Raw genomic sequence first — 65,177 nt, 5'->3', positions numbered from 1 at the left:
GCGCGGCAGCGCCCGGCTCGCGGGATGCGGCGCACCGAGCGCGTGCAGATGGGTGAGGGATCCCCTCTCCTCTCACTCCACGTCCCCATCGCCCGCTGAGCCCTTCTTCCCCACCCGAAGCCCCAGGACAGGAGTCCCGAACCCGGGATGGAGCAGCTGGTGAGCACCGCGGCCCTGGAGAAGTACACCGGTCGGGATCGTAGACCCTGCGCCTTACACATAGTAGGGCTTTGGGGCACACAAGACCAGGTAGAGAAGCGTCCAGAGCGCTCCGCAGACAAACTTGAGATGCACTTCTGACTCTGTGTGATCTCGTATATGGGACTTGAGCTCTCAGTCTTGTTTACTTGTCTCTTTAAAAAGGGCAAAATCTGCCTCACAAAGTAGTTCCTTCATGCATACATTTTTCCAATCAGCAGTTATTCAGTGAAGGCCTCAATGTGTTAGGACATACCAGTGAATAACATAGACATGGAATTTACATTCTAGCCAGGAAAGAGATAATACACATCAACAGAAAATACAGAAATCCCAGCGATTTCACTTTTAAGTATATGCTTAACAGAAATTCATATATGTGCACTAAAAAGACACTTACATAATGTTTAGGGCAGCAGTATTTGTAATAGCCTCAAAAGTCAGCAATTGAATGCAATATACACATTTTTGTATGTTCACACTATGGAATATTACACCACATTGGAAAAGAATGGACTAATGCTATACCCATCAAGAAAAAAATGTCACAAACATAATACTGAATATCTAGGAACAGAGACAAAAGACATCACGCTGTATAATTCCATTCATATAAAGTATAAGAACAAGATAAACGAAATCTATGAGGTTAAGAGTTAAGATGGTTATCGTTAGAGGGCAGTGGATAGTGACTGGGAAGGAACTTCCAGGGAGCTGGGAATATTCTGTTTCTTGATTTAGATGCTGGTTACACAGATGTGTTGGCCTTGTGAAAACTGATCAAGCCATGCATTTTTGATTTGTGCACTTTTCTGTATGTGAGATATATTTCATTAAAATTTACACTAGACTAAAATATATGGGAATGTCAGAAGGAGAAGAAAGAAAAAGGAATAGAAGAAATGTTTGAAGTGATGATGACTGAGAATTTCCTCAGGCAATATGAGACATCAAACCACAGAACTAGGAATCTCAAAGAACACCAGGCAGGATAAATGCCCCCAAAGTATAGGCATATCATTTGAAAGAAGCTGGGGGGAGGGGGGAGAGAGGGGAGATACTTACCCATAAAAGAGCAAAGATTAAGAATTATATTGCAGTTCTCTTCAGAGTTCATGCAAGCAAGAAGTGGATTGAAATATTTAGTGTTGAGGGAAAAATGCTACCACCCTCGAATTATGTATCTAATGAAATTATCTTTCAGATGAATAAAGGTCTTGTATATAGAAGATCCTAAGGAATCCACTAAGAAACTATTAGAAGTAAAACGTTGATGCAAGTTCAGAGTACAAGGTCAGTGTTCTAGAAAAAATCATTTTTTATACACTATCAATGAATAACCTGAAAATAAAATTTAAAAAAATAATTCCAGGGACGCCTGGGTGGCTCAGTTGTTTAAGATTTGACTCTTGATTTTGGCTCAGGACATAATCTCACAGTTGGTGGGATTGAGATTCTCCCTCTTTCTCTACCCCTCCTCTGCTCACACTGTCTTTCTCAAAGTAAATAAACTTAAAAAAGAAAAGAAAAGAAAAGAAAATCCATTTCCAGTAGCATAAAAAGGAATAAAATATTCAAGAATACAACCCAAAAAGTGCATTATTTATAATTAAAAACTACAAAACATCACTGAAAGAAATTAAAGACCTAAATAAATGGCAAGGCATTCCATGTTCATAGATTAAGACTTGCATTGTTAAAATGGCAATACTTCTCAAATTGATCTGTAGATTCAATGTAATCCCTGTTAAGTTTCCAGATGCCTTTTTGCAGAAATTTACAAGGTGTTTCTAAAGTTTCTGTGGAAATGCAAAGGATTCAGAATAGCCACAACAATCTTGATAAAGCAGAACAAAGATGGAGGTCTCATACTGCATGACTTCAAAACCTACTACAAACCTATAGCAGTCAAAGTGTGCCAGCATTTGGTTAGCCATATAGATCAATAGAATTGAATTGAGAGTCTGGAAATCAACAGTCACATTCATGATGAATTAATTTTTGGCAAGGGTACTACAAGTAGTTCAGTGGAGGGAAGAATAGTTTTTTCAGCAAATGGTGATAGGACAGCTGGATATTCATATGCAAACAATGAGGCCGCATCCCTATATCATACCATATACAAAAATAATTCAAAATACAGCGTAAATCTAAATGTATGAGCTAAAACTATAAAATTCTAAGAAGAGTAAGTCTGCATGACCTTGGATTAGAAAGTGGTTTGTTAGATACGTACCAAAAGTACAATAAAAGAAACAGCAAAAGAAAAAATATATAAATTGTATTTGATCTCAATTAAAAACTTTTGAGCTTCAAAGAATGCTCTCCAGAAATTAAAAAGACAACCCACAGAGAAAAAATTATAAATATTGTGTATCCCAAAAGGGACTTCTATTTAGTCTTCCAACTTTATAATGAAAAGGCAAATAAAGTGGGCAAAGGATTTGCATGGATGTTTCTCTAAAGAAGACATTGAAATAGTCAATAAGCAGGTGAAAAGAGGTGCATCATTAGTTATCAAGGAATTGTAAATCAAAACTGCAGTAGGGTCCTATTTTACACTAACAGTATGGCGATTAAAACACACACACACAAAACAAAACAAGAAAGTACCAAGTGTTGGTGAGGATGTGGTGGAATTGTAAACCTCATACATTGCTGGTAAGAATGTAAAATTGCTAGTGGTGTGGCCAAGGTAGAGAACAGTTCAGTAGTTCCTCAAAATGTTAACCGTTACAGTTACTGAATGACTCAGCAATTCCACTTGTAGGCATATTAGATATAAGAGAAATGAAACATGTTCACACAGAAACTTGTAGTGGCAATATTCATCATGGCCAAAAAGTAGAAATAACACAAATGTCCATCAAGTGACACATGTATATATAAAATGCGGTATATCCACACAAAGGAATATTACTCATCCTTAAAAGTAAAGAATTACTGATAGATGCCACAACAGGACTGAAGCTTGAAAACATTACTCTAAGTGATAGAAGTCATTCACAAAAGGCCACATATTATATAATTCAATTTATATGAAATGTCCAAACAGGCAATCTATAGAGACAGAAAGTAGATTGGTGATTGCCTAGGTCTGGGATGTTGGCGAGGAGTGGGCAGGGGTGAGTTGAGAGTCTCTTTTTGGGGTGATGAAAATGTTTAAAATTGATTATGGTTATGGTCTGTGTATATAATAAAAACCATTTAAATTCACAATTTAAATTGTATGATGTGTGATTATATCTCAAGAAAGCTATCTATATGTGTTTACCTGATATATATTATATATACAGTATATCAGATGGCGATAAGTACTATAGAGAAAAATGAAATAGGGAGAAGAGATAAGAAGATGGGTGCTGAAAGCTGAAGTTTTAAGTAGAGAGATCATGGTAGGGCTCATTGAGAAGGTGATGTGTGAACCAAACATTCTGAAAGAGGTGAGAGAGTCACAAAGATATTTCGGAGGAGAGCTTTCCAGGGCTTAGATTTGGATCTGAGCTTTGTCACTGCCCATATGTCTGACCTTGGAGAGGTTACTTAATGGCTCTATGCCTGAGTTTCTTTATCTGTAAAATAATTGTTCCTATTTTCTATTAAAATGACTAATAGTACATATTTCAAAAGGTTTTTATATTGATTAAATTAATAATAAAAAAAGGAAAGTAAAGCACTTAGAATAGCACACTGGCACTAAGTAAAATGCTTTATAGATGTTTTTATTATCTCCTGCTGCAAGTGCAAAAGCTCTTTAGTTCTACCATGGAACCATGCCCGGAATGTCCGTTGAGCCAAGGAGGCCAAGTGTGGCTGGTGCAGAATAATGAACAAGAGGGAAGATGGGGAGAGGGCCTGTGACTTTCAGTTTGCCAGATAGGAAATCACCGGCAGGTTTTGAATAGAGGAAAGGCACTATCTGATTCATGTTTAAACACCATCTTTCTGGCTCTTGTGTTGAAAACATACTGAAAGAAGACAAGGATGCACTCAAGGAAACCAGTTTTGAGCTGTTGTAGTAATATAGGTGACAGGTGATGGTGGTAATGAGAAGGGGTTAGATTCTGGTTCTGCTTTGAAGATAGTAACCACAAGCCCTACTGAAAGATTGGATATTGGGTATGAGAGAAAGATACCGTGGTTTGCCTGGGCAATTGTCAGGATTCAGCTTAGATTATTTATGCTGAGGCAAGTCTGAGAGGGCACTTTTTTTAGCCTTTGGTGAAGGGTTTGCGGTGGGGATGGGCAGTAGTAGCTTGTGTGTGGGCGGGGGCGGGACTCAATCTTTCAGTTTTGGGCAATGATGATCTTGAAAAGCCTATCGGCTGTTCAAGCTCAGTAGTTGGTGTTCAGAGCAGAGTTTTGGACTGGAGAACAGATAGATCATTCGTTCTCTCACAAATATTAATTGAAAACCTACTCTGTGCTAGGTCCTATTTTAAGTACTATTCTAGGCTTTGGAGATAATTGTGAAAATACCAACAAAGCACCTAATGTCCTCATCTGTAAAGGAGACAGGTCATAAGTCAGCAATAAAGTGTGCGAAGTCTTTAGCTCTCCAGATGGACACAGTGTACAATTGCTTTTTTTTTTTCCTCCTATGGTTGTTTTTAATATTGGGAGTATTGCAAAAGCCTGAAAGGTAGTCGCGGGATTTAGGAACTTCTCGCTACCGTAGGCAGCCAGGTATCTCCGCCCCAATGCGGGCCAGATTTCCAGCGCAGCCGAGTGATAGCATTGCGCAGGCGCAGCCTCAGTCCCGCGTCCTAGGAGACGGACTCGGAAATTCTTGCGCAGGCGTAATTCGGGGGGCCGAGGGAGCTTGAGGCCGGGATGGGGCGGGGCGACCTCGCAGTGCGCTTGCGCACAGCCTGCCCTCGCCTGAGGAGCCGCAGTCTCGAGAGCGCCAAGGCGGTATTTCGGTAATCTCTGACAAACCTCTCCAGCGAACCCGGCGCCGTTGCACTGCGCCCAGGGCGGGGACGTCAGCCGGCCACAGGAGGGAGGCACGATGCCGGTGAGGAAAGTCGCCCAGCCGTTGGGATTCCTCATCCCTGCGGCCTGGCTCGGGGGCGCGGCTGTTGCCATGGAGGCGCGGAACGGGCTGGCTGCTGAGGTGGGGCGGGGCAGGGTCCGGCTCGGCGGGCCCGAGCGGTGGGGGAGCCTGGCGGTGGGCTCGGGGCCCGACAGGATCTAGCCGGTCCTGCGGGGCGGGGTGGCGGGCAGGCCCTGCCGCCTTCGCCGGTGCTGCATCCCATAGGGCCTGCGCTGCCTGACATAAAGGCACAGCGCCCGAGGATGCGCTCCCGTTCCCAGCCCTGCTAAGCTGAGTAGGGCGCCTGGGAGCCGCCGCGGGGGTCGGCTTTGGATGCTCCGCACCTGGTGGGGTCTGTACCTCAAGGAGCCCAGGTCCGGAAAGGAGCGAAACGAGAGCTGTCTGCCCTTACTCCAGCCCTTGACTCGCGCTGTCTGTCATCCCTTTGGTGTTCCCTTAGCTTACGTGCAGAATGTGACCCGTAGGTGTCTTTGTGTGTGAGGAGGTGGTGGGTGGTGGTATGTTTGTCTTGTAGGACTTCACAGAAGGTTATCGAACATTTAATAGGGGGCGTCCTAAGTCCAATATAGGGTGGTGAAGAACACAGAGCTTTGGTTGCTTTTCTTCTGGTTTCGAGGCCTCGGACCATTACTTAATCTTTCTGGGTATTTAATTCCCACGTAATTAAACTTTTCCTCGTGGGATTTTATCAGGATGAAATAAGGTGATGCACAACAGAATTGAAGGACAGTACTTAACATTTAGCATTAATGCTCGTTATTTGTTTCCTGCTGTTGCTTTCAAGTTATTTATAAGTTCATCCAGCAAATACTGGCCATCAACCACATTTTAGGCACTGGAGGTAAAATATTGAGCAAAACCAGCCAGGTTCTTGAACTTGGGAAGAGGGAAGCTTGACTTAATGGGCAGTGGTGAAAATCATGTTGGTTGAGATAAGACGCTTAACATTAATGAAGCAATGGGTGGCATGTAATAGAAAGTAGCTTCTGGTGAATTGTCCAGTGTTCCCCTGTAGGAATGCTGACCTGCAGATGTCAGATCATCTTTTTTTCTTAAAAATTTTTTTAAAAAAATGTTTGTTTCTTTTTGAGAGAGGGGTAAATAGCAGGAGCCGGGGAGGGACAGAAAGAGAGGAGACACAGAATCGGAAGCAGGCTCCAGGCTCCCAGCTGTAAGCTTAGAGCAGGTCATGGGGCTCTCAAACCCAGGAACCACGAGATGATGACCTGAGCTGAAGTCGGACACTTCTTTTCTGCAAGAGATTCTAGAAATTGTTACTTTTGTGAAATTTCTCCATTTTTGAAATTTAGCAACTAAATAAACAATATTTTAAATGCTATAAGCCAAACAAAAAATATTTGTGGGCTGAATTCAGTCCCTTGAATCTGGTGTAGACAGATAGGACAATCAAATACAAAACAAAGTAGAATTGAAACCGGTTGTGGAAGAGGGAGAGAGTAGGGTGCTCAGGGCCTATACCAGGATTTGACCTACTTAGGGAAGTCTTCCCAAGTGAAGTGGCTGTTTTGCTGAGATCTGAGACTAAGTGGAGGTCAGAGTGAGGAATGTTCTAGGCAGAAGGAACAGCACATGGAAAGGCTTGTGGTAAGAAGGAGCATGGTGACAAGAAAAGGCTTAAAAAAAAAAAATCACCGTGTGGCTGTGGCTAAGAAAACCAAGCAGGATAACTTGTGAAGTGAGTCTAGACAAGTGGACGTGGGCTGGAGCCATGTCTTGCAGATCTTATAGGCCACCTTGAGGATTCTGATTTTCGTCCTGAAATTGGTGGGAAACCATTGCAGAGTTTTAACTAAGGGAGCGACAGGATTAACTTTGTGTTGAAGTGGACTGCCCTGTAGGGAGCAGATTGTGGGAGAGCCTCACTGGATGCAGGTGGACGGGGTAGGGCCTTAAATAGACTCACAACATGAAAGTAGAGAAGGGGAGAAGTATATTGTCTTGATACTGTTCACCTGAACGATTGAACTTGACTGCAGTAACAGGATTGTATTTTTCTATTTGAAGAATAATTGTCAGATAGTAATTTTACCTGTACCACCGGATTTAGGATTTGTATTCCTTGCGAAATAATCCCCACAGTAAGTGTAGTTACTATCCATCTACTTATCCATATAGAGATAAATTTTTTTTCCTTAGAAATGTCAAGATACAGTCTTTTAGCAACTTTTAAATATGTGTTATTTACTATAGTCAGCATGCCATTTATTATTTATGTATGACTCATGTATTTTATAACTGGAAGTTTGTACCTTTAATCCCTTTCACCATTTTTCCATCTCCCTACCCTGCTCCCCTCTGGCAACCACTAATCTGTTTTCTGTATCTCCGAGTTTTGTTTTGTTTGTTCATTTGTTTTTTTAGATTCCACGTGTAAGTGAAATCGTACAGTATTTGTCTTTGTTAAGGATTATATTTTAACATAGAGTCTTAATCATAGAAGTTCAAAAATGGAAAAAAACAAGTTCAAAAATTAAAACTTTACAGATTGAGATGTTCATAAGTAACGTTAGATGCATACTAAAATATGTCTCTGCCATTGGACTTTCTTTTCTGTGTTTTATTTAATGTTGTCTTCTGTAGAGAAAATAGACTACATATAGTTACATGATAAAAAAAACATTTTACTAATGCATTGTAGAAAATAAAAGTCTCAGGGGAGCACAGAACCAACTACTATATTCTTGATTAAAGTTGTTAACCACGTTCACATGTGTTTTCCTACAGGTGGGAAACTCGGGAAGTCGGAGACTTTTATGCAGGAAGACAGTCCATAATATACTGGTTCATTTTCTGCCTGAATAGGATTTATTTACTATAAATGTAAATTAGATTTTCTCTCCCCTCATTTGTCTTGTAAAAAAAACACTATTTGTCTTTTTGTATCTTTTAATAAGCTTTTTCTATATATCTGTAAGATCTTTAACTGCATTTAACAAATACTTGTGGAGTCCTATCTATGTGCAAGGAATTGGGATGGCAAAGTGGCCTTTTTCACATTTGAAATATAATTTACTGAAGGTAAAGGTAAATATTCTTTTCATTATTTGTGAATATTTTCTCTACCAGATCAATAGATCAGAGAAGCCTGAAAGCTGTGATAATGTGAAGGTGGTTGTTAGGTGCCGGCCCCTCAACGAGAGAGAGAAATCAATGTGCTATAAACAAGCTGTCAGTGTGGATGAGATGCGGGGAACTATTACTGTACATAAGACCGATTCTTTCAACGAACCTCCAAAGACATTTACTTTTGATACTGTGTTTGGACCAGAGAGTAAACAACTTGATGTTTATAACTTAACTGCAAGACCTATTATTGATTCTGTTCTTGAAGGCTACAATGGTGAGTATAAAGTTCACTTTTCTAAAAATAATTTTATTGATGTATTAATACTCTATAAATTCACCCATTGTAATCCTACTGTTTGATGAGGTACCATAAATACATACAGTTGTGAAACTATCACCACCACAGTTTTATGTCCCCCCAAAATTTCTGTACCTTTGCAGTCTCCCCGCCAGGCAGCCATTCACCTGCTTTTGTCTATAGTTCTGTCCTTCTTTGAAATTTCATATAACTCAAATCATACACTATCTCATCTTTATTATCTGTTTTCTTTCACTTGCCTGATGTTGTTGAGGGTCACCCACTTTGTTGTCAGTACATTGTTCCTTTTCAATGCTGAATTGTATTCCATTTTATGAATATAGCTCCTTCTGTGATCTTTGATGGAACTCTGGATTGTTCCAGTTTTTCGGCTATTACAAATAGTCCTGCTATGAACATTCTTTTATAAGTCTTTGTGCAGATAAATTTTAAAATTTCTCTTGAGTAGATACCTAGAAGTGGAATTTCTGGGTCACATGGTTAATGTATATTTATTTTTGAAGAAATTGCCAAACTGTTTTCCAAAGTGGTGACCATTAATTTGTTTTCCTCAGGAGCATGACATGAGGGTTCAAGTTTCTTCACATTCTCACCAACATTTAGCCGATCAGTCTTTTTAATTATAGCTGTTGCAGAGGATCTGTGGTGGTATCTCATCATTTTAACTTGTATTTCTCTATAACTAACAGTGTTGAGCATCTACTCATATACTTAATTTTTAAGTGTTAGTTTATTTTTGAGGGAGGAGGGAAGCAGAGAGAGAGGGAATCCCAAGCAGGCTCCATGCCATCAGTGCCAGGCTGGATCTCATGAACCGTGAGATCATGACCTGAGCTGAAACCAGAGTCAGATGCTTAACTCACTGAGCCACCCAGGGAACCCTGTGGGAAGGCTTTTAACTAAAGATTCCATTTCTTTAATAATATAGGGATATTCAAGTTACCTGTTTTTCTTTTAGTGAGCTCTGGTAGTTTATCTTTCATGGAATTTGTTGAATTTATTGGCAACAAGTTGTTTATGTCAATCCTCTATTCTTATGTTAGAATGTGGTGTGATCTTTCTCACTAGTGGTATTTGTATATGGCATATAATACATTGTAATTTGTGGCTTCTCTTTTTCTTGTGATTAGTCTGGCAGGAGGTTTAACAATGTTATTGATTTTGTCAAAGAATCGGCTTTTGGTTTTATTAATTTTTCTTTATTATTTTTTTATGTTTTCTATTTTGTGAGTTTCTGCTTTGATCTTTATTTTTATTCCTGCTTCTCTTTTTCTACTTCGTTGTTGTGGAAGCTGAGGTCATTGTTTCGAGACCTATATTCCTTTCTAATATAGAGGTTTAATGCTATGAATTACCCCTAACTATTGCTTTGTTAACATTGTACAGATTTTGACACAATGTGTTTTCATTTTCATTCACTACAAGAACTTTCTTCCTTCCGTTTTGATTTCTTCTTTTATCTTTGGTTTATTTAGAAATGTGTTGGGGCACCTGGGTGGCTCAATCGGTTAAGCATCCGGCTTTGGCTCAGGTCATGATCTCACAGTTTGTGGGTTCAAGCCCCGCATCAGGCTCTGTGCTGACAGCTAGCTCAGAGCCTGGAGCCTGCTTCGGATTCTGTGTCTCCCTCTCTCTCTGACCCTCCCCTGCTCGCACTCTCTCTGTCTCTCAAAAATAAATTAAAAAACATTTAAATAAAAAAAAAAAAAAAAAAAAGAAAGGTGTTAAGGGGTACCTGGGTGGCCAGTCAGTTAAGTGTCTGACTTTGGCCCAGGTCATGATCTCATGGTTCATGGGTTCGAGCTTCATGTCACTCTCTATGCTGACAACACGGAACCTGGAGCCTTCTTCAGATTCTGTGTCTCCCTCTTTCTCTGGCCCTACCTTGCTTGTGCTTTGTCCTCTCTCTCTCTCTCAAAAATAAATATTAAAAAATACTTTTAAAAAATTAAAGAAGTGTTAATTTCTGGATATTTTGAGATTTTCCGGAGATCTGTTACTGATGTCTTGTTCAATTTTGTTTTAGTCAGGGAACATACTGCATAAAACTTGAATCTTTTGAAATTACAGACATGTTATATAACCCTGAATGAAGTTCATATTAAATGTTTGCATATTTTTGAAAAGAATGTGTATTTTGCTGTTATTGGGTGGAGTGTTCTATAAATGTTCATTCCATCACATCAGTTTGTTTGATAGTGTCATGCAGATTTCCTATATACTTAATTATTTTCTACTTGGTGTGGCAATGATTGAGAGAGGGGTATTGAATTCTCTGACTTTGTTTTTGTATTTGCCTTTTCCTTTTAGTTCTGTCACTTTTTACTTAATGAATTTTGAAACCTTCTCAGTTGGTGCATAAATGGTTAGGAATTTAAAATTCTCGTGGTGAATTAATCTCTTTTTCATGATGAAATTACTCTCTTTATCCCTGGTAATATTCCTTACTCTGAAACCTACTTTGTTTGATATTAATATAAACCTTCTAATTTTCTTTTGATAACTGTGTTAACCTAGTTAACCTAGTATATCTTCTTTCATTCTTCTACTCTTAACCTATTTGTGTTTTTTATTAAAGGTGCATTTCCAGTAGGTAGCTATACTGGAAGTCACATGTTTGCAGATTACTAGGAGAGGTCAGGGGACTCAGCTTATGGTTATACTTACAGCTTTGGCTTATTAGAGCAGAAAAGACAGAAACACACAAGAGAAAGAAGTAAAGGAAAGAAGGAAGAAAGAAAAGAAAAGAAAAAAGTAAGGAAGAAAGAAAACAGACAAAAAAACAGCCAAGGGAGAAGGTGCCTGGGTGAAGTATGGAGGAAACCAGGTACAGACTTCCAAGAGGCCTCTCCTAGTAGGCACACGGATGTGCTGACTTGGTCTACCATTGAATGTGACAGTACTTTTGAAATGCTGTCTGTCAGGGAAGCTCTGTCGGAGACACGGTGCCCGAAGTTTTTATCGGAGCCACTCATGTGGGCACCCTCAGCCTCGCACTTGCCAAGATCTTAGGCTCTCAGGAGAAGGAAGGCAGGTGTTCAGCACAAACCACCTTGTTTCTATGAACAGGTTAGGCATGGAGGTTCCTCTCACCAGATAGGAGTGATGAGAACCCTTCCTCAGTTCACAGCCCCAGACGCCAGTCCCAGGCCGGCTCTGAAAGCAGGCCTCTCAGGTGATAGCAGTCCCAGATCTGTCTTTAGTCTTTTCTGCACAGCACGGTATAGTTTGTAGTGTTATTTTCTTTTATTTTTTTTAAACTCAACCTTGCTAACTCTCCTTCATTGGGGGCATTGAGACCATTTATGTCTTGCCTTTTGTTTTCTCCTTGTGCTCTTTTCCTCTTTTTATGTCTTCCTTTGTGTTCTTTTTATTATTATTCCATTCCCTTTTGGCATATAGCAGTACATCTTTGTTGATTTTAGTGGTTGCATTAAAGTTTATAGTGTGAATCTAATACATCCCACTTTACCTTCAAGTGATATTATGCTACTTTATAGTAAAAAAAGTTTGTAGCACCACACTTACGGTTGTCTCCCAAGTATTGCTTGTTTCTACATGTTATACACTCCAACCTACCTTATTATTTTTGTTTAAACCATTGGTTATTTTTTTAAGGAGATTTAAATAATAGGAAAAAAACATGTATTTACTTATGTAGTTACCATTTTTGGTACTCTTTATTCCTTTATGTAGACCTATTCCATCTAGTATCATTCCTTCTGCATTGAAAAACTTCCTTAAATATTTCTTAGAGTGCAAGTCTGCTGGTGATGAATACTTCCAGATTTTGTAGTCTAAAAAGTATTTATTTTGCCTTTGTTTTTGAAGGAAATTTTCACTGGGTATAGGATTCTAGGCTGATAGTTTGTTCTTTTAATACTTGAAGAATATTCCTCTTCTGTCTTCTTATTTGTATTTTTTCCTCCTAGAATTCTGCTTTCCTTCTTATCTTGGTTCTTCTTTCCATATGTTTCTCTGGGTGCTTTTAAGATCTTCTATATCACTGGTTTTGAGCAATTTGATTATGATATGCTTTTGTTGTATTTTTCTTTATGTTTCTCTCCTTACTATTCATTACGCTTTTTGGATCTATGAGTTTGTAGTTTTCATCAAATCTGGAAAGATTTCAGCCATTGTTTCTTCAAATATTTTTCTTGTTTCCACCCTTTTCTTAGGAGTCTGCAGTGACACGTATACCAAACTCCTTGAAATTGTCCCACAGCCCATTGATGCTGTTTTTCTTTTTTCTATTTTTTCCCTCTGTTACATTTTTTACTGTTTCTGTTGATATGTATTCAAGTTTACTGATCTTCTATTCTGCAGTCTTAAATCTACCGTTTACCTTATCTATTGTATTTTTCATCTCACATTGTAGTTTTCATCTTTAGAAGTTTGATTTGTTGTATCTTCCATTCATGTTCTTCCAAATTTCCATCCAAAGTTTCCACCTAACTTTTTAACATATAGAATATAGTTTTGACTGATTGATGGATTTCTTCATTATGAGTCATATCTTTTTTTGCAAGCTTGGCAAATTTTGGTTGGATGCCAGGACACTGTGAGTTTTACCTTGACTCTTGAATTTTTTTGTTTCTATAAATACTGATGAGCTTTGTTCTGAGTTGCAATTACTTAGAAACGGTTTGATTCTTTCAGATCTTTTAAGATCTTTAGTTAGGACTAGAACAGTGCTCAGTCTAAGGTTATTTACTTAAGAATGAGGCAAGACCTTTTTGTGCCTAATGTCCTGTGAATCACGAGGTTTTCCAGTCTGGCTGGTGTAAACAGGTAGGGTTTCTGGCCTGCGTGAGTGCCGGGGACTCTTCCTTCCAAATGATTCCCCCCCCCCCCCCCATATTTAGATAGTTTCCTCACGCTTTCTAGATGCTTAGTGCTCAGCTGAGTACTTGAGGAAGACCTGCAGACATCTGGAATCTGCAGTTTTGTGTGCAGTGCTGTCCTCTCTGCTGCTCTGTCCTAAAGACTATGGCTGTGTTGGGCTCTCTGGTTTCTGGCTCCTTCTGGACTCAGGGAATCTGCTCATCGCTCCTTGGGTTCCTCGTCCTGGTCCGTGGCTCGGATTCTCTCACAAGGCAGGAAGCTGGGCAGTCCTGGGGCCCACCTCACCTGTTTGCCAGTTTTCAGGGGTCACGGGCTTTTGTTGACTGGGGTCCATTGTCTTGAAAACTGTTGCTTCATATTTTGTCTGCTTTTTGTTTCAGTCGGGAGGGTGAATCTGGTCCTTGTTACTCTTTGTTGGAAGCTGAGGTGTCACAAGTTTAATTTTGAAATAGTAGAACTGTGTATTAAAAAAAATAAACATTGTATGAAGTAGTATTTAAATGTTAAGGGACTTTTCACCAATTTTTCACCTCTTCTGATTGAAAATTGTTGATAGTAACATAGAAAAACATTTGTAAAAAGGACCGAAGTCAGGAATGTTGTAACATAGAATGTTACATTATTCAAATGTGGAAAGGCAAATACATAGTCCTACCATTAAAACTTTTTAAAAAATTAAAAAGCTTTGTTTTTTAGAACAGGTTTAGTTTAAAGCAAAATTGAAGAAAAGTACAGCGATGTCCCATATGTCCTTTGTCGTCAAACGTATACAAAGTTCCCTGCTCGCCACATCCTGCACCACAGGGGTCTGTTTGTTACATGATGAGCATACACTGACAGTCATTATCATCCAGAGCCCAGAGTCCACATTAGGGTTCACTCTGGTACATTCTTTGGGCTTTGACAGAAATACAATGACACGTGTCTGCTTTGTAATATCATAAATAATAGTTTCATTTTGTGCTCTGCTTGTTTATCCTTCCTTCCCCTGCTAAGGCTGGCAAGCACAAATCTTTTTACTGTCTCCATAGTTTCACCTGTTCTAAAATGTAATATAGTCAGTCATGTAGTGTGTAACCTTTCAGTTTGGATTCTTTCACTTGGTTAATAGCTTGTATCGTTTTTTGTGCTGATAATAGCTAATACTCTGTTGTGTGGATGTACGACAGTTTATCTGTTTACCTGCCTACTGAGAGACATTTTGGTCGCGTCCAGTCTTGGCAGTTAGGGTTATGCACGGATATAAACATCCATGTGTAGATTTTTTTTTAGTCCTTCTCCTATTTTTAAGATGTAGTCAGGAAATGGGGAGATTAGGTAAAATTTCAGGTCATTTTTAGTTTTTAAAAAGTAGGGTTTTAAGAGAAGTTTGTATGAAGGAAATACTAGCATTAGGTTTCTTAAGTTGGACATAAAAAAACTAGGAATTTGGAATCTCCTCTCTGAAAATGAGATGTGATTCTTTTATTCTAAGGCATTCCTGTTCCTTCTTTGTCAGCTCTAAAATTAGAGATTAATATCCTTTTTAAATTAGTAATCTTCTTCTATTTAATGCACTCATAGAAGTTGCATTAGGAATTTTTTTTTATATTTTATTTATTTTTGAGAGGCAGAGCGTGAACAGGAGAGGGGCAGAGAGAGAAAGAGACACAGAATCGGAAGCAGGGTCCAGGCTCTGAGCTGTCAGCATGGAGCCCAATGTGGGGCTTGAACCCACGAACCGTGAGATCATGACCTAAGCTGAAGTCAGATGCTTAACTGACTGAGCCACCCAGGCGCCTCAGGAATTAATTTTAAATTAAAAAAAATTCTGGCTCTTATCTACTTCTTAAAAATGTAAGTTCTGGGGGCACCTGGGTGGCTCAGTCGGTTGAGCATCCGGCTTCACCTCAGGTCATGATCTCAGGGTTCGTGTGTTCAAGCCCCACGTCGGGCTCTGTGCTGACAGCTAGCTCGGAGCCTGGAGCCTGCTTCAGATTCTGTACTTCCCTTTCTCTCTGGCCCTCCCCTGCTCATGCTGTCTCTCTCTGTCTCTCAAAAATAAATAAAAAAACATTAAAAAAAATTTTTTTTTAATGTAAGTTCTGGAGCCAAATGGACTGTGTTCAAATCTTTTTGCCACTTACTATGACACTGAACAAGTAATTCAAACTCTGTAAGCCTTTGATTCCTCAACTAAATCATGGAAATAGAAATAGTGCCCAGCTCCTAGGATTGGGGGAAAAATGCAGTAAGGATGCGTGTAATGTCCATGCCTCGCTCGTAGCAGATGATCTGGAAATGATCGCAGTTGTGTCGGGTCTAAAGTGCAGTCTGTGAGTTCATAATATTTTTAGCTCTTTTGAATGCAATGATGCATTCTTTATAGCAGAGTTTGAAATATTCAGCGAGTTAGAAAAAAATTAAGACTTTTTAATTCTGATGTGTAAAGAATGGCTTTTTTTGTGATTATTGTCACAGAAAGTTATTAAAACCGTAGTATGGTCTTCATGGCCCTGTGTGATTAGGCCCCTGCTGGTGTCTTTAGCTCTATCTACATCCATCTTAATTTTCCATCTCTTTTTCCTTCATTCTGACCTCATTTCATTTCTTCAAAAACCTCTTTTTTTTTTTCTTGCCTCTTGCTATCCTCTCTGTTGCTCTCTCTTACTCTTATTTAATATTGCATCTTAAACCTTAGATTTTTCTGGAATGCCTTGCCTGACACTCCCCCTCCCCCTGCATTTTCTCTTGCGTCAGTTCTCCAGCCTACACTATGTCCCTTTACTCTCATCTAGAATTCTGTTTCTCAGTTCCAGCTCTCATCCTCCTATAAATATTTGAGCAGTATCTCCTTTCCGAAATGACACACATTGTAAGATTGAGGATTGTCTTATTGTCACTGTGTCCCTGGTGCCTAGCACAATACAACCCTCAGGTGTGGTGAGTAGTTGTTGGATGAATGAATTCAGGTGTTTAGAAAGTTTAAATTGTATTTATAATTTCCTATAATAATTGTATTGCCACAATTTTTTTGACTCCCCTATTCCTGACAGCTTTTACTTAAGAAATACATATTTTTAAAGTAGTGAATTTATTTTAGGATTAAGAAGAAAGAAAATACCATTTACTTTTACTCTACCATACATCATGCTGGTCGCTTGGAGTAAATTATTTCATTTGGTTCTTACTATTAATGTCAGGGGTAATTCTTGTTTTACCACTAAGGAGACAATCTCTGGGTAGATACAGGGTCAGGTCAGATGGCTAACCACTGGCAGATAATTGAATTCACACTGAGGTCTCTCCTTTCTAGAACCTGTATTCTTTTGCTCCTGCAATTGTACTGCCTTCTCCAACTTAATGTTTACATTAAGTAATTAACATACACATTATAATAAATTTCTCATGCTTAGTCGTGATGTAAGATTTTGCATTTAGGGTTTGGGATACTTTTTATTTGTAATTAGGAATATATCATTGACTTTAGGGCTTTAACAGTGCTTGGCTTATGTGGCACAGAGTACATACTGTAATTGTCAATAATAAAAGTGAAACTTGTACTTGAGTAAATTTTAAATCCAAGGGAGAAATTGCATCACAATGCCAAAGGAATTATTTGTAAGAGCTATTATTCTGTAGCATCCGACTCTAAAAGTGATTGATTCTCTTCATCATTTTCAGGGACTATTTTTGCATATGGACAAACTGGAACAGGCAAAACTTTTACCATGGAAGGTGTTCGAGCTGTTCCTGAACTTAGAGGAATCATTCCAAATTCATTTGCTCACATATTTGGTCATATTGCAAAAGCAGAGGGTGATACAAGGTAAAAGAGATTCTTTTATTTTCTAATTTTGAGAAGTACAAACATAAGAAAGGCATATAGACACATATCTTATAAACACATATGGAAACCATTCTTAGAATTTTTTTTCCTGTTTTTTTATGTTTTTTAAAATATTTTATTTATAGATTTTTGGTTCGAGTGTCGTACTTGGAAATATATAATGAAGAAGTTCGTGACCTTTTGGGCAAGGACCAGACACAGAGGTTAGAGGTAAGAATTACTGGAATTGAAGTGCTTTCCAAAGCAGTAGAATGGTTACTAAATTAAAATTCCTTTTGTAAAAAAGGTACTTTTAATAGTTTACTTATTTTTTGACCTGGTAGTATGGTCATGATTCACAATTTTAAATGTTGTGAAAATTTATGTATTGAAAAGTGGTTGCTACTCCATTTTCTCCCCTCCTAAGAAAACCACTGTCAGTATTCCTTCATTGTTCCTTTATGTGAACACACAGTTTCACTTCTACTGTCAGTAGGTCTACACGTGCATTGATATGCACTTTTTAAAATTAAAATTCTTATTCAGGTAAGTGTAGCATCACGTGCAGCTCTTAAGAAGGAGTATGGAGAGATTACCTTTACTCAGAAGTGCCTGTCACACCAGTTGCCCCAGTGGTTGTATTTTACAGAGCTGTAGTACCGTATCCCAACCGTGATATGGACATCGTTGCTACTGCAGATTCTACTCAAGTGCCCCAGTTTTTCTTATACTCATTAGTACTTTGTATTATTTTATCACATGTTGATGTGATCTAGCCACTACCACGTCAAGGTGCTAAGTAGTTGTATCACAAAGATGCCTCCTGTTGCCCTTTTGTAGCCATATCCACCTCTTCTTACCACATTCCTCTGTCCCCTTCTCTAGCCCGACAATCCCTAATCTGCTTTCCAATTCTAAAATTTTGTCTTTTCAAAAAAATAATAAAACATAAATAATAAGATTTTGTCTTTTCAAAAATGTCATATAAATAGAGCCATACAATACGTAACTTTTGTGATTGGCCTTTTTCACTTGGCATAACTCCTCTGAGGTTTATCCAAGTTGTTGCATGTTTGATAGTTTATCACTTTTATGGCTGAATAGTAATGCATGATGTATATATGTAAAGTTTAACCATTCATGTGTTGAAGAACATGTAGGCAATTTATAGTTTCTGGCTGTTATCAATAAAGCATCTATGAACATTTGTACACAGATTTTTTAAGTTTACTTATTTTGAGAAGAGAGAATATGTGTGTGAGCCCGGGAGAGGCTGAGAGAGGGAGAGAGAATCCTAAGCAGGCTCTGTGCTGTTAGCCTGGAGCCCACTGTGGGACTCAGATCCACATACTGCAAGATCATGACCTGTGCCTAAACCGAGAGTCAGATGCTAAACTGACTGGGCCCCCCAGGCGCCCCTTCACACAGACTTTTATGTGAATGTAAGGTGTCATTTTCTGGTATCAATGCCAAGAGTACTTCACAATTTATTTTAAGTCAGAAATTTTTTAAAGTGTCCAAAAGAAAAAGAAGGGGCACTGAGTGGCTTAGTTGGTTTGAATGTCCAACTTTTGATTTCAGCTCAGGTCGTGATCTCACAGTTTGTGAGATCGAGCCCTCTGTCCCGGTATGCGCTAAGAACATGGAACCTGTTTGAGACTCTCTCTCTCTCTCTCTCTGTCTCCCTCTCTCTGCCCCTCCCTCACTCGCCCTGTGTGTCTCTCTGTTTCTCTCAATATAAATAAATGAACCTAAAAAAAAAAGTCAACACTAATGTGACTTAAAAAAGAACAGGAAAAAAAAAAAGGGGAGGGAAAAATAAAATTTTAAAGTGTCAAAAATTAAGATATTGTAGATGTACTAAAATATTAGTAGTTTTCAGTGTTTCAGAAAAGGGAAATGTGGAATTGCATGCATAAATATTAGAGAATCACAAAATTTGTGAATAGGTACGTAAGGTTGTTAACTGATAAGTTTAGCTGATTCATATTGTTTTTTTTTAAATGGGGATATAATTCAAGGAGGATAATATTCACCCTTTTTAAATTATACAATTTAGCAGTTCTTAGTATATTCACAAGATTATACAACACTCGCTATCTAATTATGGAACATTTTCCTTACCCCCAAAAGAAATGCTGTGCCTCTTAGATGTCACTCCCAACCCCTTCCCCAACCCCCAGTCCTAGGCACCCACTAATCTACTTTTTGTCTGTGTAGATTTGCCTATTTGGGATATATAATATAAAGGAATAATTCAATATGTGGTCTTTTATGACTAGCTTCTTTCATGTAGAGTCATTTTTCATGGTTCATCCATGTTGTAGCACGTGTCCGTACTTACTGTCTTTGTCATTGCTGCATAGCCCTCCATTGTATGGATGTACTGCATTTTGATGATTCCTTCATCACTTGAACATTTGGGTTGTTTCTACTTTTGTCTATGATGAATAATGCTGTTATAAACATACTTACACTCATACAAGTTTTTGTGTGAATATGTGTTTTCAGTTTTCTTGGTTGTGTACCTTTGAGTACAGTTGCTGGATCCTTTGGTAACTGTATATTTAACTATCTGAGGACCCGCCAGACTTTTCCACAGTGGCTATACTATTTTACATTCTCACCACCAGTGTGTGAAGTTTCTAATCTGTCCACATCCTTGTCAGTGCTTGTCTCTCTTTTCATTTAGCCATTTTAGTGGGTATAAAGTGGTATCTCCTGTGGGCACGATTTCCGTGTCTGCAGTGGCTAATGATGTTCAACCTCTTTTCTCGTGCTTATTTGCCATTTGAGTACCTTCCTTTGGAGGAATGTCTGTTTACGTCATTTGCCTGCTTTTAACTGAGTTATTTGTCCTTTGTTATTAAGTTATAATATTTCTTTATATACTCTAGATAGAAGGCATAGAAGGCATACCAGGCATATGAGTTATGCAACTTTTTTTTTTTACCCCATTTATGGGTTATCTTTTCATTTTCTTGTTGGTTTCCTTTGAAACATAAAAATTTTTAACTTTGATTATGTTTATCTATATTTAGTTTTGTTGCTTGTACTTTTGATGTCATATCTAAGAAACCATCGTTTTATCCAAGGGGATGAAGATGTATGCCTTTTTCTTCTAAGAGTTGTATCGTTGCAGCTCTTATATTTAGGTCTTTGACCCATCTTGAGTTAATTTTTGTATATGGTGTGAGGTAGAGGACCGACTTCATTACTGTGCATGTGGATAGCCACTTGTTACAGCACTCTTTATTGAAAACCCTATTTTTATCTCTCATTGCATTTTGTATTTTTCATTGAACCAGTGGATTGTGACAATCTTTGCATATCGGTACAGGAAAGCTTCCTTCTTCTTTTTTCTATTGTCCCTTTTAAAAGCTGCTTACTATTCTTCTTCTTCTTCTTCTTTTTTTTTTGACATAATGTATTTAGCCAGCCCTCTCTTAAACATTTGGGTTGTTGTTGATCTTGCTTTTATAAACAATTCTGTAGTAAATAGTGTTGTACATGTATGATTTCATACATGTCCAGGCATATCTGAGGATAAATTCCTGAAGCTAGACTGCTGGGTCAGGTGGCAAATAATTGGAAAATATTGCCTAATATTTTAAGATATGAGACATAAAAAAGATTAACCTTTAAAATATTAATATTGGAATTTTATCATCAGTTAAAATAATTAAAGAATAATTTGATGGTAGTTGAATATAGAATAACAATAGCTACTGTTGTAGAATTGTGAAGAATACATGTGGAATAATAATGGCTACTCTTAAGCTCTAAAGTGTGGTTGTAGGCACTCAATGCAGTAAATTGTGGTAGTAGTACATATTTATTTCACTTAATCTTCTTAGCAGTTCAGCTTTGTTGACGTGAAAACCGAAACCTAGAGAGGTTTCCTGACTTGATCATGGTCACACATGCGAAGGGTGGTGTCATCCAGAATTCTGGGGGTGGTTTTACGGGTCCTACCATCGTAGCTTGAGTTCTGGTTCTGATCTCTTGAGCAAATTACTTAACCTATGTGAGCCTTAGTTTTGCCACATGCAAATGGAATAACAGTCACTACTTCATAGGATTATTGCCAACGGTAACAAATTAATACAAAATGTTTAAATTAAGGCTTGTTACTTAAGTATTAAATATATGTTAGACTTTTAAAGTTGACTGTATAAACTGAGCTTTTGGAGCAGTGTGTTACAAGCTTAGGTATTTTTTGTTGGACCTTAGTGAAGGCTTATTCTTTAGTGATGATATACATAGTGAAGGTCCAGCTAGGTCCCTTTTTTGCCATTTGTCATCTTTGATGTCAGTTTTGGTAGATACTTTGTTAATTCTATACTTTTACCTTTTAAAAATTTCTCCTTGCACAAACTCTTAGATTAAAAATTATTTAGAAAGAACATTTCCATTTGTACAAGTAATTACAGATCAGATTTATTCTCAGGAACATTTTTGTCAATGTTCACACCTATATTAGATTCAGTGCCCCTTTTTTATAATGTATATTTTGTAATACCCCTTTGATTTTCCTGAAATAAAACTCATATGTTAATAAAATCTACCAACACACATAATTTTTAAAATATAAATATAATGCTCAATTGTTTTTTACTTAGTTACTTTTTAAATTTACCTCGAAGTGAGTCAACATATAGTGCAACAATGATTTCAGGAGTGGATTCCAGTGATTCATCCCCTATGTATAATACTTAGTGCTCATCCCACAAGTGTCTTCCTTAATGCCCCTTGCCCATCTAGCCCACTTCTACTCCCACAAACCCTCCAGTAACCCTCTATTTGTTCTCTATATTTAAGAGTCTCTTATATTTTGTCCCCCTCCCTGTTTTTATATTATTTTTGCTTCCCTTCCCTTATGTTTATCTGTTTTGTATCTTAAATTCCTATATGAGTGAAGTCATAAGATACTTGTCTTTCTCCAACTAATTTCACATAGCATAAACCCTCTAGTTCTATCCACATAGTTGTAAATGGCAAGATTTCATTCTTTTTGATTGCCAAGTACTCCATTGTGTCTAGATACACCACATCTTCTTTATCCATTCATCTATCGATAAATTCCCAGTTATAATATAAATGAGAATAAAAATACAAAAAAAATAAATTGGTAGTATTTCATTATATAAATGCTTAGAGGTGACCACACTCAATAACATAATGAAATAGAGGCATATGTAAACATCATGAATGCAGCTGCTACAAATGCAGACTGTTAGAAGTATGTTGTAGTGGTGATCTAAACACCTTGATTAGGGGGCCCTTGGTGGTTCAGTCAGCTGAGTGTCTAACTCTTGATCTCAGCTGATAATCAGTGTCCTGAGTTCAGGCCCTTTGTCAGGCCCTTTGTTGGACTCCCACTGAATGTGAAGCCTTGTAAAAAATAAAAGAAAACAAACCAAAAAACAACAACAGGGGCTTCTGGGTGGCTCAGTTGGTTAAGTGTCCTTAGTGTCTCACTCTTGAAAGATCAGGTCCTGATCTTACAGTTGGGATTGAGCCCCACGTTTGGGCTCTGCACTGACAGTGTGGAGCCTGCTTGGGATTCTGTCTCTCTCTCTCAAAATAAATAAACTGAAGACGAAATTTTTAACTTCCCCTCCGAATAACAAAAACAAAGAAGCACCTTGCTTGGTTTACTGTCAATGGCATGGTCTTTTAGAATAGAGACTACCTCTTGGTAGAGTTCTGAACAAAATAAAGTTGTTCTTTCCTCAGTTTTGCACATTCTTCTTATTATCATGGAAAAGCACTTTGTCTTTGTATATAACATAGAGTTTGGGTCTAGACTAAGGAAAACATAAATAATTTTTTCATTCATGTGAATCTATTCTAGGACATCAAAATTTCATGGGGCACTTCTTCGGTGATAGACCATCCTGCCCATTTCAGTATATTTAGTATCCATGGCTCCTGCCTCTGACTCCTAATCATGTCCTCAAATGAACCAGAAACTCCCTCTACAAATTTCTGAAACATTCTGGGTTGAGGAGTACCTGCTGCTTTGAGATCTACTGCTTGAGTGTTATAAACTGTATTTGTTATAGAAGTTAAATTTCATGACAAAATTTCTTTTATATTACCCATTTAAGAAAACTTTCATAAATTTAGAATCATATTTTATTTCTTTATCTTTCATATCTAATCAGTTTATCCGTACTTACTAATTGAATTTTAAATTAATGTCATATTGTGATTGGAAATGACCTTAGATTTTGCAGACTACAGCAAGTTAGAAGTGTGTTTCTGCTCTATATAATGACATGAGTGCAGAAAGTGAGAGTAAATACTTAAAAATTTTTATTGTAATTTGATGTTGCCATGACATCAGCTGCATGATTTTTCTATTTTTCAAAAATATTAAATGTTTGCCGGATTAGATATAGATGTGTTGTTCTTTACTGAGAAGGAAAATTTATCATCTGTAAATAATATAGACCAGTAATTTTCAAACCGTTAAAGGACTAAAAACATTTAATGCATTCATCATACCAGACCTCATATGGAAGCACTGTGTGCAAAGCACATGGAAGTGAAGCTCTCTGTAGGACCTGTCCGGGCTTGAGGACCGCGGCCTCCTGCAGCGGCCCTCCCGGCTGCCGTGGGCTGTCTGCGGCTTTCAGAGCAGTTTGACACCCGTGGTTTATAGAGACCACCATACTCCTTTACTATTAAAAAAATTAGAGTATATTTATACCTTATGACAAGGTAAAGAGTAATTTTTTCCTAATGTATAAATATATCTGATAAATTTTTACAAAAAATACCAAAAAACTCCCAAGCCCTCAAGTAGATCTCAACTCAACACCTGGAATTTGGAGTGTCTGCTCTTGTGATTTTTGTCTTTGGGGTTGTTTTTACATTAAAACATTTTTTTCAATTTAATTAGGGAGAGAGTCCAAGGAGGAGGGGCAGAGAACAGATTGAAAGAGAGAGAGAGAGAGAAAGAAAAAATCCCAAGCAGGCTGGGTGGTGTCAGCGCAGAGCCTGACGAGGGGCTCCATCTCATGAACTGTGAGATTGTGACCTAAGCTGGTATCGAGTTGGACATTTAACTAACTCAGCCACCCAGGCACTCCTGGGGTTGTTTTTTTTTTTAAGCCTTTGTTTGTCTTTTTTGTCTGTGAGGTCTTACGGCCTGTGAAATGGTTCTCCCCACTGGCAGCCACAGACCTCAGCCTCTCATTTCACTTTATAGGCATTCTGTGTTTTAAGGTGCTTTGCTTTATTGCGCTTTCCAGATACTGTGTTTTACCCTGTGTCGAGCAACCTCTTGGCACCATTTTTCAAAGAGCACTTGCTCATTTCTTGTCTCTGTGTCACATTTTGGTAATTACTACAATTATTTCAAAGTTTTTCATTATTAACATATTTGTTATCATAATCTTTGATCAGTGATTTTTGAATTTACTATTATAATTCTTTTGGTATGCCACGAACCACACCCACATAAAACAGCAAACTGAATAAATGTTGCGTGTGTTCTGACTCCACTGACTGGCCATTCCCCATCTCTGTTCCCTCCTTGCGGCTCTCTATTCTCTGACACATTGCAATATTGAAATTAGGCTAATTAACCGTATAGCAGCCTTTTAAGTGTTCAGGTGAAAGGAAGAGTCACACGTCTCTTTAAATCAAAAGCTAGAAATGATTAAGCTTAGTGAGGGAAACCTATTGAAAGCCAAGATAGGTGGAGAGTCAGGCTTCCTGAACCAAACAGCAAATTTTGTCTGTAAAAGGAAAGTTCCTGAAGGAAATTAAAGTGCTACTCTAGTGAACACAGAGATAAGAAAGCAAACAGCCTTATTGCTGATGTAGAGAAAGTTTTAGTGGTTTGGATACAAGATCATATTAGCCATAACATTCTCTTAGGCCAAAGCCTAATCCAGGGAAAAGCCCTAACTTTCTTTAATTCTGTGAAGGCTGAGAGAGGTGAGGAGGTTTGTAGAAGAAAAATCTGAAGATAGAACAGAAGTCGGTTCATGAGGTTTAAGGAAGGAAGCCATTTCGGTAACATGAAAGTGCAAGCTGAAGTAGCATGTGCTAATGCAGAAGCTGTAGCAAGTTTTCTAGGAGATTTTGCTAAGATAATTCATGAAGGTGGCTACCATAAACAACAGATCTTAGTGTAGATGACAGCTTTCTATTGGAAGGAGATGCCATCTAAGACTTGCGTAGATGGAGAGGTGAAGTCAGTGCCTGGCATCAAAGCTTCGAAGGACACACTGACTCTCCTATTAGGGGCTAATGCAACCGATGACTGCTAAGTTGAAGCCACTGCTCGTTGAACGTTCTGAAAACTGCTAGGGCCCCGAAGAATTATGCTAAATATACTCTGACTTTCCTCTGTAAACAGAATGACAAGGCCTGGATGAGAGCACGTCTGTCTTACAACATGGTTTACTGAATATATCTTTTTTAAATGTTTATTTATTTTGCAAGAGGGAGAGCATGAACAGGGGTGGGGGCAGAGAGAGAGAGAGAGAGAGAGAGAAAATCCCTCATAGGCTCCATGCTATCCGTGCAGAACTTGATGTGGGGCTAGATCCCACAGACTTTAAGATCATGAGGGGCACCTGGGTGGCTCAGTCAGTTAGGCGTCCGGCTTCGGCTCAGGTCATGATCTCATGGTTCGTGGGTTCGAGCCCCGTGTCAGGCTCTGTGCTGACAGCTAGCTCAGAGCCTGGAGCCTGCTTCAGATTCTGTGTCTCCCTCTTTCTCTGACCCTCTTCTGTTCACACTGTCTCTCAAAAATAAATAAATAAATAAATAAACCAGAAAAAAAAAGATCATGACCTGAGCCAAAAATCTAAAGTCAGATGCTCACCCAACTGAGCCACCTAGTTGCCCAAGTTTATTGAATATTTTAAGTCTGCCATTGAGATATACTGAGAAACAAAAATTTCTTTCAAAATATTATTGCTCATTGACAATGCACCTGGGCACCTAAGGGCGCTGATGCAGCTGTACAATGAGATGAGTGTTGTTTTCATGTCTGCTAACACTACACCCATTCAGCAGCCCATCAGTTAAGTCTTGTTATTGAAGAAATACATTTCCTAAGGCTGTAGCTGCCATAGAGAGTTATTTCTTTAATGAATCTGGGCAAAGTACATTGAAAATCTTCCAGAAAGGATTGACCTTTCTAGATGCCATTAAAATCGTCCGTGATTCATGGGAAGAGATCAAAATACCAGCATTGACAGGACTTTGAAAGAAGTTGATTCCAGCCCTCATGGATGACTGTGAGGGGTTCAAGACTTCAGTGGAGGAAGTCAGCGCAGATGTGGTGGGAACACTAGGAGAACTAGGCTTAGAAATGGAGCCTGAAGCTGTGGCTGGCTTGCTGCAGTCTCATGATAAAAGTTTAATGGATAAGGAGTTGCCTCTTCTTTTTTTTTTTTTAATGTTTGTTTATTTTAGAGAGGGAGAGACAGAGTGCCAGTGGGGGAGGGGCAGAAAAAGAGGAAGACACAGAATCTGAAGTAGGGTCCAGGCTCTGAGCTGTCAGCACAGAGCCCGACGCAAGGCTCAAACCCACAACCGTGAGATCGTGACCTGAGCCCAAGTCAGACACTTAACTGAGCCACCCAGGTGCTCCGATATGGAGTTGCTTCTAATGGATGAACACAGAAAGTGGTTTCTTGAGATGGAATCTACTCCTGGCAAAGATACTTTGAAGATTGTTAAAATGACAAGGGATTTGGAATATTTCATAAACTTGTTGATAAAGCATTGGCAGGGTTTAAGAGGATTGACTTCAGTTTTGAAAAAAGTTCTACTGTGGGTAGAAGCTACCAAACAGCATCATATTCTATGGAGAAATCATTCTTGAGGAATCCATCACTACAGCAGGCTTTGTTATCTTAGATAATTGCCACAACCACCCTAGCCTTCAGTTACTGCCCCCCTCAGTCAGGCAGGACCCTCTACCAGCAAAAAGATGATGACTGGCTGAAAACTTAGATGATGGTTAGCATTTTAAGCAATAAAATATTAAAAATTTTTTTTTGTTTATCCATTTTAAGAGAGAGAGTGTGAGAGAGAGGAGGCGAAGAGAGAGAATCCCAACCAGGCTCTTTGCTGCAGGGCTGGAATCCAGTAACCTCAAGATCATGACCTCTGCTGAGAGTTGGACTAATTAATGTTCAGCCAACTGAGTCATCCAGGCACCCCATGAAATATTTCTTAATTAAGGTTTATACACACTGTTTTTTAGGCATACTATTATTGCACACTTAATAGATTACAGTACAGTATAAATGTAATTTTATATATACTAGGAAACCAAAAAATTCATTTGACTTGGTTTATTTCAGTCTGCAGCCCAACCCACAGTAGCTGTGAGGTGTGTCTGTATTTTGTTGACTTGTGGAGGTCACTTCTAGGACCTAACAAAGTGAATTTCAGCTTTCTAACACTGTATTTTACGTAAACCTATCCTAAATACGTCCTTCAAATTTGATGAAAGTTCTTATAAGGTTATTCATAGAAAGGTAATGTTTTTACATAGATGCCATAGGTCTGATTATTTCACTCCATTGTTTGCATTCCTCCAGTGGCTTCAAGTTGCTGTTAAGATAAGGACCAATAGGGGCACCTGGGTGGCTCAGTTGGTTAAGTGTCTGAATTCAGCTCATGGTTTGTGAGTTCGAGCCCTGCGTTGAGCCCCCCGTCGGGCTCCGTGCTGACAGCTCAGAGCCTGGAGCCTGCTTCAGATTCTGTATCTCTCTCTCTCTGTGTCCCTCCCCCACTCTCACTCAGTCTCTTTTTCTCAAAAAAAAAAAAAAAGAAAAAGAAAAAGAAAGAAAAGAAAAAAAAAGAAAAAATGAAAAAAGATAAAGACCAATAATTGTGCTTCATGTTCTCTCTGCCTACCTCTCTAGCCAGGTATTCCGCCTGTTTCTCCCCAGCTTCCTACACTTTCCAGCCAATCTGGCTTTTTTGTTTTTTTACTTTTTCTGAGTGCTTAGTTTTTTTCCCATTTCAGGATCCTATCACATACTCTTTTCTTGCTACCCTAACCTGGATTGGCTGCCTCTTATTTTATCAAGTTTTAGCTTAAGCATCATCTTGTGGAAACTATGTTTTAGTCTTGTTATAATGCATTCTCATGCTGTCTTGTAATTTTTTGCTTTGTGACATTATTACCAATTGAAGTAGTGTTATTTTTCATTTGTATGTTCTTTCATAGATAGTCACCTGCACAAGTGTAGGGACTATGACTACGTTGTCCATCACTATATCATCACTGTGGAGCAGAGTGTCCACTGCGTAGTAGCTGTTTGATAACTGTGGAAGAATTCTGGATACGTGCATAAAATCTTATGGTCATTTCTTTCTTTCTTTCTTTCTTTCTTTCTTTCTTTCTTTTTGTTTAGGTTAAAGAAAGACCTGATGTGGGAGTTTATATCAAAGACTTATCTGCTTATGTGGTAAATAATGCCGACGATATGGATAGAATTATGACTCTAGGCCACAAAAATCGTAAGTGATAGTGCATAATTGCGATTGAACATTTATGTGCTGAGTAGGCTTTTATTTATAAGAATGATTTTTTAAAATCCTCACGGTGAACTTTGATTGTACTAAACTACTATTTTATGATTGAGGAAACTGAGACTTAATATAAGTAATTTGTCTAAGGTATGTATACTACTTAGTAAGTGGCAGAGTATTTGAACCTAGATTAGTCATCATTAACCAAGCTCTTTACTGCCTCCCTTTTCTTGAGAAGAAAAGCAAACCAAAATTAAATGAAATTCTTTTTCCTCCCTGCTTAAAAAAATTGTTTTTAATGTCTTTATTTTATTTTGAGAGAGAGAGAGACAGAGAGTGAGTGGGGGAGGGGCAGAGAGAGAGGGAGACACAGAATCTGAAACAGGCTCCAGGCTCTGAGCTGTCAGCACAGAGCCCGACACAGGGTTTGAACCCACGGACCATGAGCCGAAGTCAGATGCTTAACTGACTGAGCCACCCAGGTGCCTGTAAACGAAATTCTTTTTAAGAATTACTTGAAGTTTTGTCTAAAGAATAAAAAACTTCAGCACTGTTTAAACACATGCTGCCTCAGGCCTAGTACTAGCAGCAATTAGAGATCAGAGATTAGAAAAAATAAGAACATAGAAAGTAAACATTAAAAAAATTTTTGGGGGGTAGACTGTAAATCTAGCTAGCTCAAAGAAATTAAAGAAAAGTTAAGTCAATTGTGTTCCGGTAAACCAAGTAATAGAAACAAACTGAATAATAACAGAAAATGGGCAAAAGATATATATGCGTATTTTATTCAAAGAACTATACACAACAACCAGCATATGAAACTATGTTCACCATGACAAGTAATCAGGAAGATGTGTATTAGAACAGCAGCGGGAGGTATTTTACCCATTGTTTTGGGTGAAGGGTATCCGGGTTCATGAAGCTCTGAAGATCCGGGCACTGGTGATGGAAGTATAAGGTGCTGCAGCCTTTCCGAAGGGCAGTGGAACAGGATCTGTGGACAGTTTCAGAGTGCTTTCCTTTTGACCCAGTGTTTCTAATTCTAACACTATCTATCTACCTACCTATTTATCTACCTATGTTGATATATATATGTAGAAAAATATATTTTTTTAATATTTAAGTCATCTTTACACTCAGTATGAAGCTCGAACTCACAACCCTGAGATTGAGTTGTATGCTCTTCTGGGCACCTGTAGAGGTCCAGGCACCTCTAGAAAAATATTTTTAGACATAAACAAAATGCTGTATCACAAATTATTTGTAATAGCAAAAGTTTGATGTAGTCCAAATAGCTGTCAGTAAAACATTGGCTGTATAAAATAAGGTACAGAATTAACTATGGACCGTAGTGAAGTTGTAAAAAAAAAAAAAAAAAGTTAAATCTACTTATAGAGACCTGATTTTCCAGATAATATCATTAAATGAAAAGAAAGCAAATCACAGAATAGTATGTACTGTATCATCCCATTTATATATGTAAAAAAGCCAAATTGTTAAACAACTGTGCATTTGGGGTGTGTGTGGGGTATGTGTGTGTGTTTGTGTGTGTGTGTGATCTTGTGTGTATGTTAAATACAAAGTGAAAGAATATTAGTGATTACCTTTAGGGAAGGGGAAGTAAGATTGGACAAAAGGGATATCTGGAGCCTTTACTTTGTTTTTGAATGTCTGTATTTTCAAAATTTTTTATGCCGGGAATATGATTGTGTTGCTTATTCTGTAAAAAAATTTTTTTTGACTTAAGATTCCATTCACAGTAGTTATAAAAACTCCCCACTAAAAACTGAGAATTGGGGTGTCTGGGTGGCTCAGTTGGTTAAGCATCTGACTCTTCATTTTGGCTCTGGTGATGATCTTGCACTTCATGAGTTCAAACCCCATGTCATGCTCTGTACTGATGTGTGGAGCCTGCTTGGGATTCTCTCTCTCCCTCTCTTTCTGCCTCTCCCCTGCTCACACTTTCTCCCTGTCTCTCTCAAAAATGAATAAACTTTAAAAAAACAAAAACAACAAAAAAATAAATGAGAATTAATTTAATTTGGTATGTGAGATTGATTCAAGGAAAACAGTTCTAATGAGAGAAATAAAATGAAATGAAGACAAAGGCATTTTAACACCTAAGATAGCAGAGAGGAAAATACTCTTAATTAATAGATTGAATCCCAAGAATTAGATATTTAGTACAAATATCCAAATAGAAAAGTTATAACATAAAAATACTGATTTTATCATATTGAAATAGAGTAAAATAACTCTCTAGAGGACAATAGCAGAGGCAGGAATGTGACAGTAAAAGCTGTTATTCTAAATAGATGAAAGATTGATACAAAGATAAAATTGGTTCTCATTTTGTGCAGGAGGTCATAGTATACAAATAGTTAATTTTACACTTAAGAAAATAAATCATTTCATTTCATGAATGCGTGACCTACCTAACAACTAAAATGCAAATTTAAGATAGTCACTTTTGCATAGCAGGCACTATTGTGAATTGGCTAATATTTCTGTACAGCAGTGTTTTTCAGCCATTAAACAATAATAATTTTCTTTTAAAAATTTTCTTTTTGAGTAGCTGATCCATACATATGTTTTAAAAATCAAAAGGCACAAAAGTAAACATTGAACAACAAGTCTTTCTCGTACCCTTGGGTCTGTCACCTAGTTCCCGCCCCAGTGGCAACCTCCATTCTTTCCCTCGTACCCTTCCTGAGAGAGTCTGGGAATGTCCATGTGCAGTTTTACAGAAAGTGCTTGTCCTTTTCTCAGGAGTCAAATAATAGTAGTATTGATCCACTTGAGGGTGTTGTTTTGCAAATCATTTCATATTAACATATGGTAGACCTTTTAAAATAACTATATAATATTTCACTGGATGGATCTACATAATGTATTTACCCAGTATTTTATTCATGGACTTTTGTGTTGTTTTTACTCTTGCTGTTATGAGCAATACTGTAGTAAATATTCTTTTATCTATGAGTCTATACACATATGGTAATATTTATACGATAAGTTTCCCTTACCATCTTGGAAAACATAAGTATTTAATTTTTTTCTTTTTTTTAAGTTTATTAATTTATTTTGAGAGAGACCGAGACAGCATGAGTGGGAAGGAGGGAGGGGTGCACAGAGAGAGAGGGAGAGAAAGAGGGAATTCCAAGCAGGGTCCATAGTGCCAGCTGAGAGCCCACATGGGCCTTGAAGTCACAAAACTGAGATCATGACCTGAGCCGAATCCAAGAGTTGGACACTTAAACCGACTGAACCAGCCTGGTGCCTCTCATTTTTTTCTTCTAAAATAAATATTTTGACAAAATTAAAAGTATGAAATTTTGTTTTATTTCCATATGTGATATGTCTAGGTTGGAGCATTGAGTCAACTTGACTGCGGCAAGCTGTTTTCTCCTTAGGGATTGTAACATTTCAGTGTAGCTTGTCTGTTGCATTGCTTTGTTTTCATAACTGGAAGTAAAGAAAAATCACAGTCATAAATAACATACTCTACTTAGATTGCAAAAATAATATGCTCTCAAATATTTAATATCAGTTTCTTACATGTTTACTCCCACCCAAACTGAAAAATCCTGCTGCAGTGTGCTTTGATAATCACATAGCTGTGAAACTCTTTCGACCCTTTGGTCCAGTAGTTCCAGTTTGAAAAATATATCCCATAGACATAATCCTTAGGTGAAAGAAAGGTATCTGCTCAAAGATGCTCATATTGGTGTTCCTCATGAGGACCTAAAATGGGAATAGCAAAATCAAATTTAGTAAAATTGGCAAGTTGTTTTTGCATGGAAATATAGGAGATAGTGTTAAGTGGAAAAAATTAGAAGAAAAAATAATACTCTGTGGAAACATGTATGTATATTACTACTATCAGATGTTAAGTGGTATCAGATCAGATTTTTAACGATTAAAAAAAGTTTTAATAGTGGTGTTACTGTTTTTTAAATGTTTATTTATTTTGAGAGAGAGAGAGAGAGAGAGAGAGAGAGACAGGGGATGGGCAGAGAGAGAGAGAATCCCAAACAGGCTCCATGCTATCAGTACAGAGACTGACACAAGTCTCAAACTCATGAACCACAAGATCATGACCAGAGTTGAAATCCATAGCCGGACGCTGAACTGACTGAGCCACTCTGGGTACAGGGTAGATCAGAGGGTCGGAAGAGTTTTACAGCTATGCGATTATCAAAGCACACTGCAGAAGCATTTACTTTTTAAAAATGTTTAATAGGCCCTGGTGTTAAACTTTTTAAGAATTTCCTTCCTTTCTTCAAGGTTCTGTTGGCGCAACTAACATGAATGAACACAGTTCCCGTTCCCATGCCATCTTTACAATTACTATAGAATGCAGCGAAAAAGGCGTTGATGGTAACATGCATGTCAGAATGGGGAAGCTCCATCTTGTAGACCTTGCTGTAAGTAACAGGATACCACCTAAGGAATAACCCTTGTAGTGTTTTACATTTAATAAGTGAATAAAAATTCAGGTGACAATGTGTGATTTACATACAGTTTTTAAGTTGTTTACTTGTGTGCGTGTTTAACTTATTCTTTATTATGGAATATTTTGAATGTATACAGAAGTAGTTGAAATAGTTAGAATGATCTCCCATGTACCCACGACCCAACTTCAGCAATGACCAGTTCATTTTTCATGTTTCATTTTTGCTTTTAGCCACTTTTTCCCTCCTGTATTATTTTGAAGCAAATTCCAGATATCATATCACATTTTTCAGTGTCAAATTTTGTTTTAAACTGACAGAGGCATATTCTTTACTTTTCATTTCGCTTTTTTTCTGTCTTTGTTTATTGCTAGGGTTCAGAAAGGCAGGCAAAAACTGGAGCTACTGGACAGCGCCTGAAGGAAGCCACAAAAATCAATCTTTCCCTTTCCACCCTGGGTAATGTAATTTCGGCCTTGGTTGATGGAAAAAGCACTCATGTTCCTTATCGCAACTCTAAATTGACTCGTCTTCTTCAAGATTCCTTAGGAGGAAATTCAAAAACCATGATGGTAAGACTTAATTGTGGAATACTTAACATCAGCCAAATTTCAGATTCCTGTTTATGTATTGGCATGACTTTTTAAAAACTTTTGATATTTTACTTTTTTTTTATTTTGGAAGAACACCTTGTATGCTAACCCATCTAATGGTGTTTGGAAATTGTGTGATTGATGCTTTCTTGTTCCAGAAGGCCAGAGAGGAACTATCTGTGCTTCAGAAATTCCTTTTGATCTATTTGTAATAGTAGTATTAATTTTGACTGCGTCAAGGGTAAAAATGTTTTGTATTCCTGATTCAACAGTGTGCAAATATTGGGCCAGCAGATTACAATTATGATGAAACTATTAGTACATTACGATATGCTAACCGTGCTAAGAATATTAAAAATAAAGCTAGAATCAATGAAGATCCAAAGGATGCTTTGCTTCGTCAGTTTCAGAAAGAAATAGAAGAACTGAAAAAAAAGCTTGAAGAAGGTAACTTTTTCACAAAATATTAATGTTAATGTTGGCTAAAAATATGTTGTTTAACCACTAAGTGTTCTAATAAAAATCACTTATTTAAATTCTTTGAGCATCTAACTTTGATATTTTAAGGAATATTTCTGCAAGGTAACTTGATACATACTTTAACATTTTTATATTAAGTTTAACGACGTAATATTTGTGTATGTAATTCTAAAGAATTGGTTTAATTTAAACCTCCATCTCAGTCCCCATGACCTTTTTATAGATTTCATTTGACCACTTACCCAGTAATGAATTTTTTTTGTCTATGTTTAGGTGAAAATGACCCAGAGTTGTTTGGGAAAGCTGTCAGGCACTAATGATCAGAGTAAAGAAAGCTATCAGAGAGTCATGGGTAAACCACACTTACTCTAAGTGAAAATTCATTGTGTGGCTTTGAAAATGTGCTTTCGTGCTCAAATTTGAACATGAGATTCTTTTGAGGAATCCTTTTCTAACAAGGTGTTAGAAGGTTAGAAAGTTTGAAGACCTTGTGCAAGAGGGTGAGAAAAATACCAGGTGTCATTAAGTGCTCGGTGACTCTGCCCTTCATGCTAAGAACAGATTGGCCTAAGGGCTGCTTTGCATAGCAGGTAAACAGAGGGCTTTAGAATAGCTTTTTGACAGTTTATGGGGAAACTGGATACTTCAGATGTGAACTCCAACATCACAGATGTTTGGAGAGGGTACTGATCGAAAAATTTGAGTAAGATTATTGAGGAAAAGCAGTAATCGAGTTGCCTCTTAGATGATGAAATTTGGTATTTTAAGTATGACCACTAGGTGGTATTTATAGTCAGTATGTTTTAAAGATTTAAGTTTCTTAGATTTGTTAATGTTCACTTCATCCTTTATTTTGCTGCCTTTATTTTTTTACATTTTTTCATTGTGGCAAAATTCACGTTGTGTAATAATTACCATTTTAACTATTTTTATTCTGTTTATTCAGTATATTAACCTTGTTCTGCAACCATTACCACTGTCCATCCCTAAAACTTTTTAATCATCCCAAAATGAAACTCTATACCCATTAAACATTTATTGTCCGGTCCCCTCTCTGCCTCAGCCCCTATTCTATCTCGGAATTTGACTATTCTAGATAAGTCAAATAAGTAAAATCATATAATGTGCTTTTATGTCTGGCTAATTTTGCTTAGTATGAAGTCCTCAGGGTTCAATGACGTTATAGCATGTGTCAGAATTTCCTTCTTTTTAAAGGCTGAATGATACTCATTCTTTGTATACCCCACATTTTGTTTCTTCGTGCACCTGTTGAAGGGCACTTGAGTTGCTTCTGCCTTTTGACCACTGTGAATAATCGTGCTCTGAATGAGGGGGTACAGATGCGTGTTTGAGTTCTTGCATTCACCTATTTGGGGTATATACCTAGAAGTGGAATTGTTGGATCATGTGATAATGCTGACTTTATTTTTAAAACATTTCATTTCATTTCATTGATGCTTATTACATTTGTTTCTATAATCCAGTTAAGAGTGTTGTGATTAATACAGTTGATCATATAAATGATAAAAAAGGAAAAGCATTAAAAGAATGACTTTTTAAAAACTTTTTATAGACTTATGGAAAACTTAGGTATATAGTGAGTTACTATATAGTCATTATACAGCTTCCTCTAATGTTAACATGTTCTATGTTTATAGCACAATTATTGGAACTAGGAAACTTAACAGTGGTACAAACGTATTAACTAATCTGTCGATCTTATTCAGATGTTGAATTTTTCCTCACAAAATGCCATTTTTCTTCAGTTCAGAATGTAGTCTAGGATCACACGTTGCATTTCGTTGTCAGGACCTTTTAGTCTCCTCCCGTCTCCACTTCCTCACCTTTCTTTGTCTTTCATGGTCTTCACACTGTAAAGGTCATATATTTGTAGACTGTTCCTCAGTTTGGGTTGTCTGTAGTTCTCTGATAATTATTCTGCAAGATTCTTCACTATAAATTTTATCCTTTGACGTGTTATGGTATGTCTCGTGGGAACATACTCTGAAAAATTACAAAAAGATTCTGTTTCTTATCGTACTTTCCTGCACTAACTTTAACACCCATCAGGGCTTCTTGCCTGTAGCAATAAATCTGTGGCATTTGCTCAGTGGTGACTTTTCTTCTCATTCCTTCTAATGTTTAATGTTTGGAATTCTCTTGGGAGACGGAACAGTCCCTTCTCCCTTATTGGTTTATTCATTCAGTTATTTATTTACGGTAGTATGACTCATGGATATTAATTTTAGTTTGTGTGTAATAATACAGTAATATCACTGTTTGTTTTATTGCTCAAATTACTTGATCTTCGGCCATAGGGCCTCTCAGGGTGGTTGCTCCATCCTTTCAAAATGCTCCCGTCACTTTTTTGGTTTTTGGTTTTGAGCACTTACTTACCTCTGGCATCATACGTGTTTTAGGCCCATTTTATATTTTCCCTGCCCCAGTCTTAAAACCATCTGTTTCTCCCTAGTTCCTGTCACTGGAGAATGGTATTTAGAAATCAAGATTTGGACGTTAGGTGCACTTACTGCTGAAAGGTGTCATTGTTACTAGGCCTAAAGAAAATATTTTTAATGAATTCTTTCTCCCAATACACTGGCTTCCATTGTTTATTGTTGTTTAAATATTATCATTTGTGATTAGTGTATATTTTTCTTCTGAAATTACCTTTTTTTAAGGCATTTCTTACATGGACAGTGTTATTTTAAAAAAACTATTGTGGAGGTGATATAATACTGCTGTCACTTGATATTAGTTTAATTATTCCCTTTTATTTGATTTTTTTGTTTTTCATTTTAAGTCATACTTGGGGTGCCTGACTGGCTCATTTGGAAGAGCACATGTGACTCTTGACCTCAGGGTTGTGAGCTAGAGGCCCACGTTAGGTGTAGAGATTACTTAAAAGACATATCTTTTAAAAAAGTTACTATACTCTTTGTACAAATAAGCCCTTATTCTTTTGAAACACTTGTTATGACATAGTCCTAAAAGTGGAATCACTATGTTAGATGACAGTTTTATGATTCTTAAAAAAAATATGCTGGTTGAATGAGCTATTTAACATCTTAAACAGAAAACCGATGAGAAAATGGTCTCCCAAAGAGATCACTTTTTCAAAAAACCGAAATAATAACTTTAACATGAAACTTTTATGTATACTTAGAACTGTTTGTAAATTAATCATTTGAAATTTTAAGTAGATCAGAATTTAACTTCTCTTGAAGAACTTTAAAATAAAGCCTCTGTGTACATCGTATCTATTCCTGAGGTTAGGGTGTGTGATGTACTGTTGAGGACTATTAAAGTCCGGTTTGTTGAGGGCAACAAAAACTTAATGAAGAAAATGATACCGGTCATGACCTACCTAGTCTAGAATATAAATCTTGTGAAATTTATCATGTAAAATCTTGTAAAAATATAAATTTTGTAAAATTTCTGTTCAAGGGGAAGAAATATCAGGCTCTGATATCAGTGGATCAGAGGAGGAAGAGGATGAAGAGGGTGAGGTTGGAGAAGATGGAGAGAAGAGGAAAAAAAGAAGGGGTAAGTTCTTTTTAGCGTTCTAGAAATTAACTGGGATTGCTACCTACATATGATTTCACATTCCTAATGCAGTTGAGTGCGTGTCTTTTCTTTTGCCATTTTTAGTTATGGTAGAAATTCAAACAAGAAATATGCCATATACGTGGGTAACTTTGCCTTATTTTTTCTTCTAGTGCTGATCTATTTATAGCTGAATCAGAATACCATATGTTCTACTTTTTTACAATTTAGAATTGTAAAAATCTGTGATAGTGGTTATACCATGTTAAGATTTCATTCAGGGTTTTGATTTGATGTGGGAACTTTGGTCTGTGTTAGGAACCTAAAAAAATTTTTTTTTTTAAGGAAGTCAAGATAATTTGGAGCTTTTCTCAAGCATGGTTAGGCTTTAGAAGTCACTGAATTTTTAAAATGATAACTTTGTGAGGATTTTATGTTTTAATTTAATACTCTTAAAATGTACTTTCATTCTTATTCCTTTATGGGGCATTTGTTGCCAAGAGTGAAGTAAGCTTGTGTTTACTGTGATAAGGTAATAGGCAAAGGAGAGAGACGTATTATGGTGGCCCACTTTTCAAGCCTTTGTGCTCTGAGTGTTTGTTTATTTCAGAACTCTCTTCCATTAATGTGGATCATTAATGTGTGGATCATTGTTTTCAAGCTGGTGCATATTTTGCTTGTCTTATTAAAATGATCTTGCTGAAAATAAACCCAGAGGTCCCAAATTTTAAAATGAAAGGTCCCATAACTTCAAAAGACAGGAAGAACGTGATTTAGAGCAAGAGATGACCAATGATAAGTCTACTGGCCAAATCCGGCCCCCCACCTGCTTTTGAAAATAAAATTTTATTACACAGACATGCTCATTTGTTTACATATGGTGTGTGGCTGCTTCCACACGATTCTGGACAGCCCACAAAGCCTAAGGCATTTATTACCTGTCCCTTCACAGAGTATGTTTGCCCACTCCTGATTTACATAAATGGTTTTGTGTTCATACCTACTTTTTCACAGACTTTTCATAGCTAAAGCAGATAATAGATCTGTTAATAATAAAATTTAGAATAGAAAAAAATGCCATTGCTTAATAGGTTAAAATATTTAATAGTAAGATAGTTTATTACCTTGTAAGATAGGCTTACAAATTTTAAAATTTTTCAGTGAGCCTTTCACAGTTTTGCCATGAAACTGTAAACATACATAATTATATCCAATTGCTTGATGTTTTGGCAGAGAAAGAGTGAAATTAGAGACAAACCAAGCTATCTGTAATGAAAGGTAATTTATCATTTCTGTAGTTTTAATTATGCATAACTTTAAATTTAGAGTTTAAAAACTTGCTTTCTGCAACTTATCAACTAAATAGTTTAAAGAGATCTCAGTGTCACCAATTGACTTACCTTTTTATTCATGTCATTCCAACCTCTGAATTGCTGTTTTAAGTGGATAGTGGGATTTGCCCACAGTAGATGCTGAAAGGCATACAGTTTCTAATTGCCCTGTCTGGCTTTGTAATTAGAGAATATTGGATAATCTACCAAGACTGGTTTTAAGGGAAAGTAAGTTTTGGTTCTTTAATACAAAGCTTGATCGTTCTTTAAAATTCTGTCTCTGGAACTGAATTTTTCCTCTCTGTATGTGTTCATTTTCTTGTTTCCTCTTTCTTTGGTTCCCGTTGGGCTCATTTCTTTGTCTTCCAGGCAGTAGCAGCAGCAGTAGTTCAGACTCCACATGTTCTGTCATAGAGAAACCTCTGGATAAGTCCTTGCCTAGTGAGTGGTAGCTCTTAAATTACGTCACAGAGCTTTGGCTTTTCCATAACCTGTGGGCTTCATTTGAGAAATGCTGCACTGCTTCCCGTCATTACTTAAAGAATACATGTTGGACTTCTCAGTAGAACAAAGCATGTGATGATGTCTCCCCTTCTTCATTGCTTCCAGTTACCCGTAATTGTTAAAACATGTGCTTACGCTTATGTTTGAGACAATGGAAGAGAGATTCATGCTTTTGCTATTGAGATAATGTAAAGAGAGCTAGTAAGCTGTATAAAAGAATATTCTTAAGAGGTTCCTTTTTAGGTTTCATCATAAATTTCTAATCCTAGTCAGTATCAGGGATATGCATTTACAAATCCTGAATTTCTAAAAGTACAAACTATATTTGGCAATACACCAGTGCCCATTATAACATGTCTTACAGTTATAAAAATTTTATACTTGGTGTCCTATTCTTAGGGGTAGCTTAAGATTGAAAGCTCCCAAACAAAACTGTAAAATTGTAAAAAGCAAGTAAAGATACATTGGGTAGTATTTCAAATGGCCACTTTTCTTTATTTCTAAACTACCTGATTGATTTAAAAAATTTTCTAAGGTATGATTAGAGACTTCAGATCCACAAGAAATTGTTTCTTCAGGATCTGTCTAGACTTTTCAATCCTACAGGCTTTTTCTTAAAACTTAATTTCATTAAATTGAAAAGTATTATTAATTTTATTTCCATTTTTAGAAGAAAGGGAATTGATATTTTCTTGTACTAGATTGCAGCTTACTGCCTTTTAAAGCATTATCTGTGTACTCACCTTTCCAAAACTAATAACAAAAACATTTGGTTATTCTTGGGTATTTAGCTTTCTAGAGGAAGAATTCCAAGAATATTAAGAATTGTTTTCTCTCTTGATAACTCTTATATTTTAGCAAAGCAATTAACTTCTTAGGACAATTTATAAAATATAATAAATTGCTTTAGAAACCATACAGAGGTGTTATTTCTTATTATAAACAGTCAGGTCTGAAAAAATATCTGAGTGGAACATTATAATTTAATTTTCTGTTTTAAAATTTACCTTAATCTTTAAAGAGTAGTTACATGAAATGATGTTATGAAATGAGTTGTACTTTGTTTAGTTCATGCAGTTTTAGTTACTACTTGCGTACTTAGCACGTAACATTAAGTTTTTGTTGTGATGTGGGTGTGTTGGTGCATTGGAAAAATGGTTTTTCCAGCATGTGGTTGCTGTGTGTAACTTGTATGTACCTTTCCTTTTGAAAATATGAATGGCCTTTTTTAAGGTATTCTTTGCTTGGAATCATCAATTGATCATTTACTTCTATGGAATCATAATTGCCCTTAACAATCTACTAATAGATTGAATGCAAGTTTGTTATTATACAGGTGTACTTCACTTTATGCAATTAATGTGTTTTTCTTCTGAAAAATTTGCTTATAAATCAAATTGGAAAATCACAAGTTCTCTGGGAGAACTTACTGCCTTTAACATTTCTTCTTTAAATCCTTTTGTTAATTGAATTATCACTACACATCACTATAATCCAGTTCATCTCTTTAGTTGATTGGGGTTTTTGTGTTGGATTTTCTTAAAGGGGAGGCACACCTGTATTGGATCTTTATATTAGAACATTGAATTGGGAAATTTTGGAAACAGACAATGCAAATTTTGCTACTTTCAACTAATTTTTTAAATTGGCGTAGTTTTCTCTTTTGTCCTTTTAGATTACTTCCTAGATCTTAGCAGGTTCCCAATTCCATGTGTGTCGTCGGTATAACCACATGGTACTGAACTCTTATACTCTCAGGAGTGTAGGAGTCATTGTGTGAGCTCTTGAGATTGGTTTGAAGTGTGATCTTAGTCTGAATCTTAATTTGCTTAAATTACATCTCTGATTGTGTTGAATATACTTTTCTTTTTACATAAAGCTGCTCTCTTTCAGTTTTGATAATGATTTGATTTATTTCTGTATACTATAAATAAATGCTATTAAACATTTTTCTTTGTTTTACAAAGGAAATAATGTTTTTCTTTTTTTCCTCTTCATCTTTGTGCGTATGCTTCCTGTCTACGATTTGCTTACTACTTCTTACTGAAAGATCAAGCAGGTTGGTGTGATTGATTTGCACTCCACATGGTACAATTATTTAAACTATAAAAAACTTTGTTATTTAACTACATTACATTTTTAAAATTCAATACTATTTTTATAAGGTAAGTATCTGTCTTTTCTATTAAAAAAATCTTTCAACTTTAGTTTTCAACTTTTAGTTTTTTAAAAAAACTTATTTTCCTAAATTAAAAAAATTATTTCAGTTTTTATTCAGGAAGATATTAGGAACAATCTTGTTTCTAAATTACCTTTGTAGAGGAACAATTCAGAAGTATTAGATAGACAGTCACACCCACTGGATGCTCTAGACCTCATCAACACACTAGACACAGGTCAGTGTAACACCAGAACCAGATGACAGAATATTCTTCCTAACTTTTTAAAGACTCCTTAAGCCAAATTTCAGTAATGCAAATAGAAATGATTTTCATATTCAACTATTTTTTTAAATATTCAATTTCATATTCAACTATTTTTTTTAAGTAAGGAATCATACACCTGGTTACTTATGCCCATTGATGCTCATGTAATGAGAATGAAATTAATTCGATTAACTTTCCCTAAAATTCTTCCCTTTAATTTCATCTTGACAAGTTTGGTTGGAACACATGGCTAAGGGCAATTAAAAATATTATTTCTATTTGGTTTAATTGTATACTCTATGACATCATCAGGTTTTTAAGATGTATTTCCCTAAAATTTTGTGCTGAAATCTGTCATGCAGTATTAGAAGAAGGGTTTTAGCTGGTTTTGTTAAGAATTTTTAAAATTCTTAAATCAACATAAGAGTGACTTTTAGTGATGTCACGATTTTAAGAACCTGGTTAGAAGAGGTTGAACATATTCACTTTTAGCCTAAAATATTATTTGGAGAGAAATACATGGATTTATCTGAATAATCCTGGCTACAATATTATTTAACTTAAATGTTAGACTTTTGAAACTGAACTGAAATCTGTATGTGTGGTCATCTTTATGAAAATGTTGTAAGAGCACAGTGAGATTTTTGCTGATAGAGCATCAGTTTGAAAAATCCTACCTGAATGGTTTTTGAATAATTACTACAATTCAGGCCTGGTAGTAATTCATCAATAGGTTGTGCTTTTGTATTTTGACATAGATCTTTTTATTTTACTGCCTCTTAATGGGGTTGGAAACTAGATGTTTTTAACTGTTAACCAAACAATTAGAACTCTGAAGCCTAAAAATATGGCTTATGTTTATCAGATTATTTCCACTATACTGTTAATATCCATGTCTTCATACAGGTGTTGTGTTGTTTTTTTTTTTTGGTCTTAACATAGTGGCCATTTTTTCTTTAAGTATTTGTAATTCTGAGGTGGAAAGTAAGTTATAATTTCTTAATGTGTGCCCTTGTTTTATTTTTTTTAAAGATTTTATTTTTAAATAATCTCTATACCCGATGTGGGGCTTGAACTCAAAACCTCAAGATCAGGACTTGTATGCTTTACCCACTGAGCCAACCAGGCATCCTCTGTATGCAGTTACTTTATACCTGAACTTCAACTTTTCCCCCTCACATTTCTAAGAAATAGTACTATTGATTAGAAATCCTGTCTAGGATTTCACTGGGAGTAGGAATTAGATTGCTTTTTAAAATTATTTTGTTAATAGCATAATTCATAATATTTAGTACAGGTGGCTGTGCCAAAGAAGCCAACATACTCAGGTCTACGTCCTGACTTTTGGAATGCAATGAATCACACCACACCAAAGCATGAATTTGGATCAGTGCTCTATTTACTCTTTTATTTGACTGACTTGTTTTGTGGCTTAAGTTTGCTTTACACTTTTATTTCTATAGAAATGGAGAGTAGTATATTTTAAACCCTTGGATTTTTAATATAATTTTATCTTAAAGATTTAATGTCTATGAATGATTCTTCATCTCATGTTTCCTGAAAATGTATATTCAGATAAGTATCTGCATCATCATTACTTTTCAGTTCTCTTTCTTTGTTAGCAGGAGGGGGTTAGCTTTTGGGTGGAGACATTAACAATTTATAAACTCCTCTGGTTTACAATCTTCTGTGGTCCTTTGGGAAGGAAGTTAAGAATGACAGAAAGCTTTCAGGAGAGCCTCACACCAATTCTACGAAAAGTATGATCGTTTTTCTAAAGGAAAGTATGTTTCAAAGAAATTGTATTACCAGAAATGAATTTATTTGATGCAGTTTCATAACCAGTTTGATAACCTGGTTTTTTATTTGCTGTTTTTGATTTTTCACTTTAATTTCATGATTTTTGAAATTCATTCGATAAATCTCCATTGAACACCTGTTATATGTATGCAAATTTTCTAGTTGGCATTATAGTCAAAATAATCAACTGGAAGCTGCATTTCCAGCTTTATCACTTGATAGTATTTGTATTTCTTTTTGATACTTGGCATATTTCAAGTGGCATAGAGAGATTTAGGCTCCTGAGTTTGACATAATAAGAGCTGTTTTGATTGTTCATTTTTGACATGATAAATCATGGTAGCTCAACAACTGTAAAATGCTTGGTTAATTATAATGTAACCATTAAATAGTATAGAATTTCTTCCTTTAAGGTATACTATGCAATGAAATAGTTTCGAGTCATTTTATTAAATGTAAATTTTAGAAAAATTTTATGACAGTATGTGACTTTTATTCATTTATCTTAATAAACTTTGGGGAAGTATTTTGGTAAGCCACTTTATTTTGTACCTCATCAGAAAAAACTAAATAATCATACTGCTTTTTTGAACATATGTCTTATTTGAGGACACATAGATCTTTAGTTTTTTTATTTGGCTTTCCTGTTAATCTTTCTCTTTTTTCCTACTTACCTGTTTTGCTTCTCTTTCACATACTTTTGTTCTTAGTTATCATTGCACAATTACACAGCAATTTGTTTAGCAATTAGTTAAAAGGTTATTCTAGGAACATAATAAATAGAAATAAAATATATCAATTATTTAATTTCCTCAGAATTGTATTTGATTTTGTATTATTGATGAATGTATCTTTTGTAATTGAGAATTTATAGAAGCCTGAAAAATTGGCTCTAAAGTGATTGTTGCAAATAAATGACTCATATAGGTAAAAAGAAAGTGTCCCCGGATAAGATGGTTGAAATGCAAGCAAAAATTGATGAGGAGAGAAAAGCACTTGAAACAAAGCTTGACATGGAAGAAGAAGAAAGAAACAAGGCTAGAGCTGAATTAGAGAAACGGGAAAAAGATCTGCTTAAGGCCCAGTGAGTATTACTGAATTGAGATAGTTTTGTGACTTAAATGTTTGGTATTTTTCATAGCATATATAAACAAAAAAATTGAATAGTAATTAAAAGCTTGTCTTTTGTCTCCAGAATAGCTTTTTGGGATAGAAGTTTTTGTTGTATTTCCAAAACTTATATCTGTTTGTGTTATTTCATCTCTGTGTGGGAGGCTAAACTACCAGTGAAGTTAGATGTTACAGATTAAATCATAAGTTAATTAATACTACACTGTGATATAATATGATAGAGGTGTTACATAATTATATCCCTATTTTGAAATTTTGCATCCAACTACTTGTTAAATTTTGGGAAATGATATTGATAGAATAGTAGATAATTGATAGATATTAAGTAGTCTCCTTTTGAATCAACAGACAAGAGCATCAGTCTTTGCTAGAGAAATTATCTGCGCTGGAGAAGAAGGTAATTGTTGGTGGTGTTGATTTGTTGGCAAAAGCTGAGGAACAAGAGAAACTTCTTGAAGAATCTAATATGGAACTGGAAGAACGGAGGAAAAGAGCAGAGCAACTTCGTAGAGAACTTGAGGAAAAAGAGGTGATGTAACTTTTTGTTTTGGTTGACACTTTGCCTTGGGTATTTAACTGTTCTGGTGAAAAGCTATATATCCATAATCTGTGGCTAATTACGGATAGTGGCGCACAATGTTACACTAGTTTCAGATGTACAACATAGTGATTCAGCTTCTCTCTGTGTTAATCTGTACTCGCTATAAGTGCCGCTGCCATGTGTCCACATATAACCCTCTTACGGTCCCAGTGACTGTATTCAGTGTGCAGTGTCTTTCATGTCCCTCACCCACCCATTCCATAACCGGAGGTCTGTACTCCCACCCCCGCTTCATCCATTTTGCCTCCCCCTCCACCCAACCCGACCGTCAGTGCTCTGTAGTGATGGGTCTGTTTCTGCTTTTTGTTTATCTCTGTATTCGTTTGTTTTGTTTTTTAGATTGCACATAAGAGTGAAATCATGTGGTATTTCTCTTATAGCTATAATCTTAATAAAATTTTAAAGAAGATCTCTGAATTGCTTTGAAAGATAATAGTTGCTAAACATTCTTTGATTTGTTAAATAATGAAATTTGTGGCTTAACAAAGAAAATGATTCTGTCTGAACTTTATCAATTTTTGTCACAGCAAGAACGCTTGGATATTGAAGAAAAATACACCAGCTTGCAAGAGGAAGCACAGGGAAAAACCAAGAAATTAAAGAAAGTGTGGACTATGCTGATGGCTGCCAAATCAGAGGTTGGTCTCCTAGAAATCACCTACAAATGTAGTTCTGAATTTAAAATAAAGTTCTTTGAGTAAGAATGATGAAAAATCCTAATGAGCTTATAATGTATGCTTACAATTTTAAAGAACTAACAGTTTCTCCTTTGTGCACAATTTCACATTTTAGCTGTTAAGCCACATGGCGTATTTCTAACCTTAATTAATAATGTCGAAATAGGGGCACCTGGGTGACTCAGTTGGTTAATAAGCATCTGACTTCAGTGCAGGTGATAATCTAGCTGTTTCTGATTTCGAGCCCCGCATCGGGCTCTGTGCTGACAGCTCAGAGCCTGGAGCCTGCTTCTGATTCTGTGTCTCCTTCGCTTTCTCTGCCTCTCCCCCATTCAAACTCTGTCTCTCTTTCTCTCTCTCTCAAAAATAAATAAAGATTAGAAAAGAAAAAAAATAATATGGAAATAGATGGGGGGGATGGTGTCATTCTGTGCATTACTTTTGTGAAAGAACTGAGTAAGCTTTTACAAAGTTTCTTAGACCATTACCTAAATCAGATAAAAAACTGTTTTGTATTTAAAACCTTGTTTGCCCCTCATATTTTTATTGATTTTTTTGGTAGATGGCTGATCTCCAACAGGAGCATCAGAGGGAAATTGAAGGCCTCCTGGAAAATATTCGACAACTTAGCCGGGAGCTCCGACTTCAGATGCTTATTATTGATAATTTTATACCTCAAGATTATCAGGTAAGAGAGAAGTTCCCTGACCTAGATGTTATATCACTTAATTGGGGTTAAGAAATAGGAATATAGTTTCTAATTTAATTGATGGTAAATATTTACATTTCAGTTGTTTATGGTAAAATTTACTTGAACTAATGCCATCACACTTCACCTCAACTATTATTTTTTCTCAAAACATAATTCTCTAAGTATATTAGTACCTAACTAAGAATGTCTCAGCCCTTTGGAGACATTGTAATTGCATTCAGAGCCATTATGTAATTGCACTCCTGTTTGTTTATTCAATATACTTGATCCTCTAAATAGAATAAATGGACCTCCTTTGCTAATTTTTCTCCCTGCTTATGAATACTAATTGTGTGTGTGTGCGTGTGTCTGTGCATATGCCTATGTGTATGGTGTAAGGTGGTATATATGGTAAAATAGACATAACGTGAAATTTACCTTTTTGACTATTTTTAGGAATACAGTTTGGTGACAGTAACTACGTTTATGGTGTTTTGCACTCATCACTGCCATCCATCACCAGGTGGATGCTGGTTCTTAACTCTAGTATAATTTTAAAATGTCAGCCTCTCTATTCCCAGAATTTCTACTTCCCTGGTACATTTTAGTGTACCTTAACATACTGATTTTTCAAAAATCTATTTGAGTCTCTGTATTACTTAAATAACTTTTTCTGAAGATAAACCTAAATGTTTTTTTCCTTTGGACCTCAGGTTGACAAAGTTTTGGTTCATGGTACATTCTTCTTATTGGTTCTTGGGTGACCTGCTTTTATTTAGTTGGTTAGTTTGTTTTGGCTTTTTGGGGGGTTATTTATTTTGTAGTGAATTTGACATGCGTAACAAAAGCCATGATCAGAACAGTAACCTACTGCTAAGCGAATGGTTTCCCTCTCCCCTCTGCCATCCCTTTGCCTCTTCCACCTGAAAGTAGTCATCATCCTGAATCCCATGGTCTTCAATTCCTTGCTTTTTATTTTTATGTGGTTTAGTTGCATTTACATGTATTCCTTCAAAGTATGTATTTTCAAATTTATCAGAAAGTTATAATGCAGTATATAATGTTTTGAGGCAACTTTTTTACTTAATAGATTAAGATTTTAGTCTTGTGAGCTTCTTTCAGCATTTCAGATGTTATTAAATATTAAAAGTAGACCATCTTTGACTCTTAAAAGGAAATGATTGAAAACTATGTCCATTGGAATGAAGACATAGGAGAATGGCAGCTGGTGAGTGTCACCTTCATCCTCTCATGGAGTACGTCTGGAGGGCATCCTGGGCTGGGGACTGCGCTGGCTCTGAGGAACCAAGTTGGTCCTGGCAGTGAATCAGATGGGAATCCTCTAGAGCGGATAAGAGATGGTTCTCATTAACTGTATCCTAACCGTCAGACTCTTCAGGGGAAGTGGTGTCGTTTGGGGCTTCATAGGACTGTCTGACTTCTAGATTCTTTTCCAAGATTCAAATTATGTTTTACGATTGTAACATTAGTATATCTCAGGTAATTTGCCTTATCCTCAGTATTAATTGCCAATTAAGATAATTTTTCTTCCCTCCCCTTTTTTTCCTTTTTTGAGAAATGTGTTGCCTATACAGGAAATAACATGAGGAAGCAGACTCCAGCTCCTGATAAAAAAGAGAAAGATGTAAGAGTGCTTTTTTGTTGTTGTAACTGCAGTTTCTTTGTAGGATGTGGGTTACTCATCTCTGTTATCAATATGGTATAAATTAATTAGCTCTGCTGAAAAATATAGGCCTGTCTCTTGGGAAGAGAAGCCCTGGGAGGGACGATAGAGGACATTTCTGCTCCCCTCAGTCATGAGGGCAGGCTTTCCCTTTGCACCACCCAAGAGGCATGGCGGCCTCTTCAGAGCCTCTTCCCCCTCCTCTCCAGGCCATGTGGGGGTAGTTAGAGACCAGAGTGGGTCTGTCTCCTTCTCAGAGCTGGTCTTGGACTTAGGCCTGCGAGAGGAAGTAGCAGCTGTAGGGAAAACAATAATGGTTTTCCTTTTCTCTGAAGATAATTTATAGGGTGTCAGGGCTCCTTATTTACCACCTGTGGTGAATACGTTTGAGATGAGTGGCACTAGAAGAGAATACCTTTAGACATTTATTTGGTCTTCTGCAGTTGTTTTCTAGGAGTTCATTCAGTATTTTAAATCTCCTCACATCTGGTTTAAATCCTTCCTATAGAGGAGCCTCCACACTGTTTTCCAGAGCGGCTGCACCAGTTTACATTCCCACCAACAGTGTAGAGGATGCCCGTCTCTCCACACCCTCGCCAGCATCTATAGTCTCTTGATTTGTTCATTTTAGCCACTCTGATTTTTTTTTAAAAATCCTTTTTATAGAGTGTCTTGTGTTTGCTCTCTTTACTTAGCCCTTTGAAGTAGACCTTTCCCATGTGTATCTTGCCTACACTGAGGAGAGCCTCCGGCAGTCTCTGATGAAGTTAGAGAGGCCACGGACGTCAAAGGGGAAAACAAGGCCAAAGACGGGGCGAAGGTAAGGACTTTCAGTACTGTGAGATAAAGGCACAGAGGTACTCTTAAGTAGTTACATTTAGGGGAGATTTAGTTAACATAATATTATTTTAGCTGTATTAAAAAGCTGCATTTTAGATTTATTTAAATATTAGAGTCCTTTGATGTAGTTATGATTTGAATAAGTTAAAAACTAAAGAGTTAAATTAAGTCTTCCAACTTCTTTGGTCCTCCTGAGTACTAGAGTTTATTTTTAATGTACTTTGTTCTATCCAGATGTATTAGAAGTCATCTGTTACCTATTTTAATTCCTTAGTTCTTAAAATAATTCTTCTAGTTAGATGCTAATTAACATGCCTGGTTTGACTCCAAGGTCTTACATTTGCTAGCTTGCTTTTCTGATACAAACGTTGCCCCAAGAACCTTGATCTTCTCAGTTGGTAGTTAAAGAAAAGTTTTCTGACCATCTTTCCTTCTCCTTTGAGTTCTGGCTTTGATTGTTGAGTAGTATGTGTGATAACTAAGCCCAGGGGGATCAGAGCTGGGGCCTGTTCTCTCCCTTCCCTTTATCAGGTACTATTCAGCTTATTTAAACTGATTTTAACACTTGGAGCTCCTGAAATGATAGGAAATAATAAGCTTATTTTTCCCCCTACTTTGAGTATGTAGCCTTTTGATTTATAAGTCAGTTGAAGTTGTAAGGTTTTAATATTTTTGTGTTATGTAATATCATAGACATAACCTAATGTCTATAAATTTGGTATATGTGACTCCAGGAGGAGGAATCAAGGAGGGATTTTTACATTTCTTAGCATTCAAGTGCCAGTTGTTAAAAACTTTTCATATGTCAACAGAAGCCATCAATGTAATAGAAGTAGTGAGTGAAGAAATCAAACACAAATCCTGTTAGATCTTTTATTTTTCCATTTTCACTACAGATATTTTCCTCTTGACTCTGCAGATAATAAGAAAAATTACAACACAGGTGTGATGATGTATGGTTTAACATAAAAAATTAATTTGAGCCAACAGTAGATGAGCCAAACCTGCCATTCTCTGTGTACGAGAATTAGCCTTTTGTATTAAGAAAGCAATAGGTGACCCCAACAGACAGATATACACAATAAATGGTTTGTTGATATCGTATTACATGACGTGATAATGTCACTGTGATGTTCCTCGAAATTAGAAATGCATAGTTCAGTGTGCTAAGCAAAATTCCAGTGAACACCATCCTTTAATGCAGTGTTTCCTTCAGTCTGTACACATGCTTCTGTAAGGTGTTGTTTCATATGATTTGTGTCTCTTTTTTTCACTGAATGAACCTGTACCTTCAGCATGCCCCAGAACAGGTGATCAAGGGGCTCAGGTCTGGCAAACATACAGCCCATTTGGCCCTGGCCTGTCTACTCCTATTTTAGAAGTTTTCATCGACTCAATTCCTTACATTCTGGTTGGTAGGGTGGAGAGGCAGGCTCTTGTACTACTTCAGGTGATCTTCCTCTGGCCTAAAAAGGTGGACATTAATTGATCTCTTAACATGTCAGACATGTCAAAATTTGGCTTGTTTCTAGACCTTATGGCCACCCTGTATTACCTGCTATATAATATTAAGTGTTTGCATTCAGTCATTTAGGAAAACATTCATATTTTCTTTTTCTCTTCTCCAAACAGAAAGCGTTCTGCAAAGCCTGAAACTGTAATTGACTCTTTACTTCAGTAAACATCACAGACTTAAAGTCACAATAAAAATTAGTGATATTCTCATGCCTGGACCAAGTCTTTAATTAAAACACTGAAGACTGTTGTGTAATTTCAAATAATGGAAACTGTAAATCATGGAGTAAGACTGGAACTAATAACTTGCCTAATGAGTCTTAGTCAATATATATATAGTAATGTCATATTAATATTGTACAACTGGTAATTGTTCAGATGATCATATTACACTCTCGTTTATACTGTTCAGGGAACTTGGGGGAGCAGTGCATACTCTAGAGAGTTGCAGTTTAAATGTATACATAAATCTGCTAGTGATTTACTCAAGTACTATATAATTAGGTAACTGGATAGGCAAAATAGAAAACAATATATTTGTCCTGTTTTGCATACAGAAAGTAGCATAGCTCGTCGTCCTGTGTTGTGCTGTCATATGTGAATGTATGGGCTGCGTAGCTAAGAATTTATTCGATCCTAACACCCACCAGGCCTAATTAAAAATCTTCTAATTTTTATACTAACATTCATTGCATTTTAAGTATGAGACAACTCATGTTATTGACCTTTGGAATATTTTATAATTCAGCAGTCAAACTTTAGAAGCATACATGTTTAAAATGCGAAAGTTGGAAATACGTTTCTTCTGGACCTTTTTTGACCTTTTTTTGCCACTGTGACTTCAAGTGAAATACCCTTTTTTTGTTCTAGTTTCAATTTCTCTCGAAGCATTCAGTTTGTACATAGATATAAAAGAGTCACAGTTGCAGAAAATTAAGATGCTAAATACTGGTCACTCATCTTTGCCCATATATGTGTATTTTCTAAAATTCACTTTGAAATGTGACTAACGGATGCTTTTCTGCATCTCTGTTCTAAATTGTGGTGGGAATTGCTCTGTATCTCCCGATTGAGAAAGCTCTCCATTTTCCACAAAATGCAATCAAAGCAAGAAATATGTACATCTTCTAATTCTTTGACTTTAAAACATTTGTTTTGCTTTTATTCATATTTTATAAAAAGGAAATATTCTTCCCTGAATTTCTTTTATTCGCAAATCCCAGTTATACCATCTTCCTCTAAAAATAAAAAATTTTACTTTTATAGTAAAATATATTATAATAGTTAGAATTGTTCTCATGGTGGCTGCTTACAAACTTAATTTTTTTTGTAAATTCTACTCCTAAGCCACTTAATATATCTTTTATGAGTTTTAAAATCATATGACCAGCCCTAAAGTCCATTGGTTGCAAGTTTGAGACTTCATAAATCAGTATTTATTAAGTGAACAGTATTTAGTAAGTTTGGTTAAATATTGGTTTGTAGTTACACAGCTGCGTATAGACTGGGGGTGAGTGTGGGTGGTGTGATTGTGAGGTGGTAGTTACAGTCCCTAAATTTGAATTTCCTTCCAGAGGAGGTGTACCAAATGTCCTGTGTATGGTGACTGTTTTCTAGGTAATAAGAATTGCGTTCAACTGGCAGCATTTTCTTTGTAGTGTGTAAGATAGCTAGAATGTTATGACTTTACTCTCTTTGGGGCATCGTTCAGGTACTGTGAAGACTAGAGGTAAATTTGTGTCTTGTAAAAGCTCTGTGTGTGTAGAATGTCTTGGCCGTTGGTAGAAGCACATTTCATGGTTAGTAATTACTCCAGAGAAATCTTAATTTTACCAGTAGAACAAAAGGATGCGTACTTCTTTTAAAAGTCCACATTTCTAGCCGTTAACCATCCAGTTAACAGGAAAGCAATACGTTTGTGTTGTTTTAATTTGAGTAGTGTCGACACACAGTGTGACATTAGTTTCAGGTGTGTAACATAGTGATCCGGCCGCTCGGTTACGCTGTGCTTGCGACGAGCACAGCTCCCATCGGTCACCGTGAGACGCGGTGACAGCTGTCACAGTGTCGTTCACTATACTCCCTTTGCTGTGGGGTAGGAACAACTTTTTCATTAAGCTTTAAAACACAGTAAGTTGAAGCTGGTGTGCTAGATTTATTTTTCTATTCCACTTCTGCAATATCAAAAATCTGTAAAAAGTCAAAACATTGAGGCATTTACAAAACAGGCCATGGTAGCAGTTTTTAAAAAAAAGAAAAACATTAACATCAGAACTGATTATACCAGGTGTACCTTATATAATCATTTTATGAAATACCAAAATAAGATATTTGAGCCAGGCTTGAATATCCATATGAAAACATGGGATACTGACTTTAGAGCTGTTCATTTAGCTCTGATCATAGCAATTCTGTGGTTTCTTCACATGTGCTGTGTCTTTGTCTGTAAAATGAAATATTTTGTAACTTTAGTGTTAATTTCATGAAAGGAAATGGATGAAGATACTTGCTCATTATTTGAAACAAATAGACAATTTTAAAATGAGTGTCACATATAAATAGGTTATTGAAGGAGTATTTTCTCTTTAATTTTAAAAAGTAATATTTATTTATTAAAAGGAGCCTTGGTAGAGTGTTAATTATGATATGTTCTTTAATAAACCATGTTTTAAAGCCTCAATTATACATACTCCTAATTAGGATATTAAAATATAACACCCCCAGTTTTGCTTAGATTCTTGTAAAATAGAAGATTAATGACGCTATACGGGGTGGCCTGCGTCCGTGTGTTTATCTGGAAAGGAGAATATCATCTTTCTGGGAAAAGGGGACCTTTTTTTGCAGCAAGAAATTTAAGATTACTTTGGGGGTGGGGGGTGATTCTACTTGATTTGTAACATGTCTTAAACATTATGATTATGGGTTTGGGGTTGTTGTTGTTTTTAGTCTTTTAAAAATATCATTCCCCTTAACTCTTACATAAAGGGAAGTCTTTCTCTTTCCTACAGGGCTGTGAATTAAGGAATGGGTAGAGTTTACATTTACGCATGCCAGTGTCTGCCCAGTTTCTTAATGTATACATTTGTTTTCCTTTTTAGTTTTTGTTCTTAAAATGCTAGAAGAAAACATAGATCTTCCTAGTGCCTTTGAACTTATACTGTAGTTTGATTAACTTTACATCATTAATAACTTTAGTAGCATTACTACAATACTGTATACTGGCCAAAATTGCAAATCTTCCAGTGAGTTTGTTGTGTTAATTTCAAAAGCTACACTTTCATTGTATTTTATGTATAAATTGTATTTGTTGAAGTTGTATATATTGATATTGTATGTATACATGCCGCATGGTTAAATTAGAAATAAAACTCTTTACCTAATGCTGATAGTGATGGTCTGCTTTTTTCCTCAACTATCTTTGTGGGCTTTTGTGCTGGGCTTCTCACTTTTATGTAGTTTAGAGAGGGCTGTGTCATTTCCTACCCCAAACTTTTTTTTTTACTGTTTATTTATTTATTTAGATACAGAGAAGGATTTGCATGAGTGGGGTAGGGACAGAGAGAGAGAGAGAATCCCAAGCAGGGTCTGTCCTGTCATCAGAGCCCAATGAGGGGCTCTGTCGTGAGATGATGATCTGAGCCCAAATCACTAGTCAGAGGCTAAACTGACTTAGCCACCCAAGCACCCTTCACACCCACAACTGGTTTAAAAAAATTTTTTAACTATTTATTTACTTAAAAATTTTAATAATGTTTATTTAAAAAATTTTTTACTCTTTATTTCTTTTTGGAAGAGAGAGACAGAGTGAGCAGGGAGGGGCAGAGAGAGAGAGAGGGAGACACAGAACCTGAAGCTGAGCTGTCAGCACAGAGCTCAACACAGGGCTCAACCTCACAAACTGAGATCATGACCTGAGCTGAAGTTGGACACTCAACTGACTGAGTGACCATGTGACCCAGACGTTTATTGTTTTGAGAGAGAGAGCACCATCAGAGAAGGGGCAGAGAGAGAGGGAGACAGAATTCAAAGCAGTCTCCAGGCTCTGAGCTGTCAGCATAGAGGCCAACATGGGGCTCAAACGCACGAACTGTGAGATCACGACCTGAGCCAAACTCGGTTGCTTAACCTGCTGAGCCACCTAGGCACTCCCATACCCGAAAGTTTTAATGTCGTGAGCCTTTAAACAGAAATCATCATGAAACAGAAACCTGGGAGAGAGGTTTTTAAATGTTTCTTCTAATTGATAAAATTTATTTTCACCATAGATATTTTATTTTGTTACCCTTTTCACTAGATGCTTGAGAATTGAAAGCTAAAGAAGCAGGTGTGAAAAATGTATCTCACTAAAAGATAAAAGACATTCCTTAGTGGTAAGATATCATGATTTCTTTGAAAAGTTTTTAAGGAGCTTAACATATCTGGACAACAAAACATAGCTTGGAGTATTGTTCATCGTGTGTTCTTTTAACAAACAGTTACTGGTTGCCAGGCGCCATGCTGAGCCGCCTTGAGAAATTCACAGGCAGCAGGCGTTGAGAGGTTTGGATTTGTCAGCCAGTCTCAGAGGACTTGATGCACTTTTTGCCCAGGAAGGGAGAGTCCTCTGTCCCTTTGAGGCTTGTTCTCTTCCTTTTCCCAGCTGCTAAGGTAGCTGGAACGTGAGAATAAGATTAAAGGCCTGCGTTGGCCTAGGCAAAGTAATAAATAGTGCCGCCTTCGCATCCTCTGCCCGGCCTCTCAGTTGAGTTTCCGAGCCGTGACACTCGGAAGCGGTCCACTGAAGGGTGCCCTCACGAGACCTTCTACTGCCTGTGCGGTCAGGACAGCTGCTGAGGACGTCGGCTGTCCTCCTGAAGACCCTTGAGAAGTCTCTTTTAAGACCAAGTACAAAAACAAAACGAAAAATAGAGCCACGGACCAGCCTAGGGGACCGTAGTTACCCTGTGCCTGTGGGAACAGTTCACAGAGTTTGGAAGCCACAGCCCAAACCTACAGCGAGCGGAGGGAGCCTCTAAGCACATTTGTTACAACAGGAGCTGAGTGTCTCATTCTTAGGCTCTTTCATTTGCAAAGCAAATCAGGTCTTCAGTCCTCCTTCGGAAGTTGAACAAATGTGTGGGAAAATGATTATGAAGAGGCTACTTCAAAAAGAACCAGTTTCCTCTCAGCATTTATCTTGGGCTTCCTGTGACCCAATCTTCAAGTTACTTTTATCAACGTTATCAGAACATCACTTTGTCTTACCCAAACACGTTTATGGCTCTGACTAAAGAATATGACAGATCACACATTCTTCCACACCTGCTCCCCTCCCCCTCCTCTTTTCAGAGGGCTGGGGAAATTTTAGCGTTTAATCAAAGGCTTTATTTCTCCAGTGGTACAAAGGAATTGAACTGGGACTTTACAACTGAATAAAATACTTCTCGGAGTTGATATACATCTCAGTGAGAGGATATTGCCTAACCCAACCTAAAAGTACCAGATTCATTACAGAAATATTACGGTGGCCTTGATTTCTATTCCATCATGAATTGTGCCACTGCGTCACTGGTGTCTTCCGTATTTACTGTGTGCCTACGCTGTACTGAGCAGGTCTTTGCGGTGCTCACAGCCTCCCTCCGGAGGGAGAGGTGACCATGGAAATGAGCAGGAGCGTGTGCCATGTTGAGGGCAGTAGTTATGGAGTGTGACTGGGGAGCTGCCGTGTTCTTCCCTGGCAACCAGCATGGTACCTACCACCAAACAGAAAAGCCATCTTCATCTTCCCAGGGAGAGTGCCATTGGAGATGTAACACGTAGGGAAAGGCATCGAGGGCAGCAGGAGTGACCTCTGGATCTGGATGCCATGTGCAGTGGTAGGGTGTTTGATACAGAAGGCAAAAGGCATGGGGACAGATGAGCCTGTAAAGAAAAGCGATAGGCCAGGCAGAACCCTATTTATTGTGAAGGAGTTTTCTGCAAGGAACGGGAAGCCACACAGGGATTTTAAGTGGGTCACTCCCTTCATTTGTGCTTTAGAGAAACAACTTTTGGAAAGACTGTGAAGGATTAGATGGGAGCTGGGAGAGCAGATGGTAAGCACACCCGATTGTGTTTGGTTTAACACTGGCTGATAGGAAAAGACAGGCGGAGAGCCTCAAGGTGCCCCTAAGAGGAAGTTGACAGGAAGGATGGATCAGAAGAGCTGCACTGTTCAGAGCTAAGTGTTCAGGGCAAACCTGGTTCGGGAAATGCTGGGCCTGACAGCTAACTAGATTTCACTTCTCCACTTGAGCTTATAAATTGAACCAGTAAATCAGCTCCGGGACCAGACACAGCCCTTGCTCTCAGTGGAAGCTGGTAGGACAGAGAGGCTAACCTCACTTGCTGATAGGCCAGCTCTACTCCTTGAGAAAGCCATGCACCCCACTGTGCGCTGAAGTTCCCCGTTCTTGGGTGATTTGGGCACTCTGAGAGGCCCCCCTCCCCCCCAGATGACCTTCAGAGTTGGGGGGAGGACAAGGCAGGCTCACTGGCATGGACAAGCCAATAAAGAACAAGAGAGCTCCTGGTGCATTTCTAACTGTGGGTGGCCCAAGGATGTTTCAATAGCAGACCTTCAACCATAGATTTGAGTGAAACATCTTTGGTTCATTCATTCACGAAGTATTTCGTACCTGCTAATGCCGGCTAGAGCGGTAGTATGTACAGAGGCAACAAGTGGAGATGGCTGCTGGCGGGGGGCGGGGAGAGGCTCAGACTTTGTCGTCAGTGTTGCACAGTCCACACAGACAGGCGCGTCCCCTGAAGCCTGGGCTGTGGCAGAGTTTCTAAATGAATGTGTTTAAATGACAGCCGTCTCACCTTTCACTTCATTCTCATTTCTTCACTCATTCTTTTTATGTGTGTCCTCCTCAGTTCATGTTTTCTTGGTCTCCTGGTAAACTCAAGGGCTGGGTTTTGGGTGTTTCCGTCCAGAGCCCAGAGCTACCCATCTGAAAATAAATATTAGTTGACTCTTAACCATTGAAATTCTGCTTCTGACAGACCTGAGCAGAGCCTGCCTGTCCTAACTATAGCCCTGTCTAGTTTCTTCCCAACAACCTTTCCTTTCACTGTCCTGGCCTCACACACAAATACAACCCACAACTCATATCCTGTGGCAGACAACAGCTCACATTAGCCATTGAATGCAAATGAGTCTCAATCAAAGAAGAAAGGAAACTGAAGTTTTCAGTGGGGGCCTTAGAAGGCTCCATGACTCTCTTAGTTACTTGTTGCCCTTGGCATGCTGGTATTTTATGTGGGCAGGGTGAAACTAGCTGTGGTCAGGGTGAGACTTTAAGCTTTTGATTTGTTCCCTTATTTTGAACGGGTTAAAAAGATGTTGCATGTTTGGGTATAATTTTAGTACTAGTATTAATTTTTGTCACATATGTGTAAGCCAGGATGAGCGCGAGCGCTCATTCACTGCTACTAGACCCATGTTCTTGCAGACAGCAAGTCTTCAAAAGGCGAGTTTCAACACTTGCTACCACATTTGTTTGCCTTTCCTTTTAATTTAAAAAAAAACTGTGATGTTTATTTATCTATTTAGAGAGACAGCCTGAGCACAGAAGGGGCGGGGGGGGGGGGGCGCGGGGTAGGAGAAAATCCCAAGCAGGCTCCGTGCTGTCAGCGCAGAGCCTGATGCAGGGCTTGAACTCGCAGTCGTGAGATCGTGACCTGAGCCGAAATCAGGAATCAGAAGCTCAACCAACTGAGCCACCCAGGTGCCCTTTCCCTTTTAATTTTTTAAAAAGTAACCCCTGTATTAAGATGTATACTCATATGCTAGAAGTATTCTCATATAGTATAAAGTTCTTTTTTTTTTAAGTATACACTTCAGTGGTTTTTAGTATATTCACAGTTATGCACCTGTCATCCTTCTCAGAACATTTTCATCTCTCCTCAGAGAAGCCTGTGTCCATTAGCACTCACTCCCTCTTCTTCCATCCCCCAGCCCTTGGAAACTTTTTGCCTGTATCAATTTGCCTCATACCCAACTGAGCTACCCAGGCCTCTATTGATTTGCCTCTTCTGGACGTTTCATATAAATGGAATCCTATCTTAGGCTACCCTAAGTAGCCTTTTGTGTCTGGCTCCTTTGACTCAGCTTCATGTTTGCATCACAGTGTCAGTGCTTGCAAGTTCTTCCATACTATAGCATTATAGTATCAGTGCTTCATTTCTGTGTAGTGCCAAGTAATATTTTGTTGCAGAGGTATACCACATTTTGGCTATTCTCTCCTTAGTTGACATTTGGGTTATTTCTGTTTTCTTGATAGTATGAATAATGCTGTTGTGAACATGGGTGTAGAGGTTTATGTGTGGACATAAGTTTTCACTTCTCTGGGGTAGATAGATAGCCAGGATTAAAACTGCTGGGGCATATAGGAACTGCATATATTTTTGAGAAACTGTCACACTATTTTCCAAAGTGGCTGCACCATGTCCCACTCAAGCTGGCAATAATGAGGGTTCTAACTCTTCCATGTCTTCGCCAATATTTGTCTTCGTCTGTCTTTTTAATTTTAGTTCTTTAATTTTTAAGAACATTTCATTGAGGTGCCTGGGTGCCTCAGTCGGTTAAGCATCCAATGTTGGCTCAGTTCCTGATCTCACATTTTGTGAGTTGAAGCCCCACGTTGGGTTCCCTGCTGACAGTGCGGACCCTGCTTGGGATTCCCTGTGTCTCCTTCTCTCTCTGCCCCTTCTGTGCACTCTCTCTCTCTCTCTCTCTCTCTCTCTCTCTCTCCCTCCCTCTCAAAATGAATGAATGAATAGATAAATTTGGGAAGATCAAAAAAATAAAAACATTTTATCATTTATGCACATGGTCACCACCTTCACACGGAAAGCCAGCAGGCTTGTGTCTTGCTTTCACTGATCCTTATTCCAAACCCCATTGCCAGCAAACCACCTTCCTTTTTTGGTTTTTTAGTTTTTATGCTGGCTACTGGCATAATTCCAAAGATTTCTTTCACTCACTAGGGGCTTTTCCCCACTTTTTATTACAAAAACTTACAAACATCCATAAGGGCAGAGTAGTGCAGTCACCTCCCCTGTCCACACCTCCAGCCACACCAGCTGTCAGCTAATGACCATTCTTGCCAACTCTTTTTTAATTTTCCAGTTGTAGATATTGTGTGTTGATTTCCCTATTGAAAAGTAAGGGTTTACCTCATTTATACATACTGCCCCTTCCAAATTTTTAATAACTTTTTTAAAAATGTGTTTATTTATTTTTGAGAGAGAGTGAGCAAGTGAGCAGGGGAGAGAGAGAGGGAAACAGAATCTGAAGCAGGCTCCAGGCTCAGAGCTGTCAGCACAGAGCCTGATGGGGGCTCAAACCCACAGATTGTGAGATCATGACCTGTGCCGAAGTCAGACACTTAACCGACTGAGCCACCCAGGCGCCCCAATAGTAAATAATTTTTAAATCTTATGTTACCGTAGCAGTTTTGAATACTTAAAATCTCTTGTTTTTGTTCCATCCTTCTCAGTGCTGTTCAACTGATCCCTTCCACCAGTGAGCTGGGATTATTAGTGCCTCTCCTCTCTTTCCTTCTGCTTTTACCCCTCAACCATTTTCAGCTGTCCCTTTCACATTGTCAGGTTGATGGCATTCACAGCCTGTTGTATAATTACAATTAACTCGGCAGTTCTTTGTCTCTTGGTCCTAAGATTTGAAAGTCCTATATTATCAAGGGGATTATATAATCAGGACTTTATATATCATTCTGCTGCAGATCCGTGTGTTGTGTTAGAGTTCCGTCCCCACCCCCATAGACTCCGTGTGCCAGCGCGTGCCAATGGGAGACGAATGTTCTAAGCGTCCAGTTAACACCTTTTCAATTCAGAATTAGTTGCTAGTTACTAAGACTCAGGGGCCCACTCTGCAAGCTCTCTTACTTGTCATTTACATCTCGTGTGAACTTGTATCCCTTAATCCTCTTGTGCATTACGTCCCCTCTGGAGAGGGAAACAAACGGTGTTTCCACTTTGACACCCACACCAATTTTAGTCTCTTGGTAAATTACATTGGTTTCCCCAAAAGCTGTCAAACAAATATAGCTGATGTCATTGAAGTGACACCATGGCATCGCATTCTACATATACTTTATTTTATAATGAATTATAAATATATAAATATTTTTAAAATAAAGCAATTAAAAAACTCATAAATTAAAATATTCGGCTTCAGAGCTTTGAGTATATCTTTTGCATGATTGCTTTTAGCCTTTCCAAGAAGTCTTTCAGTGTAGTCTTCTTGACTTCGTTCACAGAACAGGTCTGCAAAAGAAATACCTCATTAGCTTGTAATTTCATTAGCTACGTAATTGAGTCTCTCTTTCCTGCCTTCTGCTGCGTCCTGCCTGGTGTGGCCCTTGCCACCCGAACAATCATTCCTAACCAGGACCTCCTTGCCCCCTTCAGCCTAGTGTCACTGGGAGTCTCTCTCTGCCGCTAGGCCAGTGCGGGCTTCTGCGCACGCTAAGAAACTCCCATCACTGGTTGCTGTACTATCACTGTCTGCCTCTGAGGGGGGCCACTGACCCTGTGGAGGTGTGTGTCCCATCTGTGCTGCTTGGCGTTGTAACGTGAGGTGGAGCCTCAGACCTGCCTGCCTGCTGCCTTCCTGGACTGTCCGCCTGGCCAGCTGGCCTGCTGAGACAGAGCCATTCCGTTCTCTCTCCAGCCCGCAAACAGCCCCCCTCCCGCTGGGCAGCACCGCTGGTGAAAAGGATCCCAGTCCGCACCCCAGGCCACTGCTCCAGTTTGGATCTCAGCCCTGCTCTACCAATTTATTAAGTACATTGCTTAGGACAAACTACCTACTTTATAAAAGCTTCGGTGTTTCCCCTTATTAAAAGGGGGACACTTGTGCCTATTTCATGAGATAAATAAGAGGATTAAAAGAATGAATGTAGTGTCAGCTCCCTATTCCTTTACCTTGCCTTAAAAATCAAGGGACAGTCGCCAGTTCCTCCACTTGGCCCTAATAACCTTGGCTCTTCAATCTTTTGCACACCCTCAGTTCCCCCCTCTCCCCTGGATCATGCCCACTGGTGTACTAACGTGCTGCATATATGCCCCACCTCAAAAGGATTTCCCTTAATCCACGCCTGCCCTTCAGTTCTTGTTCCGTTTCTCTGCAGTCTAGTAGCAAAACACCTCAAAAGAGTTTTCTGACCTCACTGCCCCTTGCTTCCCGCTCCTGCTGCCACCATTCTGCATGGAGTCTGCTCTCATCAGGCCTTCACTGCTGAATCCCCACTGGTCTCAGCATCCCCACTAGTGTCCGTCAGGCCAGATCCACTGGCCGTTCTTTTCTTCATCTGACAGCCTTCTGATACATTTGATCCCTCCCTCCTCATTAAGAGTTTGTTCGCTTGCTGTCTGAGACAGCACACAATCTTAGATTTCACTCTTACTTCACTGGCCACTTGTCAGCCCCTTCTGCCGGGCCTCCTGCTCCTGACGTCTCTTTGTGAGAGTGCTTCTGGGCTCAGTCCAGCAATCTCAGCATCTCCACTTGGCTATCCAAGAGGTACCACACACGTAGTATTTATAAATTGAACTCCTGATCTTGCACTCAGCCCCCACCCCTGCCGACCCAGTCTGCAAAATCTGCAAATACCACCAACCATCTGCCTAACGGCTCAGACCAGGGACCAAGAGGCCACCTTTTTCTCATTCCCTCACCCCTCATGATGGGTCTCTTCGCTCTGTTTTTAACTATATTCTAAACCTCACAACCTGTATCACTCTCACCTGGTTGAAACCACTGTTCCCTCCAACCTGGATTAGTGTGTGCTTCTGTGCTTAGTCCCATTCAGTTTATTCACCACACAGCAGCCAGAGTGATTATTTTAAGTCACATAAATTACACTGGTATCTCTGCTCAAAACCCTGTGGGTACATCCTGCCATAGTTGGGGTTGAACCCAAAGACCATTTGTGATCTCCTATTAAAATCCCCCTTGCTCAATGTGATCCAACCACACTGGCTTTCCTACTTATCTTTGAACATGCGAACCTCATTTCTACCTCAGGACCTTTGCACAACTACTTCCTCTGCCTGGGATGTTGTTTCCCCACTTAATTTAAATATTTGTTCAGACGGTGTCATCAAATGTTAAATCAGCCCTCTTTCTCCTGACGCTTCTATTCTTTATTCCTAGATTTTTCTTCATAGCACATATCTCTACTGGACATAGTATTACATGTTAGTTTGCTTTTCTGACTTGCTCTCTAGAACATTCTGTGAGAGCAGGCACTGTATCGCCAGTGCCTGGAACAGCCCCTTGCACTCACAGAGCCTCCACAAATACTTGCTGAGTGGATGAATGGGTTGATTAATCCAGGGTGACACAACTGTGAGGGAGGAACATTTAGAAGGGAGGCTGCAGGGCCTCACGCAGCTCACCTTGCGCGACAGGCTGCTGAGGTTCCTGTAGAGTCCTGAGAGGAATCTGGCCAAGCAGTTGTGGTGTGTGTGGATCTGCCGCAGCACAGCTGATGCTCTGCAGAAGATTTCCTTATCACTTGTGTTCTAGAAAGATAAACACCGCAGTTAGCCGTGCACTAGCTCTGTGTTGATCATGGGGAAGAGCGTTTTCCTTGTGATTGCGTCTTTCCAGGAGGACAAGTTGAGAAAGTGAGTTTGCTCAACTAGAGATCAGGCACTCAACAATTCCTGCCATGTGACTGAGGGCTGCCCGTCACAGCAAACGTCCTTGCCCACTTACCTACAATTGCAGCAACCTTTTCTTTTCCCTCTAACGGTTTTGCTGAGAAGGAACCTGAGTTAAGTCACCCAGCTAAGTAGATGACAGAGCAGGGATTTGAACGTAAGCCATCTGTCCAGAGCCCACGTCTCTCTCCCTACCATGCGTGTTGGTCTGTAGGTGACTACCTGAGCCTGTAGTCAGATTCTGCTCTGTCTCATTGCTGTAAGGTTTTAAAGTCCAGGTTTCCCTGGCGATCCTACATGCTTGTTGAATAAATGAGTGCCCGTCTTGTGGCCTGGTGCTTTGGGTAGCAGTCTTCACTTGGCCCTCCCCACAGGAGATGGCAGTGTGTGCAAAGCTTGGGGTCCATGTGAGGACATCAGATGTTTGCCCATATAGTTCGAGGGACGTGCCGGAGTTGGGGCTCGGTGTGAGATCCGAGGAAACCCGAGACGTGCAGTGTGAGAACCTCGGTTGGATGCTAGCAGCCCTGACGTTTGTCCAGTTGTATGGCTCTTCCTGGGACGTCGGGGCCTTAGAATAGAGAATGTCCAGGTGGGAAAACGGTTCATGTTGGGACCCGGGGAGAGGGATTGTGACTCCATCTGAATCATGCCCAGTGCGTCCTCCCACTTTGCACCGAAGAACAGGAGCAGAGCGCGTGGAGAGCGGTCTTAGTTGAGCCTGATCCAGCCAGATAAAGCTATCTCTAGCCTCTGCGAGGACACGCTTGCTTTGTTGGTCCCTTGCCACGCAAAGTGTGGCCCATGAGACGGCGGCATGGGCGTCCTGGGAGCTTGTTAGAAATGCGGACTCTCAAGCCCACTGCCTAGACCCACTGGATCACAAGGTCGGCTGACAAACTCTCCAGGGGATTTATATGATAAGTATTGTCTGGGAAGTTTTTTAAGTTCCTGCGTACTTTTTCTGATTACTAAGGTAACATATGTCTACTATAAGGCTAATATATATTTAGCAAAATTGAATTCACTCATCATCCACAAGATGTTTTGATAAATATCTTACCATTAAAAATTTTTTCTTATTAAAAAATTATTTTTAATGTTTATTTTTGTGAGAGAGAAAGAGTGTGCACACATGCAAGCAGGGGAGGGCAGAGAGAGAGAGAGACAGAGGATCCAAAATGGGCTCCGTGCTGACAGCAGAGAGCCTGATGCGGGGCTGGAACTTGCGAACCATGAGATCATGACCTGAGCTGAAGTTGGACTCTTAACCAATTGAATCACTTAGGTGCCCCTAAATTTTTTTTTTGAAGTTTATTTATTTGAGGGAGGGAGAGAAGGAAGGAGAGAAAGA

General features: G+C 38.1%; 2 protein-coding genes across 4 annotated transcripts in view; one reads left to right on the top strand and one right to left on the bottom strand.

Annotated features, from left to right (window-relative positions):
- The first annotated feature begins 5,070 nt into the window (after positions 1–5,070).
- KIF3A (kinesin family member 3A) lies at positions 5,071–54,486 on the top strand. 3 transcript variants are annotated; one of them, XM_029941887.1, is made up of 19 exons: positions 5,071–5,215; positions 8,342–8,615; positions 17,169–17,313; positions 17,460–17,544; positions 28,716–28,821; positions 33,121–33,260; positions 33,662–33,859; positions 34,153–34,327; positions 37,808–37,906; positions 39,607–39,678; positions 41,792–41,800; positions 44,895–45,051; positions 45,447–45,627; positions 46,227–46,337; positions 46,939–47,064; positions 48,242–48,295; positions 48,644–48,712; positions 49,447–49,571; positions 51,224–54,486. In XM_029941887.1, the coding sequence occupies exons 1-19, from the start codon at positions 5,210–5,212 to the stop codon at positions 51,270–51,272; spliced, it is 2,181 nt and encodes a 726-aa protein (XP_029797747.1). In that variant the 5' UTR covers positions 5,071–5,209; the 3' UTR covers positions 51,273–54,486. The 3 variants fall into 3 exon arrangements, with proteins under 3 accessions (XP_029797747.1, XP_029797748.1, XP_029797749.1); XM_029941888.1 differs by lacking the exon at positions 39,607–39,678; XM_029941889.1 differs by lacking the exons at positions 39,607–39,678; positions 41,792–41,800.
- Positions 54,487–61,234: 6,748 nt separating this feature from the next.
- The window catches only part of IL4 (interleukin 4), an 8,379-nt gene continuing 4,436 nt past the window's right edge, over positions 61,235–65,177 (bottom strand). The window contains exons 3-4 of the mRNA XM_029941797.1: positions 63,557–63,682; positions 61,235–61,420 (exon numbers count right to left, since the gene is read on the bottom strand). Of these exons, the coding sequence (XP_029797657.1) occupies positions 61,328–61,420; positions 63,557–63,682 (219 nt within the window). The 3' untranslated portion in view covers positions 61,235–61,327. The remainder of the gene's footprint in view (positions 61,421–63,556; positions 63,683–65,177) is intronic.

Source organism: Suricata suricatta, chromosome 6, assembly GCF_006229205.1.
Source record: "Suricata suricatta isolate VVHF042 chromosome 6, meerkat_22Aug2017_6uvM2_HiC, whole genome shotgun sequence".
Lineage (NCBI taxonomy): Eukaryota > Metazoa > Chordata > Mammalia > Carnivora > Herpestidae > Suricata > Suricata suricatta.
The sequence above is the reverse complement of the archived record's forward strand: the minus strand, read 5'-3'. Positions and strand labels throughout refer to the sequence as shown.

What these genes read in the sequence shown, in the direction of transcription:
- KIF3A (XM_029941887.1), top strand. An exon ending in AAAGCAGAGGGTGATACAAG is followed by an intron (nt 17,314 to 17,459) that starts GTAAAAGAGATT and finishes TTTTATTTATAG; the next exon opens with ATTTTTGGTTCGAGTGTCGT. An exon ending in GAAAAAAAAGCTTGAAGAAG is followed by an intron (nt 34,328 to 37,807) that starts GTAACTTTTTCA and finishes TTTCTGTTCAAG; the next exon opens with GGGAAGAAATATCAGGCTCT.